This window comes from Triticum aestivum, chromosome 4D, assembly GCF_018294505.1.
Source record: "Triticum aestivum cultivar Chinese Spring chromosome 4D, IWGSC CS RefSeq v2.1, whole genome shotgun sequence".
NCBI classification, from domain to species: Eukaryota; Viridiplantae; Streptophyta; class Magnoliopsida; order Poales; family Poaceae; genus Triticum; species Triticum aestivum.
Genome location: NC_057805.1, coordinates 220,536,825 through 220,608,913, shown reverse-complemented (window position 1 = coordinate 220,608,913; position 72,089 = coordinate 220,536,825). Strand labels below are relative to the sequence as shown.

Genomic DNA, 72,089 nt, shown 5'->3' with positions numbered 1-72,089 from the left:
GGGTAAAGATTTGATGGATTATGGAATAAGAAGTGGCAAGAGCCTAAGCTTGGGGATGCCAAGGCACCCCAAGGTAAAATTCAAGGACAATCAAAAGCCTAAGCTTGGGATGCCCCGGAAGGCATCCCCTCTTTCGTCTTCGTCTATCGGTAACTTTACTTAAGGCTATATTTTTATTCACCACATGATATGTGTTTTGCTTGGAGCGTCTTGTATGATTTGAGTCTTTGCTTTTTAGTTTACCACAATCATCCTTGCTGTACACACCTTTTAGAGAGACACACATGAATCGGAATTTATTAGAATACTCTATGTGCTTCACTTATATCTTTTGAGCTAGATAATTTTGCTCTAGTGTTGCGCTTATATCTTTTAGAGCACGGTGGTGGTTTTATTTTATAGAAATTATTGATCTCTCATGCTTCACTTATATTATTTTGAGAGTCCTTTAGAACAGCATGGTAATTTGCTTTGGCTATAAAATTAGTCCTAATATGATAGGCATCCAAGATGGGTATAATAAAAACTTTCATATAGAGCGCATTGAATACTATGAGAAGTTTGATACTTGATGATTGTTTTGAGATATGAAGATGGTAATATTAAAGTTGTGCTAGTTGAGTAATTGTGAATTTGAGAAATACTTGTGTTGAAGTTTGCAAGTCCCGTAGCATGCACGTATGGTAACCGTTGTGTGACAAATTTGAAACATGAGGTGTTCTTTGATTGTCATCCTTATGAGTGGCGGTCGGGGACGAGCGATGGTATTTATCTACCAATCTATCCCCCTAGGAGCATACGCATAATGCTTGGTTTTTGATGACTTGTAGATTTTTGCAATAAGTATGTGAGTTCTTTATGACTAATGTTGATTCCATGGATTATACGCCCTCTCACCTTTCCATCATTGCTAGCCTCTTCAGTACCGTGCATTGCCCTTTCTCACCTTGAGAGTTGGTGCAAACTTCGCCGGTGCATCCAAACCCCGTGATATGATATGCTCTATCACACATAAACCTCCTTATATCTTCCTCAAAACAGCCACCATACCTATCTATTATGGCATTTCCATAGCCATTCCGAGATATATTGCCATGCAACTTTCCACCATTTCATTTATTATGACACGCTTCATCATTGTCATATTGCCTTGCATGATCATGTAGTTGACATCGTATTTGTGGCAAAGCCACCATGCATAATTTATCATACATGTCACTCTTGATTCATTGCCCATCCGGGTACACCGCCGGAGGCACTCATATAGAGTCATATTTTGTTCTAGTATCGAGTTGTAATCATTGAGTTGTAAATAAATAGAAGTGTGATGATCATCATTAATAGAGCATTGTCCCATAAAAAAGGCCAAAAAAAGGAAAGGCCAAATAGAAAAAAAGGAGAAAGGCCAAATAAAAAAGGAAGGCCCAAAAAAGAAAAAGAAGGATCAATGCTACTATCCTTTTTCCACACTTGTGCTTCAAAGTAGCACCATGATCTTTATGATAGAGAGTCTCTTATTTTGTCACTTCATATACTAGTGGGAATTTTTTATTATAGAACTTGTCTTGTATATTCCAACAATGGGCTTCCTCAAATGCCCTAGGTCTTCGTGAGCAAGCAAGTTGGATGCACACTCACTTAGTTTCTTTTGTTGAGCTTTCATACATTTATAGCTCTAGTGCATCCGTTGCTTGGCAATCCCTACTCCTTGCATTGACATCAATTGATGGGCATCTCCCTAGCCCGTTGATTAGCCGCATCAATGTGAGACTTTCTCCTTTTTTGTCTTCTCCACACAACCCCCATCATTATATTCTATTCCACCCATAGTGCTATGTCCATGGCTCATGCTCATGTATTGCGTGAAAGTTGAAAAAGTTTGAGAAATACTAAAGTATGAAACAATTGCTTGGCTTGTCATCGGGGTTGATGAGAGCATTTTTGTGGGACGAAAATGAAGCATGAACAAACTATATGATTTTGTAGGGATGAGCTTTCTTTTGCCATGTTATTTTGAGAAGACATGATTGCTTAGTTAGTATGCTTGAAGTATTATTATTTTTATGTCAATATTAAACTTTTATCTTGAATCTTTCGATCTGAACATTCATGCCACAATAAAGAGAATTACATAGAAAATTATGTTAGGTAGCATTCCACATCAAAAATTCTGTTTTTATCATTTACCTACTCGAGGACGAGCAGGAATTAAGCTTGGGGATGCTTGATACGTCTCCAACGTATCTATAATTTTTATTGTTCCATGCTATTATATTATCTGTTTTGGATGTTTAATGGGCTTTATTATGCACTTCTATATTATTTTTGGGACTAACCTATTAACCGAAGGCCCAGTGCAAATTGTTGTTTTTCCCCTATTTCAGTGTTCCGCAGAAAAGGAATATCAAATGGAATCCAAACGGAATGAAACCTTCGCGAGGATCGTTTTTGGAACAAACGCAATCCAGGAGACTTGGAGTGGACGTCAAGGAAGCAACGAGGCGGTCACGAGGCAGGGAGGCGCGCCCCCCACCCTCGTGGGCCCCTCGTAGCTCCACCGACCTACTTCTTTCGCCTATATATACTCATATACCCTGAAAACATCCAGGAGCACCATGAAACCCTATTTCTACCGCCGCAACCTTCTGTACCCGTGAGATCCCATCTTGGGGCCTTTTCCGGCGCTCCGCCGGAGGGGGAATCGATCACGGAGGGCTTCTACATCAACACCATGGCCTCTCCGATGATGTGTGAGTAGTTTACCACAGACCTTCGGGTCCATAGCTATTAGCTAGATGGCTTCTTCTCTCTCTTTGGATCTCAATACAAAGTTCTCCTCAATTCTCTTGGAGATCTATTCGATGTAATACTTTTTGCTGTGTGTTTGTCGAGATCCGATGAATTGTGGGTTTATGATCAAGATTATCTATGAACAATATTTGATTCTTCTCTGAATTCTTATATGCATGATTTGATATCTTTGCAAGTCTCTTCGAATTATCAGTTTGGTTTGGCCTACTAGATTGATCTTTCTTGCAATGGGAGAAGTGCTTAGCTTTGGGTTCAATCTTGTGGTGTCCTTTCCCAGTGACAGCAGGGGCGGCAAGGCACATATTGTATTGTTGCCATCGAGGATAAAAAGATGGGGTTTATATCATATTGCTTGAGTTTATCCCTCTACATCATGTCATCTTGCCTAATGCGTTACTCTGTTCTTATGAACTTCATACTCTAGATGCATGCTGGATAGCGGTCGATGTGTGGAGATAGTAGATGCAGAATCGTTTCGGTCTACTTATCACGGACGTGATGCCTATGTTCATGATCATGCCTAGATATTCTCATAACTATGCGCTTTTCTATCAATTGCTCGACAGTAATTTGTTCACCCACCGTAGAATTTGTTATCTTGAGAGAAGCCACTAGTGAAACCTATGGCCCCCAGGTCTATCTTCCATCATATTAATCTCCTGCAAACTAGCTATTTCTGTCGCCGTTTATTTTGCATTCTTTACTTTTCAGTCTATACAACAAAAATACCAAAAAAATATTTATCTTATTATCTTTATCAGATCTCACTTTTGCAAGTGGCCGTGAAGGGACTGACAACCCCTTTATCGCGTTGGTTGCAAGGTTCTTGATTGTTTGTGCAGGTAATAGGGATTTGCGTGTAGTCTCCTACTGGATTGATACCTTGGTTCTCAAAAATTGAGGGAAATACTTACGCTACTTTGCTGAATCACCCTTTCCTCTTCAAGGGAAAACCAACGCATGCTCAAGAGGTAGCAGATAACCATACATATGAGTTTGGGGATAGTTGACATGTATGATTTTGTTAGACCTCCCTCGGGAGTCATGAGGATGTGAATAATAGGAGTAATGATTGGAGTTGACCTATAAGAAATGATACTTTCAGTGGTGTAAGGTGATTTTGATTGGGAGATTAGACCAAGAAACTGTGCTCAAGGATAAGATGATAAACGTTCACTCGTACCCTAGAATCCTTGAAACCCTTAAGCATTACCAAGCCACAACCTGGTCGTATTATGACCATGGGCTTTGACTCTAGGTCGAGAAGACCCTAACCAATACTCAACCGTGATCACCACTAATACCCCAGCCTACTTTATGTACCCCGTGGGAAAGTCTTCATAGAGTACTTGGACAAGTTGGTTTTCATCTTTATTTGGTGAAATACTTGTCTATCCAAAAACGGAAGAAGAGACGTTCAACTGGTCAGAGAACATCTGAAGACCGCCATGTCAAGGAGGAAGAACTATACCAACCATCGTCGGCGAGAATTAAACTTCCGTGTCGAAGACCATGTGTATCTGCGAGCCACTCCTCTCAGAAGAACCAATCATCTCCATGTCAAAGGGAAGCTCACACCAAGGTTTATCGACCCCCTTCGAGATCACTACAAGACAAAGAGTAAATGGCCACCAGCTAGAATTGCCACCTGAGTTATCCAATGTGCACAATGTTTTCCACGCATCACAACTCCGGAAGTGTTTCCAACTTCCTGACAAGCACGATCCCTACAAGAACATCAACCACCAAGCCATCCACCTCCAGCCCGATCTGAATTACCGTAGGAGACTCATTTGCAACCTGGATCAAGCAGAACGTCATACACGAAGCCACACCATCAAGTACTTCAAGTTCATTGGAGCAACCACGCCGAAGAAGGAGCCACATAGGAGCGTGAAGACTACCGGAGATCCAAGTATCCACATTCCTTTCCACGCCTAGTTTGGGAATTTCAGGGACGAGATTCTTGTAAGGGGGGTAGGTCTGTCACACCCTGATTTTCATGACACAACATTTAGGATTAATTAAGCATAAAAATTGGGTCCAACAAAAACTTTCGTGTTGATTTGGTCTCTGCTTTGATTTGGATTTTGTTTGTTGTTTGCAAGTGCTCTAAAAATCTAATAAATCCTCAAACTCTTATACTCCTTCCCCTTGATCCAAAACTTTTCCCAATGATCATGCCATGCGTATAGGACAAAATAGTATTTTTTTCTTTTCTTGCAAAAATAATTTGGCCAAAAAGTATTTTCTAAATTAGGTTTTCCAAAAACCCCTGAGTTGAGGCTTGAACTACAAGTACTTAATTTGGGATGTGTAATATCTTCCAAAAATTATATTTGAATCCTATAAGATATAGGACTCCCTAAAACCACAAAAAATTTATTTTAAAAGTTATTTTGCAATTTTATTTAAAGGCTTTTTCATAAGGCCAGAAATGGTCTTTAATAGGTTAAAATTATTTTAAAGTTTCAAAAGTATTTAAGAAACTTTCGGGAAACTCAACGGACATATATATTCCATATATATGAGTTTGAACACATAGTCCTGTTCAAAATATTGGGCAAAACCCTCCAAAACCATTTGTGCATATCTCAAGCATTTGAAATATTTCTGTAAGAAATATTGTCAAATAAATCCAGGAAAATTCTAGAAAGTCAAATATGTCTAATGTGATGATCTTGCAAGGTTTCATCCCAATAAATATAGTTTTGGTTCACAAAAGTGCCCAAAAACCATTCCTGTCCAGATCCAAATTTGAGCAATTCTACATTGCCAACTGTCTCCTTTTGATCTCAAATTTTGTGGACATGCTCTAATCCCCAAATGATGACACTACACCAAGTGGTGTATCAAGGAGAATAGATTTGCATAGCTAGATCTAGGAAAACTCATTTCTGTTGATTTCTAGGGTTTGCCAAAGTTACATTGGCAACTTTCTCTAAATGAGCTCAAAACTTGTGATCAAGCTCATTTGGTCCTATTCACTTCTGCTGAATCTCTTGTCAAGAAGAAATATTTGGCTAGCTCAAAACCAGCACAAACACCTTCTGCTATTTTACCAAAACCACTGTTTTGACCTCACCTTCTACCTCTAGTAAAATTTGCAAGGCCATGGACCAATAATTGAGGGGTGAAATCCTCACTTTCTCTCTCTGGACAACCCTACTCTCTCTCTCTACCCTCTCTCACTCCAGTGCCCCTTTAGAGAATCCAATGCTTCTCCCCCCTAGTTTACACCCCTCTAGACCCCCTAGACACTAAAGGACATGTCCAGGGCACCTAAACAATGCCGTGGTGTGCAGAGCTCGCGCTCTGGAGCACGCTACAGTGCGCCATCGCACTATCGCTACTCACTGCCCAACGCCCCGACCACCGCGGGCCTCTCCAGCATGTCTCCCGAGGTCACCTCGGTGTCCGGGACACGGCACGCCGCCGGCCCCCTCCTAACCCTCTCTTCTCTCCCCCCAGCGAGCTCACCCGAGCGCGTCCGTGGATGCTGCCCACGGTGCACCGTGGCCACGCCCATATAAGGCCACCCCCAGGCCCCTTCTCTACTCCGCTGACTCTCTCTCCCTCCCGCGCATCCTCTGGACCAACCCACTCCTCTTCATGTGCTCTCCTTGCACCTCCATGGCCGGAGCAATGCCGCCGGCCTCCGCCTAAATTCGCGCCATCGAGATCCCCTCCTCTCCACCCCTTTGTCCCAAAGCATCACCAGCACCACCGCCAACTCACTCCGCGGCCCATTTTCTCCTCCCTGTGCTTGCCTAGCCGTGCCCAACCTCGACCGAATGCCCGTCTCCCCACAGCGAAGACGGCCCAGCCTGAATACGCCTCCGACATCCCCCTGCACGTGTGCAGCTGAACTCTAGGCCGTCCCAGTGTGTTGCAGTGCTAAACTGCGCCCAGTGCGCATAATAAGGGTAACTCCTTATTCTTTATCTTTTTTCAGGAATGTTAAAAATCCATAAACAATTCATTTGAACTCCATATTTGGTGATTGAAAATCCTAGTGACTATATAAATCATGGTCTATCTCATGGTGCAGTTTGCAAATTTTTCCAGAAACATTTCCTTCACAATTATTTAGCAAATCCTACTTTCCCATTTCTGTGATAAACTTTAGAAAATCACAGATAGCCCATTTTTTATCCAAATTCCATGAATCAAATTCCTAGATACTTCTAAGTTCAAAACTTAATTTTGGAACATTTTTCCCAATAATTTCTGCGCCACATCAAATATTGGTCCATTTCTTCATGTATAGCCAAATTTGCAAATCCCTAGGAAATTCATTTCAACTTCAAATCAAGTGAAACCAACTCCTAGATGCTTCTAAAATCATGCCTTGTTAAATGGGTGCCCTTAATCATTGTTAAAAATAATATTTCTGTACACTCCTTGCAGATCCATTAATCCCTGGATTCCATCATATTGAAATGTCCAAACATCCTCATTGATCCAAATCTAATGAACCCACTTTGGTTATTTTTCATATGACCATAGTTATCCTAGAAAAGTCAAATCCCTATTTTTAGAGCACTTTTTTTTGCCTTGTTGTGTTGCTTATTGTGATTGCTTTCGACGATAGTTAATGAAGTACACAGAGTACTTGGAGATGGACCAGAAGGGATGAAGGCCTTGTTGAGCCAGGCAAGCAGCCCCTTGAGCATTTCTATGAAACCCTTTTTTTATGCATGTCATATAGCACTTTATTATTGTTGAATCGGAATCATGATGAGATGGTAACCACTTTGGTGGGTTGCCTTAGTTACTTCCTTGTTGATACTTGCATTGTGCATGACCCTACCTTCCTATGAGGGTTATGCGGGTGGGAGTAGATAGGATTCTAAAGAAGTTGCTACGCAAAATGGGACGGGTATATGCATGGTGATGGAGACAAAAGCATTTTAAGGACTTTTCGAAAACCCCGTCGGGTGCCACTAATGCCCGAGGGAGATGTTGAGACAAGTAACCACTTGATGACGAAGTGGTGTACCGAGGCAAGTGAGTGTGTTGTTTTCTAAAATGGATTGGTTTAAGTTGCGACTATTACTCCAACCTTACATGTACAACCACACTACCCCTTATGGGACGGGGCATTATTGATTACCTAGTCCGATGCTGGCATGGTGCCTACATTACTAGTGATGGGGGTGATGTGAGTTCACTCCCGGGACGGGGTCGTGCTTGGATAGGCGGCCATGACTGTTTTTATTGGGCACCGGACACACCATTGGTCACTTCGTGTAGGTGTGATGATAAAAAGGGCAGAGTCCCAAGATCTTTATGTTTATACACGAGGGTTGCGTACCAACGAGTGGAATCTATGTTAGTGTCGCCTAGGGCAAGATAGTGATCGGGTGCTTCCCCGAGTACTTGAGGTACCGCGGGATCGTGGATGACCTCTGCAGAGTGTAAAAATATTCAAATAGCCGTGTCCACGGTCAAGTATAGTTGGATAACCGCTCTTGGCTACGTCCATTGTTTATGAAACCTGGTGTGTGTGGTTGTGTGGAGAGAACTACTTGAGTCGAGTTGAATGACTTGACATGTTGATTAAACTGGAGTTGATCCGAACTCTATTTATGTTGATATCTGTAACCTGTTCACATGGATATCTGAATTTTTATGATGCATGCTTTACAAGTTGTTAGGACATGTCATTGCACTCAAACTAGCTTTCTGCAAAATTACCTACTTAGAGCTATATTATGCATTGTTGTACCTTGTTCCAAAACATGGGTTGCTTGCGAGTACATTCAAACGTACTCACTGGCTTGTCCCTGGCTATTTACTTGGCCAGGCATGGAAGAGTAGTTATTTGAGGAAGAGTTCTTTGGTGACGAGCATGCGAGCTAGGACGCTTTCCCGGTCAGAATGCCTGTAGGGTTAAGGCAGGTGGCATGGTTCCAAGTTATCGACGAAGATTTCCGCTGCGATGTTATACTCAAGACTAGACCACAATGGTCCCATTTGTGTAAGCCGGTTTGTAATGGATGTAAACTCTTGATATTCAATTTGTGGTGTACAGTGAGCATTGATCCTTGGGATCACTGTGCACATGCAACCGGTGGCTTCGACTATGTAAGTCGGGGTCCCCAAAACGAATCACCCTCTCTACAAAACCCATCTAATCGGGTTATTCTGGTTACTCGTCCAGGTATATCTCACCCCTCCCTGTTGTAGTTCAATGAGTGCGAGGTCGGCTGCCTAGTCATTAAACGAATCCACCAACCCCTGGTAGTTTATTATCCGGTAACTCTTATCCTCAACCAATCTAACCAGGTTAAAATCCCCCTACCGCAACAGGAAGAGGTGAGGTAGAGATCTTGGTATAGATTTCACGCAAGAAATCATAAGACCTCGCATGATGACCCGGACTGTATACCACTAACAGCTCCCAATTAATGTTGTTATTCCTCTGAAGCACCTCCACCCCCACAAAAAACTCACCCCTAGAGAAAGATGAAACCTCGAATGTGTCTTTGTTCACCCCCAACAGGATCCCTCCCGATCTGCCTCCACAGGCACCCATTCCCAATGAAATGGCACGACTCCGGCCCGGGAATCCAGCTCCGCCTGAGAGAAGGAAGCCCTAAATGTTTCCTGTAGGCCAACGGAGTCTAGCCGCTGGTCATGGATGTACTCGATGAGTTGACGCCTTCTATCTCTCTGAGCGAACCCCCTTATATTCCAGATGATGCCCTTCATTGTGTCGCTAAAGGGGATTGGGTCCCCGCCCCGTTGCTAGTTTGCTCTCCTCTACTGGACTTCCCCTTCCATGACCACGGCCATGCCCCCGGCCCCAACCATGTCCAGACACGGCATGGCCCGACGGCCCTACCTTCTCCCTGGTAGGGTCGCCCAGTACCTGTGCCTTGGACTCAGCCAAAGCGGTTCTTGCCAAGTCCCGGCGAGCAATGGTCTCGGCTATGGCCGCCTGCGCCTCTTCTTGTGCTATGAATGTCTCCAACACCTCTAAAGGAGACCGATCTTCCGTCCCTAGAATCACATTACTCTCCTTGGCCACTCTTAACAGATGCGCATCTGAAGCCAACGATAAAACCTTGAAAGATGACATGGATCGCATAATAGGTTTGGAGATTGCACCTTGCAATCCCTTACTCGCTTTGAGGGCCATGGCCTTGTCCATCATGTTCGCCGCCTTGAATGTCGCGACCCCTGTGCTTGTCCGTGAAGCCCTAGTCGGCGAAGCTCCCGGACCCACTTGCTCCACGGGGGTCCGAACCTGGACCTGCTCCGGCTCCTCCCGGATGTTGTCGAAGGCCGCCACACACTCCTCCACCTCCATCAGGTTATCTGTGAACGCCTCCCCCTCAAAACACTCCGCGAGCTAGACAGGGGCAATAGCCGTGGAATGCGCCGTGGGCGTAGCCCCGGATTGAGCTGTGATCGACGTCACAGAGCGGACAGGAGGGGATGAGCATGGGGTTGAAGTAGCGCTTGGGATGGGGAAGTCCGCCGCCATGATACCTGAGCCCACCGCACGACCACCACCTAGTTCCAGCTCCCTGCCCGGAGAGGGGGAAACGGGGGGATCTTCCCGCTGATCGACGCGACCATGCTCCGGGATAAGGCAGCATCCGGGAGGTTGGAGCCATATCAAGCACCAGAGGCACCGACTCGCGATGAAGCATCTGCGCCGTGTCCACCGCAGGGAGCAGGGGCCCCACAGTCGGAGCCCGGCTTGTGTTGACAGCCTCAGCAACCCGCTCCACATCCGCCGCCTGCTGGCCCGCCGGCCCAGATGACACCACCACCCCGTCGACGTGCCACCTGTCGAGGACACCTTAGATTTGGCGCCAGCCGCGTCCCAGTCTGCAGTGTTAAGGCTTGGCCCTGATTCCTCATCCCCCTCAGGATCCTCGTCATCTGTAGGGGGCGCGGACGCGGAGGGGAAGAGGACGGTGGCGCCAGAGTTCCACCCGACTCTCGCTCCACGCGCATCATGAACCCACTAAGGTTTCCGAAAATTTCGAACAAGCCCGAGACCTTAGAAGGATCCCTGCACCAGATCTTGGCACGCACCGGCGCACCGCGCAGCCCCCCCCCCCCCCAAAGTCCGGCCAAACAATCGACAACTCATCCACCACAATTGCCTTGCCAACCACTCAGGAGGAGATCTTTGATGAGCGGTGCCTGCGCAGCTTATCCGGAATGCCCGGAATGCGGACCGAGCATTCCCTGAGCCAGGACACCGCCTGCGGCTCTTTGAACGGCTCGCCAACTTCTGCCTTGTGCTCACTGATAGGTAGCGTGATCGTGCCACTCTTCTGGGCCATCCTCAGCACCTCCTTCGAAGGATAGACCACCGAAAAGCAGTTCCTCCGAATCTGCGACACTTGCCAATCCCAGACCGATTCCCACATGTCACTAAGATCGACCCGAATCGATTCCTCGGTGGCCTCCCCTTCGATGACCACCAGCGAGGTTGCATTAGCCGGAATGGGACCTCTTCATCTACCCCTCCTTCAAGCAGGTAGAATCCTTGATCTTTGACCCCAAAGCCGTACATGACCAGCTCCGGTTTTGCCTAACGAGAAGGGCATGCCAAGGAAGTGTGGCCCTCTTCCTTGCACAAGAAACAGAGTGGCTCGTTCTTGCATTCAATCTGGTAATGGTCGTTGCGTCTGCACTTGAAGCACATCACCTCAGCCAAAGACTAGCCGGAGCCCCGCGCCCACCAGCAGGTGCCTTTCTCACTTGGCAGAACTGGCCCCCTCGCCAACACGAGCACGGCGGTCACCCTCCCCTCCCCAAGGGCCCTGATCACCACCATCGGCCAAGCCGCCGCCCCCATAATCCCGGCCAAAGGAGCGCGGCTGGCCCGGAGGAGGAGGAGGAATCCCAGGCGCCGGCGGAGGCAGCCCGGAGGGCGAGTCGCGGCCACGGGACGACGAGCGCCGCGGCGACCGAGAGGGCCCCTGCAGCGCCTGGCCCATCCCTCCACTGCGTCTCCTTGCGAGTCGACAGCTGGGACCGCAGGTCGTGCTCTAGGGCACAAGCATCCTCATCAAACAGCGGGTCTTCTCGTGGCCGCTTGTTGCGGCCGTGGACCTGCAGCCGCCGATCTATCTCCATCTGAATCACCGCCGCCACCAGACCCGGAGCCGCCGCCAACGGGATGACACGCGCGTGTTTTCCTCACCTAATATCTCGCAGCGCGGCAGGAAACCCTGCTAACTGGAGTGGTTGTTCCCCTTCTTCACCCACCACCACTTCTTATACGGCCCCCTCACTGGCCCGCTGACCTGGGCTGGGCCGACCCGCTCCAGCACACCAGCCCCGGGCGGCCCACCCGAGGCAGGCCACGCCTTGGTGACCAATTCAGCATAGCTGAAACCAAAAGACGGGTCGAGACGCAGGCCGGCCGACCCCACCTGGCCCACCACGGAACCCTCGACCCCCAAGCCGGGCCCACCCCGCTCCCCCGATGGCCCACCCAATGGGATGAGCGGGGGGGATTTCTCTCCGAGAGCTCCGGTGACGCACCTCCCCCCTTCCCGACCTCTAGTGCACCAAGAGCGCCCGGAGCCGCCGCACCCCCAGGAGATGTCGGATCAACGGCGCCCTGACAGGCTCGTACCAAGGCCCCCGTCCCCACCGGCGCAGACCCGGTTGACCAAGGGGCCACCTAGCCCTGAGATGCCCTGGCACGCAACCAGCTGGAGCGGCTGAACTTGCGTCGCCGGACCTGGACCCACCCGCCCGAGCCTGCCTCACGGCCACACGGTGCTCGCACCTCCCGGATTCCCACCTTCGCTGCCTGCGGAGCAGATCCCGCCGGCACAGATCCGTCCCTAGACACCCAACCCCCGCCATCACCTGCCGCAAAAACGTCCCCCAGAGCCTCCGCTGCTCCCACCTCGAAGTTGGAGTGAAGCCGGCGCCCATGCCGCCCCCGCGCATCCGACTCATGGAGCGGCACCCCTTCTCCGCTCCCCTCGTCGTCAGACTCCGCTCCGAGCACCCAAAAGCGCCCCCCTCCCATGCCGGTCATGGTTAAGGAGCTAATTGATGCGACTAGTGCAACATGGCGGGAGTCTCTCATCCGGGAGTCCTTTCTGCCTATAGATGCGTCTCCTAATTTGAGCATCTCTTTGTGTACATGGAGGATGGATGATTTCTGGTCTAGGTCACACGAAAGAAAGGTCTTTGATCCACGAGACCGGCTTACAAAATGCTACCGAACATGAAATTACGACGTGAAGGTTGGATGCATCATGAAAGTGGTCATTCTAATTCTGCGCAGGAGACAAATGATTGGACCGATTTGTGGATTTGTAAGGTCCCATCAAAGCTTAAGATATTTTTATGGAGGCTCGCCAGGCATTCGCTTCCAACATTTGATGTTATGGAGCATCACCATATGACAGATTCGCTTATGTGTGTGATGTGTGGTTAGCCAGATTCATGGCTTCACGCATTAATTGAGTGCTCATCCTCACGATCTGTTCGGGCGTTGCCAAATGTAGAGATTGTTGAGCATATGATAATGACCAGGAAGAAAATGCGAAGTTATGGTTGTTCACAATGCATGACTCTTTATCACATGTGAGACTTCACGAACATGCATGGTCGTGACATTGTGGGCGATTTGGCACGCCCGTCGAAAATCAGTTTATGAACATGCGTTTCAATCCCCCATGTCAACACACGTTCATCAAACGCTTCACTAAATGCGGAGCTTGGTGCTCTTGCTCCAAAAGCGGCACCCAACGCTTCATTGCGGAGCTTGATGCTCTTGCTCCAAAAGCGGCACCCAGATTTCCCAAGGCACCGATACAACCCTCCTGGGTTTGTCCGCCTTCGGGTATATTTAAATTCAACGTACATGGAACTACATCTACGCATGGAGACCCCGGAGCGATTGTATTTGGGATACATGTATTTGATAGTTTAGGATTTATAATCTATCTTCTATCTTATTTCTAGGAGAAGCGTCTTGCCCTCTAAATCTTGTATTTAATATATACTTGCCTCAAGGCTCAATAATACAACCCATCAATTCCACCAAACCTTCCCTATCCCTTCTAACATGGTATCAACCTAACCGATTCACCCCTAACCGCCGCCCGCCGCTCCCGCCCCGTGCGCCATCCCTGGGACGGTCGGCCTCCATGACCACCGCCGGGGGCCCATACCTAGGTTTCGTCCGCCGGTCATGCTAACCGACTGCCCTAGAGAGTATTTTTCTTGAACCCTTGCTTCGGGTTTTTATCTCTCCCGCCGGTCATCTTGATCAGCGTTTTCTTTTTGGTCTTCCGATCTAAGATCGGTTTGTCGCTCGCCGCCGCCGTCGACCCTCGTGCGGCTCTACTCCAACACCGGTGCGACCAGCCGGCTTCTTCATCGACCCGGCGGCCTCGCGCGACACGCGGCCTCTCACTACGTCGTCCATGCATCTGCCCGCCCGTCGCCCTACGCCAACCGTCGCCGCCGTACTCCGACCGGGACTCCTGCATCACGAACCCACCTTCGCCGCGTATGTACGGTCGAGTGTGCAAGCTATTGCGTTCGCCGCTTCGGGCCTAGCCGCTCGGGTGCCGCTGTTGGGTTGGCCACTCGGACATCGCTGCCTAGGTGCCGTCGGCACTGTGTTGGCCACCCGCGCGTCGCCCCTGACGCACTCGTCCGCGTGTCGTCCTACGCCGGTTGTTGCCGCCGGCTTCAGCTTGAAATCCGCCACCACCCGCCTCTACCAGGCGGCGTCCCCGACCTCGCGCGCGATCGGATTGATCACCCGCCCGCCGCCGCGATCCGCCTCATCTACACCATGCTACTGACCTGGCCAGTCTGTTGCGCGCGCCTCCGCGGGTCCCATGAAGATTGTCCCGAGTACAGCCTGCCTCTACACTGGTCGAGCATCGGGCTGCCGCGGGTCGCCCATCGTGCCGCAGCGCCGGCACCCCATGGTTCTCCCTGCGGCTCCACCTCTCGCGTGTCGCTGCTGCGTCGCCCCTTCGGGTTGTAGTGCCACGACACGCGGTCCTTGCCGCCGCCCTGAGGCCGTCCCCATGGTTGCAGCGACCCGTGCTTCGTCGCTGCGCCGCCCCTTCAGGCCATAGTGTTGCGGCCCGCGGTCCCGCCGTCGCCCCGACCCGCCTGCTACCGCTGTGTCACCCCTTCGTGCCATAACGCCGCGGCCCGCGGTCCACTTTGCCGTCACCGTGCGTTGACTTCCCGTGGTACGCGTTGCGCCGCCTCCCTCGGCGCGGGAACACCACCATCTGTGTTTGTCTTCGTCACATTGTTGGGTTCTCCTCGCCTACTTCGAGCACCGCCGTTGCGCTCCGAACCTAGTCGTCGCCGCCTCCTCAGGCCGCCGCCGCTGCAGCTCGTTCACCCGAGACGCGCCACCAGTCCACCCCCTCCGTCTTCGTCCAGCACCAGCTCGTCACCAGCGTCGCCGTCATCTTCCCCGACCACTTCTACTCCGATCACTATTGGCGACATCAACCCCGCGCCGCTTCGCGCCGCAACCGTCGAGTTCTTCTTTGCTGGCCCCTCCTACTCCTCGACATGGCATACAGGTCGTGCAGGTCCCTCGTCTACGCATACCCGATACTTGCAACACCGATGCGTGCCTTCGTCTACAACGTGTCCACGGGCCTGAAAACCTGGTGCGGCGCTTCGTCAACTTCGTCTCCGTCCGTCTACGTATGCCCGGTGCTGGCAACACCGATGTGTGCCTTCGTCCACGATGTGTCCCCGGGATTGGCAAACCGGCGCGACGCGTCAACAACGTCTTCTTCTCAGCGCACCACCTCTTCAACACCATTGCGCCCATGACTAACACAACACCTCCTTGCGTCTGCGGCTCCACGGCGACTTCCTCGACACCGGCTACCCCGACTCGACATTGACCACGATATTCTTCGCACGACTACCTCGACCACAGCTACACCATCCTACGCTCTCGGCTACCTCGACATGGGCACAAAGGGCTATCACCTCGCTTGAGCAACTCGTCGGCTTCCTCTACAGTCAACTCGTCCGCGACGCGACACCGTCCACAACGCTCCCGCTATGACTGCAAGGGGATGTCAACCCATCGGCTGCTATTCTCTCCAGTCTGACCGTCGGCGACGCTCCTGTTGTTCGCAACGCTACTGCTACAACTGCGGGGGGTGGAGGGGTGTTAGAGATATATTTAGGATACATGTACTTGGTAGTCTAGGATTTGTAATTTGTCTCCTACCTTATCTCTAGGAGAGGTGTCTTGCCCTCAAGTCTTGTACTCAATATATACTCGCCCTCGAGGCTCAATAATACAATCCATCAATTCCACCAAACCCTCCCTATCCCTTCTAACAGAGCTGTTTGCCGGAATGATAAGGAAAATTTATGGGATCATCTTCGATCACCTGGGCAGGGATTTCAAACAAGACGATTTTGGAGACATTAGCAGTGCGTGAAGCATTGGCCCTTGCTGATGATTTAATGCTAAAGAGGATTATGGTTTCGTCGGACTGTCTTCAGGTAGTCAATGACATAAAGGCAAACACAGGAGATGCCTATGAAGCTATACTTAGGGAGGTCAGGCTACATGCACAAGCTTTTGAGGAGTGCAATTTCAGTCATGAGAGCAGATCAAGAAATCATGAAGCTGATAGTCTAGTGAAAATACTCTTTGTACCTAGACATAGGTAGACATGTGTGGCTACTTGAGCCGCATGACACTGTAATCATACCTCTGGAATGAGTTAATCAATAAAGTTTTAGTTCCCCTAAAAAAAAGAGAAACCAACCCTTCGCTGAATCAAAGGGAAAGTAATCAATCACTCAATCTCCCCGCCTAATACAGCGCATTCTGATTACTAATCAATCACTCAATCTCCCCACCTAATACAGCGCACTCCGATTACAAAACTATACGTTACCAGTCATGAACCCTATGCACCTGTTAGTCACAATGCTGGATTTTCTCCATCAGAAAGCCTCAGAAGAATCTTGGAGATCTTCCCTGCAATAAGAATCTGAACCAGAATTCTTTAACGCCATTGACGAACAGCATTTCAGGATATCAATTGTGCATCACACCAGCCACTGCTAGCTAAACAAAACTGTCAGTGGATGCAGAAATGCAGTTCACGCCTTTCCATTTGGGCATCCTGAAAATTTTCCCAAGGAAGTCAGATATCGAATGCCATATATGAAAGTACTGAGGACTGGAGGAGAATCTGGAGCTTTAAGGTAATATACCAGTTAACGTATAGGTATAATCTGTCACACTACACTTTCACAGATTTTCTTAACAATGTTGCATATTATTGGTACACATTTGCCTGAAGTGACAATACCAACACACCAATGGCTGATTAATTGCCTGAAGTGACAACACCAACAAAAGAAGAGACCGTCCCATGGCCAATTAACTGAAAATTGACCGATTAATTGAATATCTGTGTCTTGCCTTTTCATTTTCTCGAACATGAATAGTTCATTCCAGGTTATAGTGCTTGTCATAACCTTCATTTCAATCAAAGAATCTAGTATCTCACAAGGGCTGGCATTATTGCATAGCAATCCGCTAAGCAATGAAAAAGCCAGTTCAGAAGTAGTGTGTCTGGCAGATTGACCAGAAGTTCAGCCTACGAAATAGCAAACCTGTTAATAAGGTAATACCTGGAATAAAATATTTAAATTGGTAGAGATAAATTCAAGTCCTGAGGTCCCTATCTTTGAGGCTCAGGCTACTTTCACGCCTGCACTTTAATCCTAGACAATATAACCAATGTGAAAGGATCAAAACCATCTTTCTCAATGATTGACTGCTAATAAAGATCCTAAATTTGTGCTACGCTAACATAGCCATGTATTCCTTCGAATAACACGACATACACCTACGAATTAATACCCTCTGTCCTAATCCTTCAAAAATCGCATGCACTTCTGCGGAATGCTAAGGCGAAGTTCTTGGTGTGGGTATCAATCAGGTTCATCAGGCAACGCTGCCGCACCCCATGAGTGTCGTCTTTGTGTACTATGGCTCGACTGAAGCTTTTCATTACTCCAGCAAACAATTAGGTAAGCTAAAGATTCATAACTCCCGACTCTTTTCTTTGTTCACTGTTCACGAAGATGAAGCAATTTGGAAATCCGAATAATCCTCAGTCTAGTTTTTTTTCCGATTCACCAGCAGGTTAGCATGATCAAGTCTTCAATTAATGACTCGGACTAGCACGAAACTATGTCTCCAGCCACGGCAACACCAGTAACCATTTCTGCATCAACTTTGAGAACATCGATGTTCGGAATTTCCTCTCTGCCATTTTTCACCATTTTGAAACAGCCGGTATGTTTCTTTTTGCTATAAAAACCAATATTCGATTATTCAAAATATTAGTACTAGGTCCGTATTCAAATGAATATCTCTCTATGCTCAACCTCATCTCTAGGATCACTAACTCCGCACAAACTATTATAAAAGAAATACAATCGATATACTCCCTCTGTAAAGAAATATAAGATCGTTTAGATCACGAATATATAGTGATCTAAACGATCTTATATTTCTTAGTGATCTAAACGATCTTATATTTCTTTACAGAGGGAGTATCATTTATGCTGCTAAGGGTGTGTTTGGTTGTAGTCAAATGATAGAATGGAATGGTTCCGTTTCACTGTTTGGTTGAAGGAATGGAACAAAAACTAATTTGATTCACCTCTCTTGTAAGAATGGTGAAATTCTCATATATACATATGACGTACAATTGGAACAAGGATGTTGATTTTTATATCCAATGAAAAGGTTAGAAACAAAATAAATTTAACGCTTTTAGAACTAGTAGGGGTGGAGGTTTTCTCAATGAACTGCATGCATTAGTCCCTAAAATCAATCCAGATGGGTGAGATCGAGAGCTCCCTGGTTGCAGCCGCTACTCCTCTTCCCTACTGCCAGGGCCGCTGCTCCTTTCCTGTGCTTTCTGATGCGTTGCAGCCGCTGCTCTAATCCGAGGCAAATCGGCAACAAAATCTACCGCTCTGCTCTTTTCAGGCGTGATGAAGGACTCGGAGCGGAGGTAGTTCACACCACGTCATGGCTTCCTTGGCAAACACCACCGCCACCGCCGGATACCATCTCGCCGCCCACCTCGCTCGTACCAGCCACCGTACCTGCTCACTCGCCGCGCTCCTAGTCCACCGTCAGAGAGAGCGAGATCCATGGGAGTCGCCGGCGCAGGTGGAAGATTGAGAGGGGCGGCGACGCTGAGATAAGACGGGGTTTGGGCCTTTGGGGTGAGTGAATCATGGGAGGGGTTGAGATCAAAGAGCCGTTCCGCGTGATTCCATCAAATCGAAGGTACGAGCAGGTTCCGCATATGGAGGGAATATGCCGTCCTCTGGAACGAAGGGGTTCTCGTTCCTCGACTGAACCAAACACGAGAATAGCCTATGGGGGCGGGACGGACCCGTTATGTTCCAGCTGATGACTCGAACCAAACACACCCTAAAGCTACAGACATGCATGATGTACGCAAGGAAAATCAAAATCATGTCATGCATGATACCATACTCTAGGCTAACCATCAACATATCTAATGTTAGTCTAGAATATAACATTTTCTTTCTTCAAAGCCCAGTAACCCACGGTGTACCTTTCACACTCAATGATCAAACTACGAAATTATTTTGTCTCTTGCACTTGGATGGTCCAAAACCGAGTACATGAGGTGAGGAGGAGGTTAGCCTTGATGGGCAGGTGGTGCCTCGGAAGTCAGAAGGACACCTTTCGATATTTGGGGTCAATGCTGCAGAAGGATGGGTGTATTGATGAAGATGTGAACCATCGCACCAAAGCCGGATGGATGAAGTGACGCCAAGCTTCTGGCATTCTCTGTGATAAGAGAGTGCCACAAAAGCTAAAAGGCAAGTTCTACAGGACGGCGGTTCGACCCACAATGTTGTATGGTGCTGAGTGTTAGCCGACTAAAAGGTGACATGTTCAACAGTTAGGTGTGGCAAAGATGCGCATGTTGAGATGGATGTGTGGCCACACGAGGAAGGATCGAGTCTGGAATGATGATATACGAGATAGAGTTGGGGTAGCACCAATTGAAGAGAAGCTTGTCCAACATCGCCTAAGATGGTTTGGGCATATTAAGCGCAGGCCTCTAGAAGCTCCAGTGCATAGCGGACGGCTAAAGCGTGCGGATAATGTCAAGAGAGGTCAGGGTAGACCGAATTTGACATGGGAGGAGTCCCTAAAGAGAGATCTGAAGGATTGGAGTATCACCAAAGAACTAGCTATGGACAAGGGTGCGTGGAAGCTTGCTATCCATGTGGCAGAACCATGAGTTGATTGCAAGATCTTATGGGTTTCACCTCTAGTCTACCCCAATTTGTTTGGGACTAAAGGCTTTGTTGTTGTTGTTGTTGATGATGGTCCATGTAGGATATGACAATGGAATGTGATTGGTTCCACTACTACAACGATTTATTATTTTTTATTATTTGCACTAATTTTGAGCTGGCCTTTTTGAACTAGATTTTAAAACCAAACAGAATCGAACAAACTAACATTTTTCACCATGAAAGTTACTACGTGCCACAGGAGTAGGATAAATCCAAAAAAGAAAAATGTTCATTGCATTTATTAGTGGACAAAATACCTAAAGCAAGTTAAGCAAATAGAAAGTAGTCCTCAAAGAAAGAGGATCATCCATGCTTGTAGCATATATAGTCTTGATAACCTCACTTTATTAATTAAAAAAGACAAGTAATGTGATTTGTTTGAATTATACTCTCTCCGCCCAAAATAAGTCTCAACTTTAGTACAACTTTGGTTTTGGGACCGAGGGAGTAGCTAATTGTAAAACTACCTAAGGCATGGAGTAGATGCATGTGTGCATGCCTAGTTGGTGCAAAGCCCCGGAGAAGTGAAATTCTCTCCCAACTTAAGATCTTGGCCGGCGGAGGGAAGTGTCCAATGACCGCATTTTCCAGACAGACGTCAGGGCGGTTGGGCGGGCAATTTTGGGTTCTATCGTCAGACTCCGACAAGAACACCGAGAGCAATATCACTGACATGCATCTGTAGAATCCTCCTTGTTAGAATACTATTTATATAGCCATGTAGCCTTGTGTATTTACCCTGCTGTATAAGGGGTTTTCTGCATATCCTACACCTATACATGTATATATACTGGCCTATGGACTCATGGGAATAAAAGTTGCATATTTCCTAACATGGTATCAGAGCCTTGGGGTTTTTTCGCACCCACAACTTGTGCTCTCCCGATCCAATCTCCCGCCGCCGCTGTCCTCCGCTGGCCGGCCATCACTGTTTCCTGTGGCAACTCCGTCAAATCGCCCCGCCCTCCCGCTGGATCCCGCCCGTGTTGCCTCTGCCCAGGTCAACACTACCTGCAGGAGCGGCTGCACACTTCTGTTGGACAAGGCCAGGAGCAGCTGCACGCGTTGGGCAAGGCCACGAGCAGCTGCACATGTCCGCTAGAGGTCTCCGCTCTGCTTGTACGCTCAGTTCCGCTGGTCTCGTGCAGACTGTTGCTACTGCTCGTGCCGCCAGCTTTCCTAGGGATCCATCTGCCTCCCCTTGGTCCTATCGGGTGAGGCGTGAGCATTAGCCGCTGCTAACTCGTTCCTCCAGTTGTTGCTCGGTAAAAAGAAAAAGAACAAGAAGTGATGTTTTCATCGGGTCCGCATGTCCCTCGTTGTCCGCTGACTCCTGGCGGTGTATTCTTCACCACTCCTGTCTCGCACATGCGCCGTTCCTCGATGCTTGATGCTCGTTCGCCTGTGACGTCGCCCCCTTCGACGTCTTCTGCAGGCTGTGCCGATCGCTCTTCTGCGGCTCCTCCCGCGACCTCCGCATAGGGTGATTGTCGCTGTACACCGACTCCTCTGACGACTTTCATCGGTGAATGTCGCTCTTCCCCGACACCTCTCGCGACTTTCACCGGTTGTGATGGTGCATATGACTCCATTGGCTGCGCCTCACACATGCGTCTTCCCTTGGCATTTGGTGCTTGTCTGCATATGGCGCTGTCTCCTCCACCAGCCCTTGTGGACTCTACTGGTCATGCTACATCGCCGCACCTAGCGGCTTCCACGGGTGGTGGTGGCCGCTCCTTTCCTGGTGCTACTGCGTCGACTACTTCAGTTGAGTACTTCACTAAGGAGGAGATTGCGCGGCTTCGCGCTTTGCTGATTGCCTCTAGTTCTCTCTTGTCAACCTCTTAAGTTGAGCCCCTGACCAAGCAGGACATTCTATGGCTTCGATGTCTGCTAGCTCCATCTTCCTGTTCTCCATAGATAGGTTCTGTTAGTTCTGCTACTGTCTGGCATTGTGAGACCACCTTCTACACAAGCAGGTACATCTCCATGGATTCTTGATACTGGAGAATATTTTCATATGACTCATGATTCATCCACTCTGTCCTCTACTCGACCTCTCGATTCCTTGTTCATGTTCTTACTGGTGATGGTACCTCTCTCCCAGTTACTGGTCGAGGCATTCTTAGCACTTCATCTTTTCATGTTCCTGATGTTGCTCATGTTCCTCGACTTACCATGCAACTCATTTCTGGTGGCCAGATTGTTCACTCTGGTTGTCGTCTCATTCTCAACTTTGACTCTTGCTCCGTTCTGGACCACCATACTAGTGCTGGCCCTCGACGTCGTGACTCTCAGGGCCTGTGGGAGCTTGACTGGCTTCAGCTTCCCTCCGCTGCCACTGCCGCCAGCCTCTCCCCTGCGGTTGCCTTGTCTACCAGCTCTTTTCAACAGTGGCATCATCACCTTGGTCACTTGTGTGGCTCTCGTCTCTCATCCTTAGTTCAACGTGGTCTTCTTGGATCCGTCTCCAGCGGTGTGTCTTTAGTCTGTCAGGGTTGTCGGCTTGGTAAACAGGTTCAGTTACCTTATCCTCGTAGCGACATTGTGTCTCTGCGCCCTTTTGACCTTGTTCACTATGATATCTGGGGTCCAACTCCCTTTGCCTCGAAAGGAGGTCATCGCTACTATATTATCTTTATAGATGATTTCTCTCGATACACCTGGATATATTTTATGTCTTCTGGTAGTGAGGTGTTATCTATCTATAAGCGTTTTGCTGCTATGGTTCAAACTCATTTCTCTACGCCTATTTGTGTGTTCAGTGCTAACTCTGCCGGAGAGTATATCTCCAAGATGTTGCATGGAGTCCTTGCTGAGCAGGGTACTCTTGCCCAGTTCTCATGTCCTGGTGCTCATGCTCAGAATGGCATTGCTAAGCGCAGGCATCATCACCTTCCTGAAATGGCTCGTGCATTGACGATCGATGCCTCTCTTCCGCCTCACTTTTGGGCTGAGGTTGTCTCCACTTCCACCTATCTCATCAACCTTCAGCCATCCACTACTCTACAGGGTGGCGTTCCTTCCGAGCGGCTCTTTGGCTGTTCTCCTGATTACTCGGCGCTTCATTTGTTTGGTTGTGTTTGCTATGTTCTTACCCCTCGTGAACGCACCAAACTGTCCACCCAGTCTGTCGAGTGTATCTTCTTAGGCTATAGTGATGAGCATAAGGGCTATCGTTGTTGGGATCCTGCTGGTCGTCGAATGCGTATTTCTCCGGATGTGACTTTTGATGAGTCTCGTCCCTTCTACCCGCGTCCATCTTCCTCGACCTTTTCAGTGGAGGGTGTCTCTTTCCTCACTTTTCCTGACATACCTATCACTCCCATTGAGCCCTTGTCTCTCTATCCTACTGCCCCTACTTCCCCGACTATTGGACATCCGACATCGCCATCTCCGATTGTTTCCTCACCTCGCTTGTCACATGATTCTGCACCTTCATCCCCGGTGACTTCTCTGTCTTTGTCACCTGAGTCTACCCTGATGATTCCTCCTGGCATTCTTCCGTCATTCTCTCACTTTTATACTCGTCGTCCACATGTTGTGGATGCATTTACTGATGAGCCATCTACTTCTGATGTGCCATCTTCCTCCTCCCAGCCTACTTATGGCTTGCGTCCTTGTCCGCTTCCGCCTGTTGATTGCCTTGGTTTTCCAAGCGCTAGTGCTGCTGTTCTTGAGCCGACTTCTTATTGTCAAGTTGTTGCTCATCCCGAATGGCAGTTTGCGATGGCAGAGGAGCTTGCTGCTCTTGAGCGCACTGGCACGTGGGACCTTGTTTCTCTTCCTCCCGGTGTTCGTCCAATCACTTGTGTCTACAAGGTTAAGACTTGCTCCGATGGTTCTCTTGAGCGCTACAAAACTCATCTTGTGGCTCGTGGCTTTTAGCAAGAGCATGGTCGTGATTACGACTTTTGCTCCTGTGGCCCATATGACCACTATTCACACACTTCATGTCATGGCCTCTGTTCGCCACTGGTCTGTCTCAGCTTGATGTTAAGAATGCCTTTCTTAATGGTAAGCTGCATGAGGAGGTTTACATGCAGCCCCCACCTGGGTATTCTGTTCCTGATGGCGTGGTATGCCGTCTTTGTCGCTCTCTCTATGGCCTTAAGCAAGCCCCTCGCACCTGGTTTGAGCGTTTTGCCTTTGTGGTAATTGCCGCTGGTTTTTCAGCGAGTGCTCTTGATCCAGCGATGTTTGTCCACCTTTCAGCTCGTGGTCGGACTCTTCTTCTTCTCTTTGTGTATGACATGATCATCACTGGCGACGACCCCGAGTACATTGCCTTTGTGAAGGCCCATCTTAGTGAGCAGTTTCTTATGTCTGATCTTGGCCCTCTTCGCTACTTTCTTGGGATCAAAGTCTCTTCTACCTCTGATGGCTTTTTTATTTCCCAGGAAAAGTATATCCAGCATCTTCTTGCTCGTGCTGCTCTTACCGATGAGCGCATTGTTGAGACTCCCATGGAGCTCAATGTTCACCTCCGTGATACTAATGGTGACCCCTTGTCTGATCCGACACGTTATCGTCATCTTGTTGGGAGTCTTGTCTATCTAGTTGTCACTCGTTCGGATATCTCTTATCCGGTCCATATTCTGAGTCAGTTTGTCTCTGCTCCCACTTCAGTTCACTATAGTCACCTCCTTCGTGTTTTCCGATATCCCCAGGGCACGATCTCTCACCATCTGTTCTTTCCTCGCTCCAGTTCCTTATAGCTTCATGCCTATTCGGATGCTACGTGGGCTAGTGATACCTCAGATCGCCGTTCACTTTCTACTTACTGTATTTTTCTTGGTGGTTCTCTCATTGCCTGGAAGACCAAGAAACAAATTATAGTTTCCCGTTCAAGTGCAGAAGGTGAGTTGCGAGCTATGGCTCTTTTGACGGCAGAGGTGACTTGGTTATGGGGGTTACTTCAGGACTTTGGTGTTTCTGTCACTACACCTACTCTGCTATTGGTGCTATTAGCATTGCGCGTGATCCTGTGAAGCATGAGCTCACCAAGCATATTGGTGTTGATGCTTTCTATGTGCGTGCTGGTGTGCAGGATCAGGTTATTGCTCTTCAGTATGTGCCTTCCGAGTTACAATTGATGGATTTCTTTACGAAAGCCCAGACTAGAGTGCAGCATGGCTTCTGTCTCTCCTAACTCGGTATTGTTTATCCACCATGAGTTTGAGGGGGGTGTTAAGAGTACTATTTATATAGCCATGTAGCCTTGTGTATTTACCCCGTTGTATAAGGGGTTTTCTGCATATCCTACACTTGTACATGTATATATAATGGCCTATGGACTCATGGGAATACAAGTAGCACATTTCCTAACACTCCTCACCTTTGGCATCGCCAATATCTTTGCTGGCACCCTCCCAATGGGTGTGTGACGCAGTGCGAATTGGCTATTCCACAGCCAATGTCGCCATGATGGACATGATCCCGGTGTCCGACCCTGTTTGGTTCATCACATCGTCATCTTGGTCAATGGCAATCGAGCTAGATGCGGCACATGCTCTAGTTCGCGTGTCCTTGCTGGTCAGAGAGCTGGTGTGGCTTGATCCCCAATGTTGTATTTCCGACGACAATGCTCGAAGAAGAGCTTGAGCTGGAGACTTGGACAATTTTTTAAGGGAGCAAGACGACACGGGTAACGTGCAGGACCGAGGCTTCATCGTCGGCGTCAACGACGATCTCGTCCCATCGGCAAGTACATTTGAATTCTCTAGCTCCCTCGATCAGGCAGATGGCCAAGCACATCCCAAGCTTGATGGTTTCTCAGGTAGGGCAGACGGCCTAGCCCACGCCTCCTCTGCTAGCCGAGCTGCAGGGTAGAATCCCCGACTTAACTTCGCCTCATTGGTCGCATCTGATGTGGGTCGACAGGAGGCATGTGTGCATCGCCAACGACCATGTTGTTCATCCTGGGGTTTAGCACGCCATGTAGAGGTCAAGCTCCGTCTATCGTGAGATTATTGAGCTTTAAGCCCATTTCACTATTTCCAATAATTCCTAGGAAACTCCATAGGCCAATGTGGCCCATTCATGCATGAAGGGAGTGTAGAAAGTTTAGTCACATCCCGGTTCCGGAGGGTGTGTTGGACCAACATATAAGGTTGGTTGCCTCACACACCGTTAAGAGCTTGAGAAGAGGACACATACACGCGCGCTCTTCCTCCTCCGCCTGCCTCACCACGCCTCGCATGGGTGTCGTGTTTCGTGATCGAGCCGAGCCATGCTAGGACCTATGCCACGTGTGCGCGTTGTCTTCTTTTTGTCACGCAAGAAACAAATCGAAACATTTTGCACTAATGGAAAACTAAACTGAACAATTATTGGGATATTTCTCTCCATCTCCTCATTAGTACTTTTAGTTCCGTTTTCAGACTCTATTAGAGGCCGCTTCCCTTCCATAGACATAGCCACTTCGTCTTCTATGTGTCTGCCTCGTTCCAGAGCCTGCCTACCGCTTTCCCATCTCACTTCTCAGCGTGCACCACAAAATGAGACAGCAGCCCTCTTGTGATCCTATACAAGAGGAGCGATCAAATCTTTGGGGAGTGCTCTCGCGGGATTGTTGGATTCTTCTCTACAGTGCTTGTGCACGACTACTACCCCGATGGTAGCGACCTCTTCAGCAACATGGTTACCGATGTGTCTGACTCTTCTTCTACCGCACTTGTTCTTTCCCCTTATGCTAGGGATTGTTTCTGGATTATTTGTACTAGCAATTGGTCTGGACATTGTGCTTTTATCGTACATGCCTGATTATATGTCTAGCACTTTTGCTCATTCAGTTGTCATGTTTAATCTGTTTATCATGATTTATCTATAGCATTTTTGGATTAATTTGAAGGGGAGCCTTGGCGCGGCGGTAAAGCTGTTGCCTTGTGACCATGGAAACCGCCTCTTGCAGAAATGTAGGGAAAGGCTGCGTACTATAGACCCAAAGTGGTCGGACCCTTCCCCGGACCTTGCGCAAGCGGGAGCTACGTGCACCGGGCTGCCCTTTTTATTTTTGGATTAGTTTATATAGAACATTGCTCAAATATTCAACATCTGTAATGGTAGATCGTCGAGCTTACGCATCGGTGCTCATGTCAGATCAGGTATCTCGTATCTGCAGATGCCAGTGATGGTTGTGGGCGGTGGGCCCTTCCTCACATGGCTCCCGACATAGATGGACAAGGGGGTCGCGGTGACACGTACATTGACAGCTCTCGGAGTGGCTGCTATGGCCCTCGTGGGGGCTTAAATGGCCAGGGAGACCATAGTAACATGCTCCCCTACCAACAACAGCGAGGCGAGTTCTACAGCGATGGAAGTTACCCGGAGGAAGAGGTGACAGACACACGCTCTGCGGTGTAGGCTACATGACAAGGCAGAGGTGGCCACTCCAATGAGAGTACTGCCTATGCCGATGGTTGCAAGGGAAACAACGGCGGTGGCGGCTACAATGGCTATGATGGTGGCCAAGGTGGCGGGTGTGACCATGGAAACGTAAACCGCTAGAGTTCGGCACCTCCATTGATAGCTACGGTCGTTGTGGCAACTCTGGCGCATACCTGGGCTATGGATTTGTCGGTTAGTTGATTCTCGGAAAGTAGTCCAACCAACTAAGCTGAAGCTGGAGAAAAAGTACCAGTCTTACAAAGAACCAAAGGCGCCAACTTGAATTTATATATATATATATATATATATATATATATATATATATATATATATATATATATATATGACCCTTCCATCTCTCAAAGTTATAGCACTATGGGGTATGGAAATAAATGTTGCACTTGCTTGTGTGGAGTATAAAAGTCTTGTCAAGAGTAGTCTTGTCAAGGGGAGCATGTTCCCAATTTGGAATACTAAATTGTATTTGTGATGATATAGATCTAAGATAATCCAATCTCTTGGATTTGTGAATTCTTGATAATAAAGGAGTGGCCAAACCGTTTGATAACTTAATTATGCTATGGCCAGCAAGAATGGAAACTTTATAGTCTGATGATAGTCATTGCTGATGATCAAATTCTTAATCAGAATTGTGCCCTTTTTGTCTGATCACGCAAGTGTGCTGTGTGGCTATGCCATTTGTGTAGTCAGAAGAGTTGGAGAACGAGGAGGCTTTGGTACAATGGCACCTTTGACTTGTCATACCTTTGACTTATGATGTGATACCAGTTTATAAACTCATTTCTCCTTATAGTCTTATAAGGATCTGTCTTCACTTTCTACTTTTCTCTGATCAAGAATTTTTTTTCCGGATGCTGGTTTGTGCTTTACAGAATCATCCTTTCAGTAATCTGTATTAACTTTGATCACAACCTTAATGCAGTAAAAGCTGGTTCTGTACACAAGTTTATCTCCCTTGCAAAGGAAACATACATCTAATGTTCACAGTTATGTTGTCTTTTTGTTAATTGTAATTTCTTCATCTGTTTTTATGTAGGTAACTAAGAAAGACTCGAGTAAGACTTTAGGTGCACAGACACATGACAGCACATAACTTGCTGAACCTGAATTGTTGAACAAGGTATTGCACTCACAATCCATGATTTGAATGGATTTATTGAACAGGGTTTAAAATTATATTACCTGCATTATAAGAGTATTATCCAACAAAAAAAAGGGCAGCCCGGTGCACGTAGCTCCCGCTTGTGTAGGGTCCGACCACTTTTGGTCTTTTCTACGCAGCCTTTCCCTGCATTTCTGCAAGGCAACAGCTTTACCGCTGCGCCAAGGCTCCCCTTCAAGAGTATTATCGAACAATACAGAGTAAAATTATATGTGGACAAGTTGAGGATACTGCATCATGGAAGAGCTTGGCGGCCGATTCAACACCAGTTGTGCATAGGTTACAACTTGCAGGATGGGAAGCACAAGAGTGGATACGATTGGATGAGACCTTGAAGAAAAATTACGAGTGAATTCGGCGTGATCCTCATGGTTCCCTGCATCAATCCTTGAAGAAGCCATCAGAGAACAAGAGAGGTTACTTCGCTTCAACTCCAGCTCACTGGTGATTTGAAGGATTTGCCTCTTCTTTGGGCTGTGGTAAGGACAATGTCGCTGATTGATGAGCTTCAGCCTCCAGATCGCTAATTTGTTCTGTTTCCGTCTGGTTAATTCATCTGTTCTTGTTTGTATTAGTGGCAGATTTTCTATGGTTTTGTATGTATTAGTTTTCAGGAATATGCAACTTATGTTTCCAGGAGGCCATAGGCTAGTATATATACATGTACAGGTGTGGAATATATGCAGGAAACCCCTTATACAATAGGGTAAATACGAAAAGGTTACATGGCTATATAGATAACTCTTAACACCCCCTCCCCCCCCCCTCAAACTCATGGTGGATTAACAACACTAAGTTTGGAGAGATAGAAGCCATGCTGCGCTCTAGTCTGGGCCTTCGTCAGAAAATCCGCCAACTGTAACTCGGAAGGCACATACTGAAGAGCAATAACCTGATCCTGCACACCAGCGCGCACATAGAAAGCATCAACACCAATATGCTTGGTGAGCTCATGCTTCACAGGATCGCGCGCAATGCTAATAGCACCTGTAATGTCAGATAAGAGCAGAGTAGGTGTAGTAACAGAAACACCAAAGTCCTGAAGCTGATGATCGCGCCTTACGCAGGTGTTTCTTCTTCTGGAAGCACTGAGACTCAACATGACCATCCATATTGCAGTAGCCGCGGTGAGGACGAGACCGACCCTGGCCGCCCGTAGGAGTAGGCAAGAGCGGCGGAGCACTTGAGCGAGAAGGAGTCGGTGCAGCAGGCGGCATAGCAGGAACTCGAGCAGCAAGCACAGAGGGAACCTCAAGTAAACCAGCGCCACGGAGGCGAGTCTCCTCAGCACGGATCTCAGAAAGCGCCTCCATGAGGGAGATACGACCACGAGCAAACAACTGAGCGCGCTGGGGCTCAAACTCCTTACGGAGTCGAGACAAGAACTCGTAGACACGATGAAACTCCAAATCAACCCGCATAGCCTGGCAACACGTACAAGTACGACAACCAGCAGTGCAGAGAGAATCAAGCTGACGCCAGATAGCAGAACTCTGTGCATAGAACTCATCAACAGTGGAGTCACCCTGCTGAAGAGCATGCTCCTGACGAACCACAGACAGGTATAAGGCATCACCAGAGGGCTGATAGCGCTGACGAAGGCGAGTCCACATCTCAAATACAGTAGAGAGGCCGAGAAACTCAGAGGCAAACTGAGGCAGAACACTAGCAGTGAGAACAGCTGCGGCACGAGCATCATCATCAAGCCACTGAGTGTAAGCAGACAAATTTGCATGATAAGTCTAAAGTGCGTCCTCATAGGTCTGAACCTGCTCATCATAAGCACAAACGGCAGCGTCATCAGCCAGCTTAGTTGCATCCTTAGCAGCCTAATCAGCGTCGGCAGCAAGAACCGGTGGCGTCGGCGGAGTAGGAACCACAGGAGGAACCGGACACGGCGGACTGGGGACCTCGCCAGAAAGAACGCCCCAGAGACGAAGGCCACGCATATGAATGCGCATGAAGCCAACAAACTCAATGTAGTTGGTACCATCAAAATTCAGCGGACGGCGAGGAACAGCAACATAGCCCGAGGACAGAGACATCGCGCCTTTTTTTTTGAGACAGACGGTCAGGAGCCTCGATCTGCAGCAGCGGCTAGAGTCTCGATCAGGCGGAAGGAATCAGAGGGGCGATCTGCCGAACTGGCTCCGGCTCGAACTGGCTCCGGCTCGAGCGACGGGAAGTCTGGCGGGCGACGAGGAGACAGATCTGGCTCCAGCGATAGGAAGACAGGCAGGCGACGGGGAGACAGGTCGGGCCGGCTCCGTCTTGAGCGAGGGAGAGACTAGCGGGCCTCGATCCTGGGAGACTCGCGGGCCTCGATCGAGAACCGAGGAGACCGAGCGAGACGGAGAGAAAGAGATCGAGACCTCGATCCAGAGGAGCAGACCTGGCGAACGGGGCGGAGAAAGAAGGCAGCGACGGCCACGAAGGATGGTGGCAACGCAGAGTGGATCAATAGCACGAGTTGCAGCATGCAAAAAAATTGACCTAGCTCTAATACCATGTTAGGAATATGCAACTTATGTTTCCAGGAGGCCATAGGCCAGTATATATACATGTACATGTGTGGAATATATGCAGTAAACCCCTTATACAATAGGGTAAATACGAAAAGATTACATGGCTATGTATATAACTCTAACATTAGTAAATGATTAAGAGATGTGGCATTCGGCCATGTATTCTGGATGCATTGGCGCGCTCAACCATGTATATTTCCCTCCAGTTTAAATGTTGTCCTAGTATTACGAGAACAATCGGTATTCCTGATAGTATTACAATTTGTTTTTTCAAGGAAAAACACGTTTGGAGAGGGGAAAGGGAGACAACCGTCCAATGCTCATTAAGTAGGTGTGGAGCACGGATGGGAGCAAAACCAATGAGCATGCAAGCCATGTCCAGCGTTGTCCTTTTCGGGGGGAAATGAAGTATATGCATAAAACATGACACCAAAAGAGAACATGTCAAATAATATGCAACAAATTAACCGTACAACACTGGCAATATAGAAGAACTTATGGATATATGGAGTCAATGTGCTATCGCGTGTCGGCAACCAACTATTTTCACTTATTTAGTACTTCCTTTCCAAACTATAAGGTGTATTATTATTTTCAAGAAATCAAACTTTTCTATGCTTGACCAAGTTTTCTATGGAAAACATATCAACAACTTGGTCAAGCATAGAAGAGTTTGACTTTTTGAAAAAAATAATACCTTATATTTCGGAACAGAGGGAGCATTATTCAATGGATTCCTGGACATGAAGTATTAAGCATTGTGGATTTTAATCCGTTATGTAAAAGCATTGTAGACTCTAATCCATTTTGTATGAACCTAGCAGACCAACATTTTTCACAGTGATTCTGTTATGACCGGCGTCACTTATAGTTGGAGGAGGCCCAATGGGCGCGTTTACTTAGGGGCAAGCCCAAGTTATCTTATTTTTATTAGCATCGAGATTATATAAACAGTTGTAAGACACCCTTTTGGAATTAAGCAATAAGACATACTATTGCCCGGCTCCCCGAGGAGCCGGAACCCTAACCCTAGCCCCTCCTCTCTCATCGCCGCCGCCTCCTCTCCCATGCGAGACGGCGCCCTCGCGCCGGCCGCCGCGCCCACGCCCTCGTCAGCCTCCCTCCTTCCCGTACAATCTCCGGCAGAGACCCGGTAGGACCCTAGCCCCTACCAATTTGGTATCAGGTAGCTTAGGTTCGGTCATGTCTTCGCCGCCGCCCACCCCAACCCTCCCGCTGCCGACCGCCACCACCTCCCCGATGGCCACCACGGCAGGCGCCCCGCCTTTGCCGGTACCGGTCACCTCTATCGCGCCAGTTCCCGCCGTCTTCACCCCGGAGGAAGTCACCGGGGCGCTCCGCGGCCTCGCCACCGCGGTCCAGGGGATCCGCCTCTACCTGGTCGGCCCCTATGGGCCGCCGCCACCGGGCCGATGCTGCTGTCGTGGCAGCCACCGCACCCGGCGGCCTCCGCCGCGCTCACCGGGCCAATGCTGCTGTCGTGGCAGCCGCCGCACCTGGTGGCCTCCGCCGCGCTCACCGGGCCGCTGCAGCCGGCGCTGCAGCTGCCGTCGCCACCACCCACCACTTCAGGGCCGGTCCCTACCTCGGCGACGGGGATCCCTATTCACCAGGTCCGGTTCCCCCCCTCGCCGTCGCCACTACCGGCCTGGGTGACCAGGACTTTGCAGCCGGTATATACGACGGCCTCGGCGCCGCCGCACGTCCAGTCGCCGCCGCCGGCACCCCCGCGGTACGGCGGGCCCTACAACTTCGCCGGTCCCTACGCGGATCCGGACGGTGCTTCGTTCCATGGGAGGCCCTCCATGGTCACCGACCCAGCGCCGACCCCTTCACTGCTCCGCGCCGACGAGCCGTACCACCACGGCGGCCATACCCACACGCCGCCGCGCTTCGCCAAGCGGGATTCGCCACCTACAACGGCACCGAGGACCCCCTGAACTGGCTCAATCAATGTGACCAGTTTTTCCGGGGTCAACGGACGCTCGGACCGCACCTGGCTCGCTTCGTATCACCTCCGAGGCGCTGCACAGACTTGGTATTACATTCTCGTGCAGGACGAGGGCGGCATGCCTCCATGGGAGCATTTCCGCGAGCTCTGCCTCCTACGCTTCGGGCCTCCGATCCGCGGGAGCCGGCTGGCAGAGTTTGGCCGCCTAACCTTCACCTCCACGGTGCAGGACTTCGCCGACCACTTCCAGGCCCTGGCGTGTCACGCGCCCGGCGTTACAGCTCGCCAGCGGGCCGAGCTTTTCGTGGGCGGTCTGCCGGATCATATCCGCGTGGACGTGGAGCTGCGGGAACCTTAGGACCTCCAGACAGCCATGTATTACGCCTGCGCCTTCGAGCGTCGCGCACAGGCCCTGCAGCAGGCGTCGCCGGCTCGAGGCGCCCGGCAGCCAGGCAGACCGGCCCCGACACCACCAGCGTCGGGGCGTCCGCCTCCGGCCTCTACGGCGGCCACCACTCCGGCCGCGACGCGGCCCTTCCGTCGGCTCACCCCGGCCGAGCAGCTCGAGCGCCATCGCCAGGGGCTTTGCTATAACTGCGACAAGCCCTATGTGTCGGGCCACGTATGCCCGCGCCTATTCTACTTGGAGGCGGCCGACTACGTCGAGGAGGACACAACCGCCGACGGGCTCGGCGACTTGCCCGCCCCAGTTGCTGCGAAGGTCGCACCGCCGCCCGCTCCAGCGACGGCTCTCGTGGTCTCCCTCCATGCGCTCGCGGGCATCCGAGACGAGCGGACTATGCTCTTGCCGGTGATGATCAATGGCGAGCGCCTGGTGGCCCTCCTGGATACGGGCTCCACGCATAACTTCCTGCCCGAGTTGACCATGCGCCGCTTAGCGCTCCAGCCGACGGGCGGGGAGCAACTCCGGGTCACCATGGCTAACGGCGACCGCCTCCGGTGCCATGGGCTTGCGTAGAACATGCCCATCACCATCAGCAACGAGCACTTCACCATCACGTGCGCCGACATCGACTTGGGCTGCTACAACTTCATCCTCGGCGTCGACTTCTTGAGGACCCTCGATCCCATTCTCTGGGACTTCGACGCCATGACGATGACCTTCTGCCGCCTGGGTCACCGCGTCCGGTGGGAGGGCGTGGGTGGTGCCTCACCAGCGACGCCGCAACTGCAGCTGGCAGCGACTGCTGCAGGGCCCGAGCACCCTCTGTTGGATCATCTTTTGCAGCAGCACCGCGACCTCTTCGGCGAGCCTCAGGGCCTTCCGCCAGCCCGGGTGTACGACCACCGCATTCATCTTCTACCGGGCACGGCGCCAGTTGCGGTGGGCCCCTACCACTACCCCCAGATGCAGAAGGACGAGCTGGAGCGGCACTGCGCGCTCATGCTCGCCTTGGGCATCATCCGAATCTCCACGTCGCCGTTTTCGGCGCCGGTCCTCCTCGTCCGCAAGTCGGACGACACGTGGCGCTTCTGCATCGACTACCATGCCCTGAACGCCCAGACGCTCAAGGACAAATTTCCTATCCCGGTCGTCGACGAGCTCCTGGACGAGCTACATGGGGCGCGCTTCCTCACCAAGCTCGACCTCCATTCGGGCACCAGGTGCGGATGCACCAGGACGATGTCGCGAAGACGGCGTTTCGGACTCATCACGGCCACTTCGAGTTCTTGGTGATGCCTTTTGGCCTCTCCAACGCCCCGGCAACCTTTCAGGCCTTGATGAACGACGTCCTCCGCCCCTACTTGCGTCGGTTTGTGCTCGTTTTCTTTGATGACATTCTTATCTACAGCGCTTCGTGGGCGGAGCACCTTCAGCACGTCGTCATCATCTTCAACGAGCTTTGAGCGCACCATCTTCATCTTAAGTGCTCGAAGTGCTCGTTCGGCACGCCTTCAGTCGCCTACCTCGGCCACGTCATCTCCGCTGAGGGTGTTGCTATGGACGCCGACAAGGTGGCGGCCGTCGCGGCCTGGCCGACGCCGCACTCACCGCGGGCTCTCCGCGGCTTCCTGGGCCTCGCAGGGTACTACCGGAAATTTATCCGGGAGTTCGGCCTCATCGCGTCCCCGCTCACGCGCCTGTTGCGAGGCGACGCCTTCGCCTGGGATGCGGAGGCAACGGAGGCGTTCGAGGCCCTCAAGGGGGCCCTCACGACGGGTCCCGTCCTCCAGATGCCCGACTTCGACCGGCCGTTCATGGTGGACTGCGACACCTCCGGTGTGGGGTTCGGCGTCGTCCTTCATCAGAGCGACGGGCCGCTTGCGTTCTTCAGCAGGTCTTTCACCGCGCGACATCATAAGCTCGCGGCATATGAGAGGGAGCTCATTGGCTTGGTGCAGGCCGTGCGCCACTGGCGGCCATATCTTTGGGGGCGGCCGTTCCGGATTCGCACAGATCACTACAGCCTCAAGTTCTTATTGGACCAGAGGCTGTCTACCGTGCCGCAACACCAGTGGATCAGCAAGCTCTTTGGCTTCGACTTCATCGTCGAGTATCGTCCGAGCCGCCTTAACACCGTGGCCGACGCCCTGTCCCGCCGCGACGCCGACCACGACGCGGACGCTGGCGACTCCGACGGGGCGGCTCTCTGCATCCGCTCGGAACCCTCCTTCGCCCTCCTTGACGACATCCACAGGGCCACCGCGGACGCGCCGGATGCTCAGCTCCTTTGGCAGCGCCTCGATGCCGGCAACCTAGAGGAGCCGTGGCGTTTGGCGGATGGCTTGCTCCTACATGGGCGCCGCCTCTTCGTGCCGGATCACGGCGACCTCCGTCACCAGGTTCTGCTGCTGGCACACTCGGCCGGCCACGAGGGTGTGTAGAAGACCCTCCACCGCCTCCGCGCCGATTTCTACATCCCCGGCGATCGGGCCCTAGTCCGGGACTGGGTGCGGTCTTGTGTTACGTGCCAGCGTAACAAGACGGAGACACTGCGCCCGGCTGGGCTGCTAGAGCCCTTGGAGGTGCCCTCTCAGGTCTGGGCCGATATCTCCATGGACTTCATCGAGGGCCTCCCCAAGGTGGGCGGCAAGTCCGTCATCCTCACGGTGGTCGACCGCTTCTCCAAGTACGCTTACTTCATCGTGCTTGGCCATCCCTACACGGCCGCCTCCGTGGCTCGTGCCTTCTTCGACAGCATCGTCCGTCTCCACGGGTTTCCCTCTTCAATCGTCAGCGACCGGGACCTGGTGTTCACGGGCATGTCTGGCGCTATCTCTTCCAGATGGCGGGCGTGAAGCTCCGCCTGAGTACGGCCTTCCACCCTCAGACGAACGGCCAATCCGAGGTGGTCAACAAGGTGATTGCCATGTATTTGTGTTGTGTTACAGGTGATCGTCCCCGTGCTTGGGTGGACTGGCTCGCGTGGGCGGAGTACTGCTACAACACCTCTTATCACTCCGCCCTGCACACCACGCTGTTTGAGGTGGTCTATGGCCGACCGCCCCCGCCCATCCTGCCGGTTGACCCTGAGACGGCTAGGACGGAGGCGGCGGGCGCCCTTCTTCGCAGCAGGGACAAGATGCTTGCGGAGGTGCGCCAACGCCTTCTCCAGGCCCAACAGCTGTCCAAGCGGTACTATGACGACCATCACCGTGAGGCGGAGTTTGTGGTGGGCGACTGGGTGTGGCTGCGCCTCTTCACCGCTCCATGCAGTCCCTAGACCCGCGCACTAAGCGCAAGCTAGGCCCTCGCTACGCGGGACCATTTTCTATGGTGGAGCACATAGGCAAGGTGGCCTACCGCCTGCAGCTTCCGGTCGGTGCCCGCATCTATGACGTGTTTCATGTGGGGTTGCTGAAGCCCTTTCGAGGAGACCTGTCGGCGGCCACGCCAGTGCTACCTCCGACCTCCGACGGGCGCCTTCTTCCAGGACCGGCGAAGGTGTTGCAGGTCCAGCAGCGTCGCGCAGTGTGGCATTTATTGATCCAGTGGCAAGGCCTTCTGGAGGAGGATGCCACTTGGGAGCAGGTCGAGGAGTTCCGCCAACATTTCCCAGACCTCCAGCTCGAGGACGAGCTGTTTGCGCAGGCGGGGAGAGATGTTATGACCGGCATCACTTATAGCCGGAGGAGGCCCAATGGGCGCATTTAGTTAGGGGCTTAGCCCAAGATATCTTATTATTATTAGCATCGAGATTATATAAACAGTTGTAAGACACCCTTTTGGAATTAAGCAATAAGACATATTCTATTGCCCGGCTCCCCGAGGAGCCGGAACCCTAACCCTAGCCGCCTCCTCTCTCATCACCGTCGCCTCCTCTCCCGTGCGAGACGGCGCCCTCGTGCCGGCCGCCGCGCCCACGCCCTCGTCAGCCTCCCTCCTTCCCGTACAATCTCCGACAGAGACCCGGTAGGACCCTAGCCCCTACCAGATTCCTTCAAGTGGGGTTTCTCACATACTAGTCCGTATTACATACCATTGTCCCTAGCACATCGTTACTTTTCACAGCGGATCTATGTGGAGACTGTTGATATTTACCTTAATTTCCTTTCCAGTGAATGACAAAGAATTGCGATGCGTCTCAGAAGCCATGGTTTCTTCCATGAGCCTAAAAACTTTCCTGTTCATGTTTGTTTTCATGATGATCATTTTGCCAGATGGATATATCCGGCTGATACCAAGATCTGCTGCCATCCGCCTTACATAGAGCTTTTTTAATAGCAACTACAAAAAAAGAAGGGGCAAAAATTTAACATCATCAACACTTAATATCCACATGAAATTTTAGCAACAGCAGACCTCCATATCACGGGGCTCCTTCCCATACTGTCGACGAAGATCTTCTGTGAATTGCATTAAGTTCCATATATCTTGTTCTGCAGCTTTCGCTGCTTCATTGAGCAATTCAACAGGATTTTCAAGATAACTTATGTATTCAGAAGAGAGATGCGGAGAAATGTTAATGTCCAGCTGTGGAAAGAATATAGCAAATCAGATGTACTCCCTCCTTAAAGAAATAAGTGTGTAGATCACTAAAGTAGTCATCTAAACGCTCTTATATTTCTTTACAGAAGGAGTAACATTCATGAATGAAATTAGTCATGATTACATGAAGCTATTTGACACAACAAATGAGATTTTTTAGGTTTACCTGAACATCTTTGTAAGGAATGGGTTTAAGACGAAAGTGATCAACCTAAAAGCAGGAAAAAAAATTGTCAAGACTCAAAATAATCACATCAAGAAACACACCATGACATAACTTTTAGAAGGAAATTTGGCTCACAGAATGAGTTAAACATCTTTAAAATAACAATACTGAAATACAAATATATTGCACGCACAATGAGGGCAAAGATGGAAATGCATTGGTTTTCCTCCGATGAATAACTACAAGACATAAAGCTCACCATGATATAGACCCCATGAACGAGACACTAATAAACATTATGTGATGTATATGCGCCACAAGAAACCGCAAGGAAATATATAACCATGTGACGACTACCACAATAAGCATCGTAACACAGCACCAGGTGAACTGTTGCCTTATAGCCCAGGAGATTAACACAAGGGTGGTGAACAAAAGAAGAACACACACGCAGGAATTTATCTGGTGCTCGGCTGATGCCTTTTAGCCAGAGCGTTTTCCTCTCTTCACATACTAACCAACCTGGTTACATGGCTTTATATAACTCACGCGAGCACACACATGGTCAAGCCCACAACTGCTTGATCCACTTTTCTCTCAGGCTAGCTACACACGCACACGTCCGGCACTTGCACGGCTTCTCCTCAACGGCAACACGACTCGGCCAAACAAACTGTATGCATGCAGCCTCACACCAACACAGCCTGACCACACTAATACATGTGCGCGTGGGCCACATCTCTCCACATGCACTAGTCCCTTGGTCACCTAATACACACGTACATGACTAAGTCTAACTAAAGCAACCGATCCACTCGCATGCACTCGCTCTATCTCTGTGCTGCTGATTCAGCTGCTACACCATGTTGCCGAGCATGCAACTAACCATAACTTAGTAACACTGATGCAACTCTACATGGCTATGACACCATACAACAAATTAAACATGATCTAATCCTATATGCTTAACACCAATAACAAGATCAATTCCAACATGAACTAGCGGTTTAGCACCACCGATGCAAATACATAAATACATATATGGGAAGTAGAATAATAGCTTGTATTATGAACAGACTTTACATAACCGGATATGGCTTATAAAATGTGCCAAGACTTGGACGGTGAATGGTTCAAAGAAATGGTTCAGTTTTTGTGTTGGTTATGTAAGAGGATATAAAAATAAACTGATTGCCAAATCCACTAGGCAGCATGGAACAACGAAGATCATAGGAGTAAGTCCACTTTACTCCATGGAACTATCAACGAGGGGTACTTGACACCTAACTAATTTCCATCTCACTTAACCCCACTTCCAACACCAGTTCACTCTACCGACTATAATGGTTTTCTAAAGGTAGTAGCGCCCACGAACACAGTGCCTTTGGGGCCACCACAGGCAGCCTCGCTGTCCTAACCAGTGAGGGGGTCCAAGAACAAGGGATAGATGCATGCTTGGATTCACCTTTCTAGTTGGAGAATGGGCACTAAATTCTATGGCCCATCAGCAAAGAGCATGTTGATGTAGTATCAGATGCTTGGATCAACGTGAGCATGAGGGCACTAAATTCTATGGCCCATCAGCAAAGAGCATGTTGATGTAGTATCAGATGCTTGGATCAACGTGAGCATGAGAACACATGCTCGACAAAAAAATAAGCGGCGACATATAACAGATTTTGCGAGGGAGATATGGGAGTTGGAGAGGACGAAAGGATGATGCAGCTGACACATCTGCAAAACCAGGTTCAGTGGCTGCTACAAGGGCATAAACACCTTAGAAATCATCGTAAAAGGTGAAGTGATGCAGTTTTAAAAGTTGAGGTGGTTAGGTGAGACACAAAATGGACTAAATGGTAAAACACTCCTTATGAATAGTTTGAGGGACTAAACTGGACTTTTTCTATAACAGAACAAGTAGGTAGCTTTTGTGATGGTGGAAAGCAATATATCATATATCATACTCCCTCCGTCCCAAAATAAGTGTCTTAACCTTAGTACAACTTTGTACTAACTTTAGTACAAAGTTGTACTAAGGTTAAGACACTTATTTTGGAACGGAGGGAGTATATAACTAAATAGATGATCCCCACTAACTTATTTATCTCAACATGCAAGCATGCCACCTCAACATGCAACCATGTATGGGAAAAGGCGCACCTCAAAATCCGACCATGCATGGAAAAGATCCACCTCAACATGCAACCATGCATGGAATTTAATGTTATATTGTGCTAGTATGGTACTTATATTCAATAAATATTTTATAACTATACAATAATCAAGTACAATAAATCATATGTGTTTTCAGCTTTAGTTCTAATATTCATGCTTTCTACAACCAAATCTCATTGAAGTATATTGCAACTAATTCCTGCAGCAACGCGGGGGTATCATCTAGTATTGATTAAAATGGGAGGCACACCTCTCAGAACTTGCGGTTGACTAAAATGACGATACCTTGGACAAGCTGTCAAAAAGCATATCAAAGAACAGATCGATGCCAACATTTGCAACGTCTCCAGATTGTTGCTCACCAAACATGCTTCCAAATCCCCTAATACCCATATCCTTCTCTGCGACATGGAAACCTTGACCGAGATCAGAATGCTCTTCAATAGCTCCAAGTCTATCCTGCAGATGGAAACATTAAGTTTGCAGATGAAGATATGAAAAGATCTATTAGATTGCAGGGAAAACACATTGTTTAAAGTTAGCTATATTTTGGGTCAATGAAGTTGGAATTAATTGTCTGTCCTAAACAGAACATTGCCTTGTACTGTTCAAGGTAAGATGATCTCCTGGCCTTCCAAAGGAAGGTTTTGTAAAAAACTTACTGTTTTATGTGGGACCTCTTGTTGAAAAAGCATAATGGATGTGTAAAGAGTTTCTTTCTCCCCAAAAGCCCAATATGTGTAGTGGAGGAATTGTAGCTTTCAGTAGTTCAGGATGAATTGAAGCCGGATTGTCATGTTGATGCTACATGCATCACCAACGGTGATCTTCGGCAACGAGGAGCAAATGAGATTCTAGCTGGACAGATGGATTAATGGGCAATCAACCATGGAACTCGCTGTTATCCTTGGTCACGGACTCGAATCGGCCGAGAGCACGAGCAGTGGCGTGCTTAAAAAAAACTAAACCTGGGCTTTGGTACCATGTTAGAGGAGCAACTTAGATGTATTGCCTAGCCCAAGGGGGAAATATATAATACAATCGACTTGGGGTACGGAAGGAAATCAAGACTAATATGACTACATAAAGAGACATATACCGATACTAATACTAACAAAAAAAATGATCTGCGGGGAAGAAGAACATGTGTTGCACATGAGAAAGAGAAACCTAGCCTCTGATACCAGATTGTAATGCAGAGCCCATGGGGCAAATATATAGAACAAAAGACTTGAGGTAAAAGAAATGAAATATAGACTAATACGACTACGTAGAGAGATCTGGACCTATACTATTACTCCTTAACACTCACAACTATGGTTCTATGGGCAGTTGGCAGATACACGCGCGCGCGCACACACACACACACACAGTTTGGGGGATGACAGAGCGAGGATCTACCTCAAGGCCTATGGGTACACAACATCACAAACGAGCTTGGTGTCCAAGGGAATCATGGGGTACCCTAATCTAGCTGCCATAGTCAATCAAATATGATTATCTAAAGAGCTGGAGGATCATTTGTTTTGGCATTGGACAATGGACATCTTCTGGCGAGTACTCTGAGAAATCTGTTTACTTGGCATTCTTCTTGGAAAGGTCAATTTCGATCTTTACTTCTTTCTTGGATGCTTGTGTTAGGCATATCATCTGAGATGGTTTGGGCATATTCAGCGCAGGCCTCCAGAAGCGTCAGTGCATGGCAAACGGCTAACGCGTGCCGATAATGTCAAGAGAGGTCGGGGTAGACCGAACTTGACATGGGAGGAGTCCGTAAAGAGGGATCCGAAGGACTGGAGTATCGACAGAGAACTAGCCATGGACAGGGGTGCGTGGAAGCTTGCTATCCATGTGCCAGAACCATGAGTTGGTTGCGAGATCTTATGGGTTTCACCTCTAGCCTACCCCAACTTGTTTGGGACTAAAGGCTTTGTTGTTGTTGTTGTTGTATTTCCAGGTGGCCATAGGCCAGTATATATACACGTACAGATGTGGTATAATATGCAGAAAACCCCTTATAGAAAGGGAGAAATACAAAGGGGAACACGGCTAAATGTATATAAATCTAACAGCCTGAAGGAACTCCTGCTTCTATCATCGCTTTCAAATTGATGTTCAGCATTACTCTGTGAAAGAGTAGAATGAGAAAGCTAATGAATCTTAAACCTATTGAGCCGCTGCAATGGTGCCAAAATTGGGAGTATTTGACCTGTAGACGACAAGCTCAATTCATGGCTTGAAACAGCTGCAGAGCATACGCCCATCATCCTGACTCTAGCGGATTCCGCTTCTGCACTACTTGTGCATCTTTAACGGGGCTTTGGTTGAGGTGATATTGATCAAGGCAGAGCAGTGAGAAGTTGGTTGGAACTAAAGAACTTTGGAGATTGTCGTTGCAAGCCAGACCACCAGATACCTCTACAACTTCTGCAGTTTTAGTGTGCCGTTCTTCTCATACAAAATGATGAGCATTTAGATGTGTGTTCGACAAGAAAAAGCAATGGAACAAACAGTGCATGTGATTAAGCTTGGGACATGTACGCAAGAACATATCCGCTGCACCAGCCCAGTCTGTGAACCAGGTGCGCCAATAGCTTTTGGACCATTAGATGAAAAAAGCAACGGATCAGATTTTGGTCAAAAGTTGGACCACATCATATTTGCAGAAGCAACCTTGTAGTTTCAACCCGCACTTTACATCCCACTCTTTCATCAATAAATCTGTGTGTTTAATTTTTTTTAGCCCAAACACAACAATGGTGATATATTTTGAAGCGAATGTCTGATTTCGATTCCGTCTTGACTGGCAACTTTGTCTTGATGAGATCTTTGAATCAAGATCAGTGTTGAATATGTTTTTGAAATTTAATTTCATTTTCTTTTTGAAACATAATTTAAGCATATGTACGTGGGATCGATGTATGGAGGGAGAGGCAAAGTTACAGAACTTATAAAATAAATCTAAGTTTTAATATAAAAAATATAAGTGTTATGGTTAAGTTTGAAAAAAAAAGTCAAATTTGAAAAATATATTCAACATTGATCTTGTTTCAAACATCTCGTCAAAAGAAAAAATGGTGGTCAGAGAAAAATCAAATTCAGACGTATGGCTCAAAATATATGAACATATTTATGTTTGGAGAAAGAAATGACATTGATTCAATGATAGGAAAGGAGAGTGAAGCACGGGTTGATTTTAGCATAGTATGAGGTCTTTTTTGCAAATGTTTCACCAATCCATCTTGCAGCCTACTCCCAACCCTCAGTTCCATGTCCAACAGGCAACAGCTCAAAAGCCATTGGTGCAGCCGGTGCATCAGTTGGGCTGGTGCACTGGGTACGTTCTCCATGCAGGCCCCAAAGAAAGTACTTGACAGGCTGCAATAGGGCTAAGCAGGATGAGCAGACAATATAGAGTTCTGTAGCACCCGGGGATGTTACAATCGCCGGCACTACCCCGAGATCCACGGCGAGGCACGGGGAAGAGAGTTGGTCTGGAAATCTAACGGAACTTCTCGCCACCACTAAAAAGGGTCGTTTGTGTTGAAGTGTAACTCCGCCTATGTTGTCTCAACATAGCCGGTCCCAAGCCCGGGTAAAGGAGGAGGGTTGTGATAGGCTTGGCGAGCCAACGTAAAAACTCAGCCACTCTTATGGAGATGAAACCCAAAAGATTTTCGTTGGGGCGTAACCCTCTCAACGACGCGCCACATCGGAACCCGGGTGTGGTGGCAAATAGGCAAGGGCCGGGCCGTCACCCCCTGGTGGCGCGTCGTATCTTGATCCGGATACGGTGGCAAGTGAGCGAGGATCGGGTCGTCACATCCTTAGTGGCGCGCTACATCGGCGCCCGGATGTAGTGGAAAATGAGCAAGGGTCTTCGCATTTGACTCGACGAGTGCGAAGGGTAAGGAAGCTAGCCGAGCCTAGGAGGATTCCCTTAGGTAGCTAGAACGTAGGGTCTCTGACAAGGAAGCTTCAGGAGCTAGTTGATGCAGTGGTGAGGAGAGGTGTTGATATCCTTTGCGTCCAAGAAACCGAATGGAGGGGACAGAAGGCGAAGGAGGTGGAGGATACCGGCTTCAAGTTGTGGTACACGGGGACGGCTGCAAACAGAAATGGCGTAGGCATCTTGATCAATAAGAGCCTCAAGTATGGAGTGGTAGACGTCAAGAGACGTGGAGACCGGATTATCCTGGTCAAGCTGGTAGTTGGGGACTTAGTTCTCAATGTTATCAGCGCGTATGCCTTGCAAGTAGGCCACAATGAGAACACCAAGAGGGAGTTCTGGAAAGGCCTGGAAGACATGTTAGGAGTGTACCGATTGGCGAGAAGCTCTTCATAGGAGGAGACCTCAATGGCCACGTGGGTACATCTAACACAGGTTTTGAAGGGGCGCATGGGAGCTTTGGCTATGGCATCAAGAATCAAGAAGGAGAAGATGTCTTAAGCTTTGCTCTAGCCTACGACATGATTGTAGCTAACACCCTCTTTAGAAAGAGAGAATCACATCTAGTGACTTTTAGTAGTGGCCAACACTCTAGCCAGATCGATTTCATCCTCTCAAGAAGAGAAGATAGGCGTGCATGCCTAGACTGTAAGGTGATACCTGGAGAGAGTGTTGTACCCCAGCAGAAGCTGGTGGTTACTGACTTCCGCTTTCGGATTCGTGTCCAGCGGGATAAGCGTGCCAAAGTCGTTAGAACGCAGTGGTGGAAGCTCAAGGGGGAGGTAGCTCAGGCGTTCAAGGAGAGGGTCATTAAGGAGGGCCCTTGGGAGGAAGGAGGGGATGCGGACAATGTGTGGATGAAGATGGCGACTTGCATTCGTAAGGTGGCCTCAGAGGAGTTTGGAGTGTCCAGGGGAAGGAGAAGCGAAGATAAGGATACCTAGTGGTGGAATGATGATGTCCAGAAGGCGATTAAAGAGAAGAAAGATTGCTTCAGACGCCTATACCTGGATAGGAGTGCAGACAACATAGAGAAGTACAAGATGGCGAAGAAGGCCGCAAAGCGAGCTGTCAGTGAAGCAAAGGGTCGAGCATATGAGGACCTCTACCAACGGTTAGGCACAAAGGAAGGCGAAAGGGACATCTATAAGATGGCCATGATCCGAGAGAGGAAGACGAGGGATATTGGCCAAGTCAAATGCATCAAGGACGGAGCAGACCAACTCTTGGTGAAGGACGAGAAGATTAAGCATAGATGGCGGGAGTACTTCGAAAATCTGTTCAACGGGGAGAATGAGAGTTCTACCATTGAACTAGACGACTCCTTTGATGAGACCAGCATGCGTTTTGTGCGGCGAATCCAGGAGTCTGAGGTCAAGGAGGCTTTAAAAAGGATGAAAGGAAGCAAGGCGATGGGCCCTGATTGTATCCCCATTGAGGTGTGGAAAGGCCTCGGGGACATAGCAATAGTATGGCTAACCAAGCTTTTCAACCTCATTTTTGAGGCAAACAAGATGCCAGAAGAATGGAGACGGGGTATATTAGTACCAATCTTCATGAACAAGGGGGATGTTCAGAGTTGTACTAACTACCGTGGAATTAAGCTGATGAGCCATACAATGAAGCTATGGGAGAGAGTCATTGAGCACCGCTTAAGAAGAATGACAAGTGTGACCAAAATCAGTTTGGTTTCATGCCTGGGAGGTCGACCATGGAAGCCATTTTCTTGGTACGACAACTTATGGAGAGATACAGGGAGCAAAAGATGGACTTGCATATGGTGTTCATTGACTTGGAGAAGGCCTATGATAAGATACCGCGGAATGTCATGTGGTGGGCCTTGGAGAAACACAGAGTCCCGGCAAAGTACATTACCCTCATCAAGGACATGTACGATAATGTTGTGACAAGTTTCGAACAAGTGATGTCGACACTGATGACTTCCCGATTAAGATAGGACTACATCAGGGGTCAGCTTTGAGCTCTTATCTTTTTGCCTTGGTGATGGATGAGGTCACAAGGGATATACAAGGAGATAGCCCATGGTGTATGCTCTTTTGCGGATGATGTGGTGCTAGTTGACGATAGTCGGACGGGGATAAATAGGAAGTTAGAGTTATGAAGACAAACCTTGAAATCGAAAGGGTTTAGGCTTAGTAAAACTAAAACCGAGTACATGATGTGCGGTTTCAGTACTACTAGGTGTGAGGAGGAGGTTAGCTTTGGGCTGAGGCCACTTCCACTGCTTGTTATCTTATTAATCATTCACCATCTATTGCTCTTAATAAGAAAACTCCAATTGAGGTATGGTCTGGTTCTCCTGCTGATTATTCACAATTGAGAGTTTTTGGTTGCACTACTTATGCTCATGTTGATAATGGCAAGTTGGAGCCTAGGACTATTAAGTGCATCTTTTTTTATTATAAATCCGGTGTTAAAGGTTTTAAATTGTGGAATACTGGTACACAGAAGGTTGTTATTAGCATAAATGTTATCTTTAATGAATCTACTATGTTACATGATGTTCTATCTACTAATGTTTCTATTGAGAGTGAACAACGGCCTACTATTCAGCAGCCTACTGTTCAGGTGGAGCATGTTATTAATTCCAGTGATACATCTAATAAGGAAAATGTTGATGCACATGATAATGAACCCGTCGTTGATGATGAACATGTCACTCCAAATCAGCCTATTGTTCCACCCAGTTGGAATCTTGCACGTGACAGCGTTAAGCGGGGTATTGATAAACCTACAGGGTTAATTGAAGAGTGCAATATTGTTTCTTTTGCTTTATTTGTTGCAGAGGAAATTGAAGGTAATGTCGAGCCTTCTTCATATTCCGAGGCTATTATTTCTGGTGATAGTAATAAGTGGATGACTGTTGTGCATGATGAGATGGAATCACTTGAAAAGAATGGCACTTGGGATTTAGTAAAATTACCCAGAGAGAAGAAACCTATTCGTTGCAAGTGGGTTTTCAAAAGAAAAGTAAGTGTTTTTTCTAATGATGAGACAAGATATAAAGCAAGGTTAGTTGCTAAAGGTTATAGTCAAATTCCAGATATTGACTATAATGAAGTCTTTTCTCCTGTTGTGAAGCATAGCTCTATTCGCACTTTACTCGGTATTGTTGCCATGCATGATTTTGAGCTTGAACAATTAGATGTTAAAACTGCATTCTTACGTGGAGAATTAGAAGAGGATATTTATATGGAACAACCTGAAGGTTTGTTATTCCTGGAAAAGAAAAGCGTGTTTGTAAGTTAAAGAAATCTCTTTATGGATTGAAGCAATACCCTAAACAGTGATACAAGAGATTTGACACTTTTATGCTCTCTCAAGGTTTCAAAAGATCTAATTATGATAGCTGTGTTTATTTGAAAACTGTCAATGGTTCATCTATTTATTTGCTTCTTTATGTTGATGATATGTTAATTGTTGCAAAGAGCATGTCAGAGATTGATGAATTAAAGAAGCAATTGAGTAATGAATTTGAGATGAAGGATTTGGGTGCAGTAAAGAAAATACTTGCCATGAAAATATCCAAAGATAGACCGTCTGAGAAGGTATATCTAAGTCGGAAGAGATATATTGATAAAGTTCTTTGTCGTTTTAATATGCATAATGCCAAGCCAGTAAGTATTCCGTTAGCTGCACACTTCAAATTATCATCAGCCTTATGTCCTAAGTCAGATGCCGATATTGAGTACATGTCTAGGGTTTCCTATTCGAGTGCAGTTAGTTCACTTATGTATGTCATGGTTTGTTCTCGTCCTGATTTATCATATGCATTGAGTGTTGTCAGTAGATACATGGTAATCCTGGAAAAGAGCATTGGAAAGTAGTTCAGTTGATTTTCAGATACCTACGAGGTACTTCTAATGCTTATTTACAGTTTCGAAAAATTGGAGATGGACTTGTTGGTTTTGTTGATTCTTATTTTGCTGGTGATTTGGATAAGAGAAGATCACTCACGGGTTATGTTTTCACAATTGGTGGTTGTGCTGTGAGTTGGAAAGCAACTTTACAGTCTATTGTGGCTTGTTCCACTACTATGCTGAAAGCTATCTGGTTGAGATGTATATACTTGGAGATTCATCTTGCCCTATCGTATTTTCTGACAGTCGAAGTGCCATATGTCTTACAAAGAATCCAATGTACCATGAGAGAACGAAGCATATTGATGTCAGATTTTACTATATTCAAGATGTTATTACTGAAGGTGATTTGAAGGTATGCAAGATAAGTACGCATGATAATCCTGCTGGTATGATGACAAAGCCAGTTCCTACCAATAAGTTTGAGCTTTGCTCAGGCTTAGTTGGTATTTCTCACTAGTCCTATGGACTTTGACGCACAAGGTGTTTATGTTGATTCGGATGGAGTTATTTACTTTTTTCAACTACTGGAGGGAATTTGGCTCAAGGTGAAGATTGTTAAATTATGGTCCAAATTCTACCGTGTTGGACTAGACGTAGTACAAACGGTGTGGGGCGTTGTGTTGACGTCGATGCGTACGAGTACAACTCGTTTACTTGCCCTCCAAGGACTTATGTATTGCCCCTCATATATACCTCATGTAGTTGCACCTAAAGATGGCATGTCGTCTCATGCTTGTAATACTCCATCATAGTGATTGCGCCTTCGTGCGTTTGTGGTTTTCTCCCGCAAGGGTTTTCACGTAAAAATCCGTGTCTCGTGTCTCGTTTATTCTCATTTTATCTAACAGGTTGCACAAATCTCGAAACTAACTGGTCAAGAGAAACATCGACCCCTGATGGAATCCTAAGCTTTGAAAGACGGGAAGAGAGCAGACTTAAAACTCGCGAGGAGGTAAGAGAGGAAGTAGAATGGGATGAGGAATAAAAGAAGTCCTATTTAGATCCATCCAACGCATTTTGCAAAATAGCACTAGACACAACTGTAACTGTTAGTGAGGTTATCCTACAGGCTTTCCGGACCCTACCGCTCCGAAACCATTCGTTATGGAACGGCTACGGGTTTCGGAACCTGGGCACTGATACCACTTGTAGCACCCCGGGATGTTACAAGGTCCATGAGATGATTAATCATCTTTATAGGCCAGCTAACTAATGTTTATAATTATGATTGGTTATCTGTAATCTGTCATGTAAGACATTTCTAACTTTCTATAATCAAACTGAGTGCTGCTTCTAGAACCACCAAGAGAAGATGACCCCACTTGTCAGAAAATTGCGTAGACAATGAACTAATACTCATGCAAAGTTCAGTAAGGGCTGGAGAACATTATATTATGCCTTAAAGCTGCAGGAAAGAAAGGAGAAGCTGGAGATGGTACATTGAATGCTATCAGCATCAGGTACATTGAATGCTATCAGCATCAGGTACATTGAATGCTATGAGCATAAATATATTAGATAAAAACAAAAAATTATAAAGCACTGCTGCAGCAGCTCACCATGGCAATTCTGGAAAGCAAAGACTTGTCAGTGTAGAAGAGGTATGTGAAACCCTCTCTACCTGATCTTCCTACTCTTCCTCGCAACTGCGGTTGAAAAGAAAAGCAGCGAACTTGAGCTCCAGACCTCAGATTTCATACAACAATTTTTTTGCCAAAAAAAGGCAAAGTAAAACACTGAGAACTAAAACCACCTGATACAGCTGTGCGAGCCCAAATAGTTCTGCATACTGGACTATCATTGTGTTGGCATTTGGAATATCTATTCCACTTTCAATGATATGTGTGCATACAAGAATCTTTATTTCCCCACAAGAAAACTTTTCCATAGCAAGTTGTATATTCTTTGACACTTTCTGTGGGAAAAACATATAGCAATAAGATTGGTCATTGAAGCCAAAGCACCATTCATCTATGCAACAAGAACATAAATAAGTATCGAAGTTCTAATATCAAATGTGTTAAAGAGCTATATTATGTTCCATGTATAGCCTGTATATTTTCCCCATTGTATGAGGGGTTTCCTGCATATTTACCACTTATACATGTATATATATCAGCAAATGGCTCCCAGGAAATACAAGTTGCATATTTCCTAACTAGATAGCCTAAACTTCATTAGTAAAAACTTGCAATTTGGCCTTTAACACAAAGCAGTGCACACAACTGTAGATACTATTCAAGATATTATGTTGTAAATGTAGAATTCTTGCATTCTGAATCAGCTTAGCCGACTAACCTTTCCATGAGCAATAGCCATCGGTACATCTGGAAGAGAGTCCTTGAGAAATTGCAATACATCGTCTATGGCTGTTTGAATAAGAAATGAAACATGTTTACTGCATACATACTTTAAAAGACCAAAGTGCATTGCTATACCAACTAGTTTAAATAAATGCGCCTCATCTCAGATTCATGAGTTCATAACATATTAAAAAAGGGCAATCGTATTATGTGGACATGAGTCTACTGTATCAAGGAGCAGCAGCATGGGAGATCATGAGAGAGAATAGCAGCAGAGATGGTGACAAATGAATTGGATTATTGAAGAGTCCAACCATATTTGAAAAGGTCTACCAGCCCCAATCGTATTAGGAGAGGTCAAAAACCTGAGCATGCTTTATATAAGGACATCATGTATCTGCTTTTGAGTCAAGCAAGAACAATCAAACTATTCTCTCCAGTTCATCTCTCATCTCAAGTTCTCAACTGGTGTCTACCAACCACCAGCAGACATGTAATGTGGCTTCTTCAGCATGTTACGCTGTTTTGGGTCTTCAAGGTTCAGACACATATGCATAACTATAACCATGGGCTAACTGGTTGAACTAAACATGTTGAAGAAGTGTTTGATAAAGCCATAAAGACCAGTTGACACTAGTGAACTGCACATACAAGGAACCAAGTATAAAAAAAATTCTAAATACCAGTTGACCACGCCAGTTTTGTGCCAAAGCATTTATCCCATATTCTTGCTTATTGCATATTTTCCATAGGAAGCTTGACCAGGTCACTTACAGAAGTGGCCATGTATCTTCTTGGAAGCATTTTGGGTTTGATAGTTGCTCTCTCAAACTTTTTTGGTGTCTTGGTGCCAAAGGGGGAGATATGAGTACAGGCTTTTGGGGTCTCCATGTTTCAGGGGGAGAGGGTTTGTTAGTATGCTGTGTTTTGTTAGTTACAAGACTTGATTCTTATTTGCAAGATCATGTGTAATCTTCTTGTGTGTCTTGTAAACTATACTATTGTGTTATGTGAGACATGCAATGCTACTCTTTTATGCGTTTATCCTATCATCAATGTAATTCAAATGTGTTGCTTGTGTTGTTTCTCAAGTGGTATTTTGTTAACTTTCTTGTACACACAATGCACTCCTTTGGAATGTGTCATAGATTTCATGTATCCACAGTACCTAATGAATGTGGATTTGCATTCTAGAAGCAAATTTCAAATAATGCACACAAATAGGGAGGAACTCAAATTATATGACAAGTACCTAAATCTGCACATTTTCATCATATTTATGCTATATATACTCAATGGTGTTGTCATCAATGACCAAAAAGAGGGAGATTTGTCAGATACACCTATTGGGTTTGGGTGATTTATGACAAAACCATTAGAGAGGACTAATGATTTTAGTCAACAGTGACCTCTACCTATAACTTTTTGTCTACCACAAGCTTGTAGATTGTAATTTCTAGGTTTTTGGTGAATCCAAGATTCACGTTCAGTATAGGACAACCATTCTATCGAGAGGGGCACAATTGAACTCCAAGAAAAGATCCTAGACCAAAGTTCTTATAAAATCCAATCAGCCAACTCGAATTTCTAGTATCTCTAAGCCCCACTACCACCGAAGATTTTCTTTCGGTACTACCGGGCCACTTAAGAGTTACTCCTCCATAGAGATAACCCATCCAGGGGCCGGAACTACCACACCTTTTTTGTCTCGGTATTGCCGAGCCAATTCTGATTCAGACATTCTCTGTTAGCTCTGGCACCTCCGGCCGTAACTTCCGAGCCCTCTCGGTTTGCTTCTCTATGTGGTCACAATATAGGTCCTGGACCTCCGTGAAAGTTTTGTCTGGTACCTCTGAGATGTGACTTTGGCTTTTCTGCACAATTCCCATTTGAGGGTTGCTTTGTCTACTGCGGTACAACCGAGCAAACAGTTTCACCCAATACTTCTGAGCCAGTTTTATTCTCGCAGAAAAGATCCACCTTTTACTGTTCGGAACCACAGGTCTATTTTCTGCCAGTACTTCCAAGTACTGTGTTTTATGTCAAATATTTAAACGTGTTCAGAAGTTCCAAAGATTTTCGTCTACTACTTACGGCTAGTTATCTTTTCAAGATAACGGGCAGATTTTAAATTCTCTCTATTTATAGAACCCCATACCCCTCCGTGGCAGCAAGGAAGCAACCACCCCACTCCTCACTCCATCCAACTGCCACAAGAGATAGAGAGAGCTCCAAGGCAATAAAGAAGACGAGAAGACAAGTGTTGGGTGATTTCAAGAACACTTCTTGATTCTTGAGGCCAAAACCTACTCCCTTTCTTGAACCCTGCACCTCAATTTCATATCATTTTCACCAGTCATATCCTTTGTGAGAGAGATCCTATGGGTTCATGACAGATACTTTGATTGAAGATCTTTTCAGTAAGTACTACCAAGTGACTTTGCTTTGCTTGTTACTCTTGGAGGATATGCACCTCCTAAACGGTTAGGAGTCACTTGAAACCTACTCCCTTTCTTGAACCCTGCACCTCAATTTCATATCATTTTCACCAGAGTCATATCCTTTGTGAGAGAGATCCTATGGGTTCATGACAGATACTTTGATTGAAGATCTTTTGAGTAAGTACTACCAAGTGACTTTGCTTTGCTTGTTACTCTTGGAGGATATGCACCTCCTAAACGGTTAGGAGTCACTTGAGAGCCCTCTGTTAAGATAGATTCTGTGTATGCATGTACTCTCACGCTTTGCGTTTCTCTTGTAACTGTATCCTAGATAACAGGATCTAGATAAGCTCAACAGCACGATGTACAGCTCGTGCCGTCTCTCACGGGAGCGCCTCAGCCTCCCTATTTGTACCACTGTAATTCCCGTCATATGGAATACACACAGAGTGATTCAACTGTCCACTTTACTTGGTATCAGACGCCATGGCTTTTGAGGATCTCTTCGACGTGCCTCCTTCTCCGGCCGTCCACTCCTCCTCTCCGGCGTCCTCCCCCGGGATCTCTCTCTCTGCTCTGTCCGCCACCCAACCAGCTGCTTCCTCCGCCACTACTGCTGCCCTTTCTTCCTCTGCTGCCCCGGCCACCGCTGCTGCACCCACTGGCCCCTCTCCTCTCAACATCCACATGGATCACATCTCAAACTACATCAAATTCAAACTCGACCCTGCTGAAAACAACTTCGGCAAGTGGCGCAGCTTTTTCCGCCTCGTTCTCGTCCAATACCGCGTGCAGGACCATGTGGATCGTCCCCCACCTGCTCATCCCGACGAGGCATGGCTCGCGGTTGATCACCGCCTCACCAACTGGATCTTCTTCACCCTCGCCGACTCTCTCATGGAGCTCATCATGGGCGGCGCTGAGAATGCGTACACGGCATGGCAGCGGATCAACGATTACTTCCTTGCCAACCAGGGTGCCCAGGTTCTGCATCTCACTCGTCAATACCGCAACCTCAAGCAGGCTGATCTTTCAATCGCCGAATATGCTCGCCGCCTCAAAACCTTGGCAGATGGCCTGGCGAACGTTGGGTCTGAGGTCTCCGACAAGGACCTAACCATGCAGCTGCTCCACGGCCTCGCCCCTCGCTTCGACACTCTGTGGATCGTGCTTGGCGACACCAACCCCCTGCCGCCCTTCACGGTCGCCAGATCATACCTGGATTTGGCGGAGCTCAACCTCTCCCTGCGTGCTGCTGACGAAGGGATCTCCGCCCTCACTCTCACCACCAACGGCTCCGGCGCCCGGCGGCGCTGGCGGCTCTGGCGGTCCTGGCGCGGATCGCGGCGGTGACCGCGCCCCTGATCGTGGCTCTCGCGGCGCTCCTGGTGCGGGGGGCGGCCGCCATGGGCATGGTGATCGCTCCCGTGGGTGTGGCCGCGGACGCGGCCGCGGTCGTGGCTATGACTCCGGCGGGCGCGGAGACCACGGCAGCCGCGGGTATCCACAGCAGCAGCTCCCGTCGGCCTGGACCGGCTACTTCGCCCTGTTCGGCATGGCCTTGCCATCGCCGCGGCCGGGCTGGGTTCCCCCGAACGCTGCAGGGGTCCTCGGTCCGCGACCAAGCATCCACTCGCAGGCCTACCCCGTCACGTACGCGGGTCCGTCCGCCTCCTACCAGCAGCCTGGCGCGTTGCCGTACCCTCCATGCTGCCGGCGTGGGACCACTCTGCCATGTTCTCCAACGCCTCCTCCAGCCAGCATGGTCTGCCTTCTCATGGTGCGGACTGGTTTCTGGACTCTGGTGCCTCATCCCGCGTGACCAACAACGCTGGTAACCTCTCCTTGTCCCGTTTTTTTTCTTGGCATAATTCTCCTAGCATTATTGTTGGCAACGGGCAGCGCCTTCCTATTACTGCTACTGGCTCCACCGCCCTCTCTCTATCCAATCTTGCACTTAATGATGTTCTTGTCTGTCCTTCCATTGTTAAGAACTTAATCTCCGTCTGTAAACTTAGTACAGATAATAATATTTCTGTCAAATTTAACCCTCGTGGCTTCTCTATGAAGGATCTGGCAACCAAGAACATCATCATGAAGTCCAGTAGCTCCAGTGATCTCTACCCCCTCTCTGGAAATAAAGCTTCCAGCAGCGTCACATTCTCCACCACCACCGGCGACTTGTGGCATCGCCGCCTCGGACACCCCGGCCGTGCTTCATTAGATTCTATTTTTAAGAATTTTCTTCCTGATTGTACCAATAATTCTCGCCATGTTTGTACTGCATGTCAACTTGGGCGTTAACCTCGTCTTTCATTTCCTTCATCTAGTTCATTTACTACTTCACTGTTTCAAATAATTCATTGTGATCTTTGGACATCCCCTGTTATGAGTTGTTCTGGCTACCAATATTATCTTGTGATACTTGACGACTTCTCCCATTATTCATGGACTTTTCATTTACGTGCGAAATCTGACACATCTTCTACCCTCCAACGTTTCTTCACTTACATATCAACTCAATTTCACTCTCTCGTCAAGTGCTTACAATGTGATAATGGTGGTGAATTCATTAACACCTCCTTGCGCTCCTTCCTCTCTACTCATGGAATTGTTTTCCGTCTCTCATGCCCACACACTTCCCCCCAAAATGGCAAGGCCGAACGAATTCTTCGTACTACCAACGACATTGTCCGTACTCTTCTTATTCAAGCCAATTTACCACCTACCTTTTGGGTTGAGGCCCTTCACACCGCCACGCACCTCTTAAATCGTCGCCCCTCTAGCTCTATCTCTTTTAACACGCCTAACTTCCTCCTTACGGGCACTCATCCTCGTTATGATCACCTGCGTGTGTTCGGGTGTTTGTGTTTTCCAAATTTATATGCCACCACTCCTCACAAACTTGCCCCTCGTTCCACCCCGTGCGTCTTCATCGGGTACCCACTAGAGCACAAAGGATACCGTTGCTTTGATCTCTCCTCTCGTAAGGTGATCGTTTCCCGACATGTTGTTTTCGACAAAACGCTTTTTCCCTACACGCCCGAACCCACAAAAACGCCAGCCGCATCAGATCCCCCGCCTGATCACCAGATCCGCATCAGAATCAGCCCACCTACCTTGTACCCAGTGGTCCCCGGTCCACCCGCCTCGACTGCCACTTCCCTCCCATCGACGCGCGGCCGCTCCACCCACGATCCACCAACCCCCGGACCCGCTTCCCCCGCACCTACCGCCAACAGCCACGCGACCTCCTCCCCGCGCACACCCACCCCAGCTTCCGCCTCCCCCTCGGATCACGCGCCCTCCGGCTCTGGCGCCGTCGTATCTGGTGCCAACAAATCCTCCTCACCTTCCGTGCCTTCCTTTTCTTTTGCACCATCTGATTCTCCCGAACCCACCTCGCGATCTGCGCCCACCTCTCCCCATATGCCACGTCTCCCACCACGCGCTGTCGCTATCCAGCCACCAAACAACTCACATAAAATGTTAACTCGTGCCAAGGCCGGTTTTGCCCGACCCAAGCGTCTCTTCATTGTCTCCTCTTCTCCCATATCCCCTATTCCTTCCAACTATAAATCTGCGCTTAAAGATACCCATTGGAAACAAGCCATGCTAGAGGAATTTAATGCTTTGTTAAAGAATGAGACTTGGTGTTTGGTTGCTCGGCCTGCAGGTGTGAACGTGGTAACAGGAAAATGGATTTTTCGACACAAGTTCCACTCCGATGGCTCTCTCGCTCAGTACAAGGCACGCTAGGTCATGCAGGGTTTCACTCAAAAGGAGGGTATTGATTATACGGAGACTTTTAGTCCGGTTGTCAAGCCGGCCACAATTCGCGTCGTCCTCAGCCTCGCCACCTCCAACTCCTGGCCCATTCATCAGCTGGATGTCAAGAATGCATTTCTTCATGGTCATCTTGGTGAGACAGTCTATTGCACTCAGCCGGCTGGTTTTATTGATCCATCTCACCCCAATGATGTGTGCCTCTTGAAGAAGTCTCTATATATGGTTTGAAGCAAGCTCCTCGTACATGGTTCCTCCGGTTTAAAACTTTCATCCTCTCCCTTGGATTTGTTGCATCCAAATGTGACGATTCCTTATTCATTTTCCGTCGTGGCTCCACGATAGCATATCTCTTGCTCTATGTAGATGATATTATTGTCACCGCCTCCACCACGTCTACCTTACACTCCATCACCGCTCTCAAACTCGAGTTCTCTATGACTGACTTGGGTGATATCCACCATTTCCTTGGGGTCAACGTCACACACTCCCCGTGCGGCCTCTTCCTCTCCCAACAACAATATATTCTCGAGATTCTTGAGCGCGCCAAGATGATACATTGCAACCCCATTGCCACACCAGTCGATACAAAGTCTAAACTTTCCGCATCCACTGGTGCTCCCCTTTCCGATCCAACCATGTACAGGACCATTGCAGGCGCCCTTCAATACCTCACCATCACCCGCCCGGACATCTCCTATGCGGTGCAACAGGCCTGCCTATTTATGCATGCTCCCCGGACTTCTCACCTCCAGTTTGTCAAGCGGATTTTGCGTTATCTCCAAGGGACATCTCATTATGGTCTTCAGTTGTACCGCTCCGCCAGCACCGATCTCATTGCCTACTCAGATGCCGATTGGGCCGGCTGTCCCGACACCAGAAAATCCACCACCGGTTTTTGTGTATTTCTTGGCTCGAACCTGATTTCATGGTCTTCCAAGCGGCAGCACACTGTCTCTAGGTCGAGCGCTGAAGCAGAATACCGTGCCGTCGCCAACTGCGTCGCCGAGTCCTGTTGGCTCCGTCAGCTCCTTCATGAACTGCATCGTCCCCCGACCCGTGCAACCTTGGTGTATTGCGACAATATTTCTGCTACATATTTGTCCTCTAACCCCGTTCAACACCAGTGGACAAAGCATGTCGAAATCAACCTGCACTTTGTCCGGGATCGCGTTGCCTTGGGCGAGGCTCGTGTGCTCCATGTTCCATCCAGCTCACAGTTCACGGACGTATTCACTAAGGGGCTACCGACCACTGTTTTTCAGGAGTTTCGATCCAGCCTGAACATCCTTCCCGAGAGAGTTCCGGCTACAGGGGGCTGTTAAGATAGATTCTGTGTATGCATGTACTCTCACGCTTTGCGTTTCTGTTGTAACTGTATCCTAGATAACAGGATCTAGATAGGCTCAACAGCACGATGTACAGCTCGTGCCGTCTCTCACGGGAGCGCCTCAGCCTCCCTATTTGCACCACTGTAATTCCCGTCATTTGGAATACACATAGAGTGATTCAACTGTCCACTTTACTCCCTCGTCATCAATGTGTGAAGAACTCAAGAGTTTTTTAGGGCAAGGAGATCACCTACTTTGCGAAGATCCCCAAGTGATCCTAGAACCTTTAGTGAGGCTTCTTGGTGCAAGCCATGGTGGATTTGGTTGTGCTTGGTGGGCCCTTGGTGGGTGACACAACCGAAGATCCCCGAGTGATCCTAGAACCATTTGGTTCGAAGCCTCCGTTAACGTGGGGTAGGAGAGCGCCAACTATCCGTACCACGGGAAAAACATCGTTGAGCCCCTTGTGTTTGCATCCTCTCAATCACCATTTACTTTCTTGCAAGGTACTCTATTCCACTGCCATACTCTTTAACTCATTTGCTTCTTTAGTCACAAGGATCAACTAGAATAGTAGTTGCTCTAAGCACCGCCAGCTTGGTTAAAATTTGTAGTGATTTTCGAAGAACTATTTACCCCCTCTATTCCTTAGCCCTTGATCTCAACAACTGGACGTCAAGGCCCACGGTGCGAGACATTGGAGTATATGGACCTCCATAGCCGGTTCAATGCAAACAGCATGGGGGAGAGCGGAACCCCCTATCACAGCCCCTTGCTGTGCCACACCAGCAGCCCCGATTCTCCAATCAAAAACACCCGTGTGCTGACCGTGGAAAGGACGATGGACACCAACTCGCGGAAGCAAGGTCCGAACCCTGCCCGACAAAGCACCTAAAGAGCAGTGCCTAGGATATGGAGCCGAACGTGCGTCTGGTCCAATTGGAGCACCACACGAGGCTCCTTAAGCCAGTGAAGGTAGCATGTCGTCCGCTGAACCAACATGAAATTATCATGTATGCAGTGGTTCTTAAGGAACGCACATTGGTTCTCCTTAACCCACGAAGCCAATCTCGGTGACAAGCTTGCAGCCAAGGTCTTCGCCACCAATTTGGCAAAGAGATGGGTGAGGCCAATGGGGCCGTAATCCTTCGGAGTAGAGGCATCCGGCCGATCGGGCACAAAGATCAACAAAGCTTCATTCAGACCCTGAAAGCCACGCCCATTAAGTGAATGCAACTTGGTGAAGGCGGCCATGACATTGCCTTTTGATGCGCCCCAACATGTTTGGAGGAACTAGTCGTGAATCCGCCAGATTCAAGTGACGCACCACCTCCTCGGAGGAAGGGGCGTCGAGATCATAAGTCCTCCAAATGGGTTCTCAGAGTCTAGGTCCAGTAAGAATACGCGTTATTCAGCCAAGCCAAGGAGCAGATTGAATTGATCCAAGGATGTCTTGCCCATGGTGGTGCTCGAAGTTGTGCCCTAGAGCACAACCGGCAGATGGTGGGCCTTCAATGCTAAGCACGAGGCCCAACTCGGTGGATGAGGCATGGGTTGAGTGGAGCTCCCGATTCAGCTCATGGGCCGCAAATGGCTACAAGGCACGGTCGCAACCCACAGCGGGTTGTGGTCAAACAACTTGGTCAGCACTTTGCTGGGGGTGGCTGCCGCCACCAAATCTTCCTCATGTCCTACAACAATTGTGTCTCATCCTACCGTGACCGTCCCGATTCAAAGACACCAAAAGGCATGTTGTCCTTCTCTTTGCAAAAAGTGTCCAATAGTTACGCACGTCGGCTAATGGGAGGGAGGACTAGGATATGGCACCCAGGCCCAAAGGCATGCGGCCCGTGCAACCGCACAAGAGCCCAAGCTTCGTAGAGCTATTCAGATAGGCCTAGTTCAGCCCAGACACAAACCGGACACAGAGGCCCAATCGGGGTCACCGGAGGAAACCTGCCAGAAGCCAGCGACGGAAGTGAACACGGCCCATCTACAGGCTCACGCAGCCATCAACGCGCCCACACATTGACGCGGAGGCACACAAGATCAATTGGTCTGATCGTCAGAACCGTGTGTTTTGCTTGTTGGCTTCTCACCTCCTCCCGATTTCTCACATGCTTTTCCTTGCACTGTCACCCACCTAGCCACTCCGTCGAAGCATCACGGGGCGCCAACGCCGGCGTAGCCCACTCACCTGGATAGCTACAAAAAAACGAATATGGCAAGGCAAGTAAACAATCTTTCTCAAGTGCTTCTATTTATTTTTTTAGTTCTTGTTTCCCGAAGGTCCAAACTGGCCGGGGTTTTGAATTTCTTAGTGTTACACTTGAAACAATTTGATAAAAGTGATTTTCCAATTTTGAGGAGTGATCCATATATGTCTACGTATGAGTTCCTCTGCCTGGACGAGCGCGTCTCTTCTTCGTCTGCGCAATTGTTGATTGATCTTGGCGTGACGAAGTGTCGTGTCCAGGCTGCTCGCCCCTGCTTCCGTCCATCAACGAGTAGTTCAACGTCCACCACTTCCATTTTTCTAGAGCAGTAGGGCCTATTTTAGAGTTTAGCACAGGTCCCCATATCTTTGTCGGCTCGGCCCTAGCACCTAACATAGCTGCCTCGCGCCCCATGTTGCATCGGTCTGCGTCAGCTCGGTTTCCTTTATGCATCCCTTCTTTCTTCTTTCCCCATCTGCTTTTGTTCGATTGTCCTTCCATCGGTGAATGCGAGGAAACTTGAAAGTTCCCTCATTTCGATAGATTATGGCAAGCACAATTCTTCATACAATATGATTAAATTATTCTATACTATAAAATTATGATTCATGCACAACAAATGCAACATTCGTCCAAGCAAATGTTTAGAAGGTGTTTGGTCCCAGCAGGTAACGCAAATGGTTATGGCAAGCACAATTCTTCATACAATATGATTAAATTATTCTATACTATAAAATTATGATTCATGCACAACAAATGCAACATTCGTCCAAGCAAATGTTTAGAAGGTGTTTGGTCCCAGCAGGTAACGCAAATGTAAACATAATGGAAAACGGAAAAGCACTGGGACTGTAAACGTAATCGACAAAAATCATAACTTGTTTGGTTTAAATGCTGTTACGGGAAGAGATCATGGAGGATAGTTCGATTCATGTAGAGGAGCTGCTTATGTGAGAGCCTGGTTTTTCAGATTTACATCGGTTTCCTACCGGAATCAGTTTCGTATTGGGCTGGGATCTGATCCCGCGTGATGAGATTACGAGCCAACCAAACCAAACTAGATTTAACGTTATTTGTTAACACTGTAGTTAGACTGCGTTACAAATGTGTTAACCAAACACCTCCTTAAATACAATACACTAAAGAAACAAGTACCCCTCTGTAATGAAATATAAGATCGTCTATATTTCTTTACAGAGGGAGTACAACTTTTGTGTAGGAGATACAATAATAAGCTCTTGTTTCCGATATAATGCTAATGATCCATGATGTTTCCTTCACTCATGATGTTTCGATCAGTGGGTATTTATGATATATTTTTTCCATGTTGAGTCATTGACTTCATATTGCCATGTAACTTACAGCAAAATTTCCATTATGCAAATCACTGAAAAGGGTCTACGCTGTTGAAAATTTAGCTTGGCCTACTTTTATGAAAGCATCATCTGGTCGCCTGAATTCTGGAAACATATGTCAACTACTTTCCATAGTCACAAGCCACACATAAAAAAACACTAAACTAAAAATTTGGACTTATATCTTCAGGTTCATGCATTATGAAGGTTTATTGTTGTATCGTAAACAAAATGTCATCTGAAGATAACGAAGATGTGACCTTTTATTCGAGGAACAACATAGAAAACTTGACCGCCACGCTTCAACTCCAATTTGATAGCTGATAGAGCACTTTCTCTACTAAATGCTGACACATAGGTCTTGACAGCGACTCTTTCCGGAGGTGGTGTAGACATTAAACTGAAAGCAAGCATACAGTTCTGTTAAGAACAGAAAAAGGAGTTCAAAAGTTGAATGTAACCGAAGTACAGAAGCTATGTGAACAAAAAGCCCACAAGAAAACTATCATCTCTTTTAAGAAGAGCAATAGTTCCCTTCCAACTGAAATGAGAAGGTGAAAAAATGGCAAGCATTGCAATAAAATCGTACCTTGCATCACGGAAACCGGTTAAAGCAAGATACAGAGTTCGTGGAATGGGTGTTGCGGACAGGGTAAGAACATCAATAGAAGCTTTGAATGATGCAATCTTCTCCTTTTGTTGTACACCGAACTTCTGTTGGAGAAGATGGGAGTTTGTGAGGTGTGCATATAAAAATAGGCAGAGTTTGCTTCAAAGATATTATATCTTCTAATCTTCTCAATAGATTACTAAAGACAGAGCTCTCTCTTGCTATATACCCTAAAAAGAGAACATTTTTATGTTATTAGTACCCAAATTATAACCATCAAACTAATGTGTATCATTGGCAGACTAGACCAGCAACCACACAAAAATGATGTCAAATGAATACAGGGCAAGGATATGCTATCACCGTGAGAGAGACATTACGATTTATAGAGTACCTGTTCCTCATCCACCACTAGGAGACCGAGATTGTTATAGGCCATCCGTTCTGTAAGAAGAGCATGAGTTCCAACAATTATTTGCAAATGCCCATTCGTAATTTTTGTTATTAGCTCATCCTTTTCATCCTTGCTCTGCAAGGAAGACACATACCAAGCCATGCAAATGATAGTCAATCCTTTCAGCAAACGAATGTACTTGGCATTGTATAATACGCGTTACCAAAATTAACCATGATTTGAGTTAAACAGTCAGTGAAATATGAAAAGTGGAAACGAGATGGCGCTGCCACAGATTGCATAATGCAGTATAGATTATATAAACATTATTTAGTATAGCTACAACACAAACGAACGCGGTGTTTTGGCTCCTAGGTGCATATGCACCCATTATCTAAATACACATTTTGAAAAGTTGAAAAATTCGGAACAAAAATCCCGCGGGTATATCCGGACATTCTTTGTGCATGAACAAAGTTTCGGTGAAAAACGACGTTTTTGTGGCTTGTGTAAAAAAATAAAGAAATGCAAAATGAATAGTTGTAATGAAGCATCAGAAATTGTCTTTTTTACATAAGCCAGAAAAAACCTCATTCTTTCACCGAAAACTTTGTGCACGCACATAAAATGTCCGCATATACACGCGGGATTTTTGTTCGGAATTTTTTAACTTCTCAAAATGTGTACTTAGAAAATGGGTGCATATGCACCTAGGAGCCATTGCCAATTTCCGCAACACAAACCACATATACAAATTAGAGTATTACAACGAAACTAGAGTGGAATGCTTTCTAGGGTCAAGATGAATTACACAAACTAAATAGTTAAATAATTACTAAAATTATGGTTCGGAAACATAAACAAAGAAAGATAATTTTACATGATGAGTTGTATTATGGGTTAAACTCAATTTGTATCGTGGCATACCTGAGCACCGCTGAATATGGCGACCTTTATGTCAGGGTAGTTGGAGAAACGCTCAGACATTACATCATAGTGTTGATTGGCTAGTATTACAGTTGGTGCGAGAACCATAGCTTGATATCCTGTAGATACAACGATGAATATAGCACGCATTGCAACTTCCGTTTTACCAAACCCGACATCTCCACAGATCAATCTGTCCATTGGTGTTTCCCTTTCAGTCAGATCATTCTCAATATCTATGAAAGCCTGTCATCAGAATGAACACCGTTAAAAAAGCTCTTTTTAAGATTATTCAATAACAGTGTAAGTAGATAAGAAAAGAAACCCCAGGCATGGTAAGAAGTTTAAAGAAGGTGAGAAGCAAAAGAAAAAATTGGCAATGACTGGAAATAAATAGTAATCAGTAATGTGCCAAAAATTATGTATATCTGAGATGGATTTCTACACAAGTCAACCAAGATCATTCAACAACCTTACGTTTATTGTGTCAGAACAGGCACACAAAATTTAAAAGTTGTCCACCCTAAAGCGTAATGGAAATCTGTTGCTCACAACAAGTATCATATACAGGAAATGAATAGGTAATTTCAAATTTCTGAAGCAAGTTTAAAATGTAAAAAGATCTGAATTTAAGCTTCCAAGCTGACGTGAAGTAACCCAAACAAAGTGTTTCTGACCTCAGAAGCAATCAAACTATCATTGCCTTATGTTTCACCCTTGATGTAAACAAACAACAGGCGAACATATGGTTGCCAACCATATCCATGAAAGATTACCAATTTTATCAAGAATATTAACTGCATGAAGAAAAGAACACAGCTTTTAGTTGAGAGCAAACCTGGTTTTGGTCTGGGGTAGGCTCGTAAGGAAATTCAGAAGCAAACTGATCCATCGCCTCAGGCTTTCGGTACGGCGGCCTTCTCTGCCTCATCCTTTGTAAATATAACTCCATCAAGTTGACCACCATCTTCTGAACAGCAAGCTTTCCTTTCAGCCTCCTCTTCTCCCATGTAGAAGGATCATTCAGCTTGCTTAGATTCCTTGGCCTCTTTTTCTCATGAGGACTGCATAAAAGTTCAAACTGGATAAATGGTCAACGTGCATTTTTGTTTTCCATGAAACTCAAGTGACCATCCCACAACATAGCACGTAAATCAAAATTTAATCACAGATACCAGGTAGCTCAAGAAGAGGTGCAAACTAGGTCTAGTGCTGAAAAGATGCAAATTCATGCAACTACTCGGATCAGGAATCACATTCTTTTAAATTGGCATCAAACTTGAAAACTGGGAAATATGGCATGCACCTCACATAAACTTGACAATTGTAAGATAGGTTATGAAGACACTCAACATTGCTTATTTCAATGTGCCCGCACAATGGAGGTCAGGGAGGAGCTGGGACTAAAGGAAAAAAATCCAAAGATCAGTAGTACAAGACCGGGCTGGTTCATTCACTATGAGCACTCTTTTGAATCAGCAAGAATCTGTCGGCGCCCTAGCTATGGTAGCAGTTGGAAGTTGGTATATTTGGTGGCAGAGGCGTCAAATTGTCAAGGGGAAGATTGTCCTACCTCCAGACCGAACAGCATTATCAATAGAAGTTCTAGCGACGAACTTCCTCCGTTCTTAAACTCCAAATCAGCCAACTGTGAAATGTGATCATATGTGGCGCAAACCAAGAAGAGGAACAGTGAAGATAAATGTAGATGCATCCTTCTGTACTGAGAACATGTCTGGAGGCACAGGAACAATAGCGCGAGACGAACACGGTGATTTCATTGCAGTGGCATCTTGGTTCATACCGCATGTGCAGCGGAGGTGATGGCCATCCGTAATGGATTCTATTTAGCAGCCAAGCTAGGATGCAGCTCCCTTCAAATTGAATCTGACTGCTCCAAGCAGTTGAGGCTATCAATCTTGAGGTCTTTGTCGGACAGGAATCAGCTATTGTGCTTGAGAGCAAAGAATTGGGTTTGGATTTCCCCCAATATGAAGTGACGAACCGTGAAGCTAATACTGTAGCTGATTGTATAGCCAAATTATCTCTATCCAGTAGATCGTCTGAGGTTTGGGAGAATGCAATCCCGGACTTTATTTCTCATCTTGTTGTAAACGGACTTTATTTCTCATCTTGTTGTAAACGACCTCACTATTATCTGAGAAACAAAGTTCTTTACGTAGAAAAAAAAAACTTGGCAATTGTAAGTTTGGAACCAATCCCAGTCACATGGCTAACCATCACCAGTTTGCAATGTGGCAATGACATGGTTTTGTTTACTTTAATACTTAAAATAGCATTTGCTCAGACACGTCTGGACAAGCAAATTGATCCAACAATTCCAGTCCTACATACAATCTATATACCTATAGTAAAAGGAGTGAGTTGCGGAGATCCAACAAATCTCAACCGTTCAACAGCATATTCAAAGGTCTACGTCACTCCGCGTTAAACAAGTTTAGTACACTAAACACATTTAGCACCCTCTACTAATTAATATCCTAATATCGATGTCAGCATTAACCACATAATTATATCATACCTAACATTAACATACAATTTATATCTTGCCTAATATTAATGTGCAAATAATTGCCGAATACGCATCACACAATTTAGTTAGAAGAGACGCTACAAACAAGAGGAGAAGAAGTTCAAAAAAAAAAAAAAGAGGTGAGCAGGTTAACCGCGGAGGTATACAGGTTGTATCGGTAGAGCATGCGTGCTGCCTGGTCGACTGCAAGCTTCGCCATGGCGTCCGCATACTGAATGAACACGTAGTCCTCTCCGTCCTCTCCGCTTATACAGACGAACTTGCCGACGCCGACTTTCTTGTGAACGACGTACTCGCCGGGCTCCAGCTCACGCGGGTCCACACGGTGCCCCAAAGAGCTCCTGGCCGCCATCCCCTTCCTCCTTCCGGCGCCCTCCTCCTCGTCCTCCCCGTTGCTTCCGACGTCTCTCTCGTATTCCGGTTCGGCCGAGTGCCGGCGGAGCTGGCGGAGGCCGAGGCGCTGCTGCTCGCGGATCATGTGGAGGTAGGCGTCCGCCTGGGCGGGGTCCATGGGAGATGTGGCAGCGGAAGAGACACCGCGGCGGCGGACGAGCGCGCGGAGACGGTTATTGAGCTGCGAGATGTCGTCGGGGGGCACGGCGGCCGTCACCGTGGCAATGGCCGCGACCGGGGAAGCGAGGCGGAGGCGGCGAACAGGGAGGCGCAGGCGGAGCTGGGGGGATAGGGTCGGTGGTCGGTGGAGAAGGAAGTGACGGTGGGGATTTGGTGGTGGAGCACGAGGGATGAGGGTGGCCATGGATGTGGCGTGGAGGCGTGGGTTAGGAACAGCACGGGAGCGGCATGGTTTTAAGCGTTTAGAGCATCTACTACAGCCGGCCCCGAACCCGTCTCAAAAATCCGACCTAGTCGAGTTCTTTAAACGGATCTCAAACGCCAGGACTGACCGGCACATCTCGTATCCAATCTAAATATAAAAAGCATCCGGGCGCTTTCGTCACGTCAAACCCGACAGCCCTACCCAACCACAATTTACACCAAATCCTTCCTCCTCCTCCCGCCGCCCTCCTACCTTTCCCGCGCCCGAGTCCTACCTTTCCCGCGCCCGAGCCCTCGCCGTCCGCCACCCTTACTTCCCATCTTCACCACCAGCCCTGATCCGCCCTCCTAGATGTCGTCCAGTCCGTCCCGGGCCGCCGCGATGAAGACTGCATCCGCCTCATCCATCAGTGTCCCTTCCTTGTCTCCGTCGTGCAAGGCGGAAAACGTCGCCCGAAAGATGCAGCGACGCCGGCAGCGAGAGAGGGAAGCGGCGGCGGCGGCGCAGGGAGGTGCAGACATGGACGAGCAGTTGCCCCACTCCCCCCCCCCCCCCCCGCCCCCGTCACGCCCGGAACCCCGCACCCTTTACATCCGTCCGCCGATGCGCATTACGCCGTTGGACCACGTTGAGACGCAGGAGGATCCGACGGCCGGTTGGGCCATTCCGGAGAGCTTTCCGCCCACGTAGATACTGACGGTGGACCTATGACACTCGCACAACTTGTTGTGCGGATGAGCACGGGCACCGGCGGCGCCCAGGCTGCCCACGACCTGTTCGACGGAGTGACAGAACAAGAGTCGATATGTTTTTTATTACTCCTGTCCGATCAAAGTTGCATATGGCTTGTTTAATGTTTTGCATAGACCGCTAGTTCATTTCAGACATGATGAATGATTGCAAACCATGATCATCTAGGAGGCATTCATGTCAAACATGATCAATGACAATGAAGGTCCGACCCTAATGTTGGGGAACGTTGCATGGAAAACAAAAAAAATTCTACGCACACGCAAAATATATCCATGGAGATGCATATCTACGAGAGGGGGAGTGCATCTACATACCCTTGTAGACCGCTAAGCGGAAGCGTTTATCAACGCGGTTGATGTAGTCGTACACCTTCACGATCTGTACCGATCAAGCACCGAACGCACGGCACCTCCGCGTTCAGCACATGTTCAGCTCGATGACGTCCTCGCCTTCTCGATCCAGCAAGAGAGGTGAAGTAGTAGATGAGTTCCGGCAGCACGAGGGCATGGTGACGGTGGTGGTGAAACTATTCCGCAGGGCTTCGCCAAGCACAACGGATATGGACGGAGGAGGAACTAGAGGCAGAGGGGGCGCCGCACACGGCTTGGAATCGTGGTATGTGTTGTCCCCTCCCCTCCTCTCATAAATATAGGTGGAGGGGAGAGGAGGCAGCCCTAGGTGCCCCCCTTTCTTTCCTTTAGGCGTGAAGGAGAAGGCAGGATGGGGGTCGGCGGCTGCCCTGCCTCAGGCGCACCCCCCCTTCCATATTTGGTGCATGGGGGAAGGAAAGGGGGGCGGCTGCCCTAGGGCACCCCCTCCTTCCTTCTGTGCGTGGGCAAGGGAGGGGGAGCGCGCCCAGCCCCTTGCGGGCTGGTGTGCCTCCCTCCTTTGGCCCATGAGGCCCACCAACTAGGTATAACCTACCGGTGGCCTCCCAGAACCCCTTCCGGCAGTCCGACGATAATTCGGTGCATTCTGAAACCTTTCTGAAACCCGAATACCTTCATCCTATATATATATATATATATCAATATTTACCTTCGGACCATTCCGGAGCTCCTCGTCATGTCTGTGATCACATCCAGGACTCCGAACAACATTCGATCACCAACATACATAACTCATACAGTATTATATCGTCAATGAACGTTAAGCGTGCGGGCCCTACGGGTTCGAGAATGATGTAGACATGACCGAGACGCTTCTCCGGTCAATAACTAATAGAGGGACTTGGATGCCCATCTTTTTTGACAGAAAGACTGTAAGGGAACCCCTTACAGTATAATTGATGCAATAAACCCAAATGCAAGTACCATGCCTTGAACCTGGGTGGGTGGGAAGGCATCAGCCCCTTCCCACCACTAGGCTATGCCTTAGTCTGCCTAGATGCCCATATTTGTTCCTACATATTCTATGAAGATCTTTATCGGTCGAACTTTTATGACAACATAGGTAGTTCTCTTTGTCCGTCGGTATGTTACTTGCCCGAGATTCGATCGTCGGTATCTCCATACCTAGTTCAATCTCGTTACCAGCAAGTCTCTTTACTCGTTCCATAATACATCATCTTGCAACTAACTCCTTAGTCACTTTTCTTGCAAGCTTCTTGTGATGATCTATTACCGAGAGGACCCAGAGATACCTCTTCGTCATACGGAGTGACAAATCCCAATCTCGATTCACGCCAACTCAACAGACACCTTCAGAGATACCTGTAGAGCACCTTTATGATCACCCAGTTACGAAGTGACATTTGATAGCACACAAGGTATTCCTCCGGTATCCGGGAGTTGCATGATCTCATGGTCGAAGGAATATGTATTTGACATTAAGAAAGCAGTAGTAATAAACTGAACGATCATATGTTAAGCTAACAGATGGGTCTTGTCCATCACATCATTATCCTAATGATGTGGTCCCGTTATCAAATGATAACTCATGTCTATGGTTAGGAAACCTTAACCATATTTGATCAACGAGCTAGTCTAGTAGAGGCTCACCAGGGACATAGTATTTGTTTATGTATTCACACATGTATTTAAGTTTCCGGTCAATACAATCCTATCATGAATAATAAAAATTTATCATGAACAAGGAAATATGATAATAACCAAATTATTATTGCATCTAGGGCATATTTCCAACAGTCTCCCACTTGCACTAGAGTCAATAATCTAGTTCACATCACCATGTGATTAACACCCAATGAGTTCTAAGGTGTGATCATGTTTTGCCTGTGAGAGAGGTTTTAGTCAACAGGGCCGCAACATTCACATCCGTGCGTACTTCGCAAATATCTATGTCTACAATGCTCTGCATGGAGCTACTCTAGCTAATTGCTCCCACGTTCAATATGTATCCAGATTGAGACTCAGAGCCATCCGGATCAGTGTCAAAACTTGCATCAACGTAACCCTTTAGGACGAACTCTTTATCACCTCCATAACCGAGAAACATTTCCTTAGTCCTCTCTAGGTGCCTATGGATAATTTTGAGCGTTGTCCAGTGATCTACTCCTGGATCACTTTAGTACCTCCCAGCCAGACTTATGGCAAGGCACACATTAGGTCTCGTACACACCATGGTATACATAATAGAGCCTATGACCGAGGCATAGGGAATGACTTACATCCTTTATCTTTCTTCCACGGTGGTCGGGCTTTGAGTCTTACTCAAATTCACACCTTGCAATACAGGCAAAAATCCTTTCTTTGACTGATCCATTTTGAACTTCTTCAAAACTTTGTCAAAGTATGTGCTTTGTGAAATTCCTATTAGGCGTCTTGATCTATCTCTATAGATTTTGATGCCTAATATGCAAGCAACTTCACCGAGGTCTTTCATTTAAAAAAATCTTATTCAAATATCCTTTTATGCTATCCAGAAATTATATATCATTTCCAATCAGCAATATGTCATCCACGTATAATATTAGAAATGCTACAGAGCTCCCACTCACTTTCTTCTAAATACAGGCTTCACCGTAAGTCTATATAAAACCAAGTGCTTTGATCACCTCATCAAAGCGTATATTCCAACTCCGAGATGCTTGCACTAGTCCATAGATGAATCGCTGGAGCTTGCACACTTTGCTAGCACCTTTAGGATCGACAAAACCTTATGGTTGCATCATATACAACTCTTCTTTAAGAAACTCATTAAGGAATGCAGTTTTGACGTTCATTTGCCAGATTTCATAATCATAAAATGCGGCAATTGCTAACATGATTTTGACAGACTTAAGCATCGCTACGGGTGAGAAAGTCTCATCGTAGTCAACCCCTTGAACTTGTCGAAAACCTTTTGTGACAAGTCGAGCTTTGTAGACAGTAATATTACCATCAATGTCCGTCTTCCTCTTGAAGATCCATTTATTCTCAATGGCTTGCCGATCATCGGGCAAGTCCACACTTTGTTCTCATACATGGATCCTATCCCAGATTTCATGGCCTCAAGCCATTTGTTTGAATCTGGGCTCATCATAGCTTCTTCGTAGTTCGTAGGTTCGCCGTTGTGTAACAACATGACTTCCAGGACAGGATTACTGTACCACTCTGGTGCGGTACGTGGTCTGGTCGACCTGCAAGGTTCAGTAGTAACTTGATTTGAAGTTCCATGATCATCATCATTAGCTTCTTCTCTAGTTGGTGTAGGCATCAAGGGAATGGTTTTCTCTGATGTGCTACATTCCAATTCGAGAGAAGGTACATTACCTAATCAAGTTCTACTTTCCTCCCACTCACTTATTTCGAGAGAAACTCCTTCTCTAGAAATGACCCATTCTTAGCAAATCTTTCTTCTACGGTGGTCGGGCTTTGAGTCTTACACTACAGGAATCAGCTATTTTGCCGTCTGCCTCGGCAGACGGCAAAGGCATGAACGGCGGACGGCAAAGGCCTTTGCCGTCAGCCGCGGACGGCAAAAGGCTCCGGCAAAGTAGGCTACGGTAAACAGCTACTTTGCCGTCTGCTTCCTGGCGGCTGACGGCAAAGGCCCTTTGCCGTCTGCCGCGGACGGCAATAATTGCGCTGTCAGTCCGTTAAGTGGCTAACGGCAGGCCTTTGCCGTCCGCCGCTGACGGCAAACTTTCTAGTGTCTTTGCCGCCCGCCTTATGATGTCATCTACACGTCACTACATGGCAGGTCTTTGCCGTCCGCCGCTGACGGCAAAATTGTTTACTCTTTGTCGTCTGCCACTGTAGGCAAAATGACCAAATGGGTCAGCTCCCAGAAAGCACAGCTGGATGCCAC

General features: G+C 47.8%; 1 protein-coding gene across 5 annotated transcripts; it reads right to left on the bottom strand.

The window, feature by feature from the left end:
* Window positions 1-16,421: 16,421 nt before the first annotated feature.
* LOC123097334 (ATP-dependent DNA helicase At3g02060, chloroplastic) lies at window positions 16,422-67,149 on the bottom strand. Of its 5 annotated transcripts, XR_006447049.1 has the most exons (16): window positions 66,454-67,149; window positions 64,592-64,817; window positions 63,754-63,999; window positions 62,827-62,961; window positions 62,412-62,536; window positions 62,083-62,222; window positions 50,689-50,759; window positions 50,144-50,305; window positions 49,950-50,036; window positions 40,843-41,016; window positions 38,383-38,427; window positions 38,031-38,201; window positions 37,770-37,955; window positions 31,604-31,682; window positions 17,044-17,432; window positions 16,422-16,952 (listed from the first exon to the last, which is right to left on the bottom strand). XR_006447049.1 is itself a non-coding variant. In XM_044519035.1 (14 exons), exons 1-14 carry the CDS (start codon window positions 67,062-67,064, stop codon window positions 16,908-16,910), a joined length of 2,424 nt encoding a protein of 807 aa, XP_044374970.1. In that variant the 5' UTR covers window positions 67,065-67,149; the 3' UTR covers window positions 16,422-16,907. The 5 variants fall into 5 exon arrangements, 3 of the variants coding, with proteins under 3 accessions (XP_044374970.1, XP_044374969.1, XP_044374971.1); XR_006447048.1 differs by lacking the exon at window positions 31,604-31,682; XM_044519035.1 differs by lacking the exons at window positions 17,044-17,432; window positions 31,604-31,682.
* Between the last annotated feature and the right edge of the window lie 4,940 nt (window positions 67,150-72,089).

Coding starts and splice junctions, on each gene's coding strand:
- LOC123097334 (XM_044519034.1), bottom strand. CDS start 67,064: ATGGCCACCCTCATCCCTCGTGCTCCACCACCAAATCCCCACCGTCAC. Junction 62,223..62,411: donor ACCGGTTTCCGTGATGCAAG/GTACGATTTTAT, acceptor GCTTGCTTTCAG/TTTAATGTCTACACCACCTC. Junction 50,760..62,082: donor TGTTGTTCCTCGAATAAAAG/GTCACATCTTCG, acceptor TTATTCAAACAG/CCATAGACGATGTATTGCAA.